Source organism: Mauremys mutica, chromosome 6 (genome assembly GCF_020497125.1).
Source record: "Mauremys mutica isolate MM-2020 ecotype Southern chromosome 6, ASM2049712v1, whole genome shotgun sequence".
Classification (NCBI taxonomy): Eukaryota; Metazoa; Chordata; order Testudines; family Geoemydidae; genus Mauremys; species Mauremys mutica.
Window position 1 is genome coordinate 15,983,956 of NC_059077.1, and position 71,732 is coordinate 16,055,687.

The window sequence follows — 71,732 nt, forward strand, 5'->3', positions numbered from 1 at the left end:
CTCCACTGCCCATAGACTGGAAGCCTGCACCCCCTTTAAAACACCTTGAATGTGTTTGAAATGCCTTTTCCTGACTGCCCATTTTGGTGAGTACACCTAGCAGCTCACCCTTGTGTGCATTTGACTGCCCAAATGACCATGCTGGCTCCACACGCAGAACGCTACTAGACTCACGCCTGCCTGGATCTCCTTGGCCCATGGGGAATAGAGGCTGTGCAAGCTCAGCTATGGACCAGCTCTAGAAACATTGACGTCTATAAGTAGGTTGCATGGGGAATACTGGCAAAGAGGTATGACAGGGATCAGCAGCAGTGCCTTGTGAAAGCAAAGGAACTATGCCAGGTGTATCACAAAGTGAGGGAGGCAACAAAAAATCTGGTGCTGCCCCAAAGCTTTTCCAATGAACAGCATGGCTTGCTTGGCAGTGACCCCACCAGCACCCCACAGCTGACTGTGGATACCCTGGAGGCTCCTGAGATGGAGGCAACTTCTATGAACAATGAGGGGAGTAGGGGACACATGGGGGGGGATTCAAACCATGTTGTAAGCCAGGAACTATGTGAAACTCTGCAGGAGTCTAGCCAGTCCCACTGGGCGAGCACAGATAAGCCTGCTGATGAAGGGAATTCAGACAAGTGCGTACATGCATTTTTCCTCACAATGTTTTTTTTTGCTTTTCCTTTCCCTCAAACCTCATCTCCCTCCCTGCCTGCCTTAATATCCCATATAAAAATGGTGCCTGGCCCATCTACAAGTTAAGACAAAAGTGGTCATTGCTTTACTGGTATAATGTTAGAAAATAAAAGATTAGGGAATCAATTTTAACAAGGATTGTATGACGGTCTGGTTACATAATCCACATCAGATCAGTGTCCTGTGCTCACCAGAGGTAGACCAAACAAAGGTAGAGTCAGCATCTGCAAAATACTTTTCATTCCTTTGGCTTGTTGGGCTAGACGTGGGAGCCATGCAGAGTACTCTGTTTGTCAGAATAAAGGTGACTTCTTTATTTTCTTAAGAGTTCTCAATGAAACTTACATGAAGATACTCTGCAATCCTCTCATGAAAGTTTCTAGGGATGACAACCTTTTTTTTTTTTGCGACCGCAACAGGACACATTCTCATATCACTCTGCAGTGAGTTTGGCTGGCCCCATTGCAGTAAACAGGATATAAACATACAGATCCAGGCAGTTTCGGTCTCTGTGCCTTTATCACCCTCAGGAGTGAGGTATCAGCCAAAATCAACACTGCCTGTGAAAATAGTGCTAATATATTCACTGCCAATTCCCTGTACCCATGCCCAAGGACGGCGGTATAACATTTCATAAATTCCAAGGTGAGAAGTGGCCATTATGATTATCTAGTCCGTCCTGAATAACACAGGCCATAGATCTTCCCCAAAATAATTGCTAGAACAGATCTTTTAGAAGAAACCTCAGGGTTTGATTTTAAAATTGTCAGTGATGGAGAATCAACCAAAACCCTTGGTAAATTGTTCCAATGGTTAATTACTCTCACTGTTAAAAATATATGTCTTACTTCTGATCTCCATTTGTCTAGCTTCAACTTCCAGCTATTGCAGGGGTAGGCAACCTATGGCACAGGTGCCGAAGGCGGCATGTGAGCTGATTTTCAGTGGCACTCACACTGCCTAGGTCCTGGCCACCAGTCCGGGGGGCTCTGCATTTTAATTTAATTTTAAATGAAGCTTCTTAAACATTTTAAAAACCTTATTTACTTTACATACAACAAAAGTTTAGTTATATATTGTAGACTTATAGAAAGAGATCTTCTAAGAACGTTGAAATGTATTACTGGCATGCGAAACCTTAAATTAGAGTGAATGAATGAAGACTCGGCACGCCGCTTCTGAAAGGTCGCCGACCCCTGAGCTATTGGATTATGTTCTACCTTTCTCTGCTAGATTGAAGAGTCAATGATTAAATATTTGTTCCTCTGTAATCAAGTCACCCCCTTAAGCTTCTCTTTGTTAAGCTAAATAGATGGAGCTCCTTGAGTCTGTCACTATAAGGCATGTTTTCTAATCCTTAATCATTCTCGTGGCTCTTCTCTGAACCCTCTCCAATTTATCAACATCCTTTTTGACTTGTGGACACCAAAACTGGACACAGTATTCTAGCAGCATCTTCATCAGTGCCAAATAAAAGGTAAAATAACCTCTCTACTCCTAGTTGAGATTCCTCTGTTTATGCATCCAAGGATTGCATTAGGCCTTTTGGTCACAGTGTCAGCCTAGGAGAAACCCAACTCCTTTTCAGAGTCACTGCTTCCAAGAATAGCATCCCCCCTCATCTACATATGGCCTACATTCTGTGTTCTTAGATTTATACATTTACATTTAACCATATTAAAATGCATGTTTGCTTGCACCCAGTTTACCAAGCAATCCAGATGATACTGTATCAGTGACTTTTTTTCATTATTTACCACTCCGCCAACCTTTGTATCATCTGCAAACTTTATCAATTATGATTTTATGTTTTCTTTCAGGTCATTAATAAAAATAGGGCAGGGTCAAGAACCCTTTCCCCCTTCGCCTCACAGATATTATGCAGTACACAACGTGCAACTATAACCACTGGGATGTTTTTCTTGCTGAGATCCAATCTAGTGACTAAACAATGTCAGCATCCCTTCAATCTACCAAAAGCACATTCGGCAGTCATTCTGCACCTTGGCGCTGTCGAGGTGGCCAGTGTATGGCTTCATGAGCCAGGGGACCAAGAGGTAGGGCTGGGAATCACGATTGCCATTTGAATATTGCCATTGGGAATCCACCAGTCAGGAATTATGTTCCTGCTTCCAGCTTTTTGAAACATGCTCTGTTCTTAAAGATGTGAGCATCATGCACCTTCCCTGGCCAGCCCACATTGATATCAGTGAAACATCCCCAGTGATACACTAGCATTTGCTAGAAAAGTAGCTCTTTCTGTTGATATACAGTGTGGGAAGGTAGGCTGGTGACGAAATAGGGATATGCCCCGCACTGTGGATTTTCCAGCTCCAAAATGATTGCCCATCCTAGAGTTTAAAGCCAGAAGGGACCCACCAGATCATCTAGTGTGACCTCCTGTATATCACAGGCCACCAACATCTGCAGATTGAACCCACTGACTTGTAACAAGACAGTGTTGCAAGTTTCCAGAATGTGATCGCCACTCATTTCTCCACTGTCAGTGCGGCTCTCATTTTGGTGTCCCTGCTGCAGAGGGCTGGGATGAGCTCGGCACACAGAGCCAGGGCTGTGGCCTATTGCATTCGAAAGTTCTGAAGCCACTGCCCATCATCCCAAACCTGCATTATGATGCAATCCCACCAATTAGTGCTTGTTTCTCAGACTCAGAAGCATCACCACCAGATGTATTGCTGCTCTGTGAATGCCAACACCAACATGGCTTCCCCCCCCCCACTACATCCATCAGGATCCAGTTATGGTACTCAAATATCTCCACATCTTCCTCATCACAGTTCCGCTTGTAGCAATACTCCCTCAAGCTCTGTGAATTGTATGTCCTGTATCAGCAACACACATGAGCATCGTGCTGAACTTTGCAGAGTCCATGTTTCTGTCAGAGAGATGGCAGAGACCGAAAAGGGCCCTGTGCGAGTTTTAAAAAATATTGTAAAAATTATGGGATGTGGAAAGTATTATGGGCTGGATAAAGTGGCATGGTGGTAACTTGACCCCTAATACCCAGAAATCCCTGGACAAATCACTGCTATCCCACTGTAGTGAGGCAGAGTGGCCTCCCGCCAAGCCGGGGGAGGGGAGGGGGCTGCTCTCTGCACCTGGGTGGGTGCAGCCAGGCCAAGCCCAGCCCTCACGTTGGAAGTTAAGAGGTAGGACAGGAAGTATAAGAGGTGGGGGCCTCTGGCTCAGTTGGAGAGGAGCCAGGGAAGGAGACAGATGCCTCTTGCTTGCTGCAGGCCTCTGGCCGAACCGGGCTGTGGCCTGCCCCCAGAGAAGATTGAGCCTGGAGAGGAGCATCTGGGATGGCTGAGTAGCCTGAGGAGACAGAGGAACCCTGGATGCCGAAGCACCTCTCTGGATTGTGGTAGGAAGCAGCCCAGGGAAGCCAGACTTTAGTCTGCTTGAGTTGGCGTGTTTCACTGGGATCTCTGCTGACCCATTGGTGAAGCCCTCTGTCACTGTCAGGGCCCCGGGCTAGCACCAGGTGCAGTATGTGCGCCTGGGTTCCCCTGCACCCTGCTGCCAACCCCACCTCTGGGCTGGCAGCCTCCCCATCTTAGGCTGAAGGGTCTGTTTGCAGCTCTGCCCTGCTTGAGGGCCAGGGCCCCATACATTGTAGCCCTTGATTTGCTAATTCCCCCCACAACTGGGCTGACCTCCCAATGAGGCAGAGTGACCTCCCTCCGAGCCAAAGGGGGAGGGAGGACCGCTAACCCACTACACCCGCAAAGCACGGTGAAACGTCCCAGAAGGCCCTGTGCTGGAGGATGGCAAGGAGTACACTGATACCTACCTACCTATGGCGCATCACACTGTATATTGATGCAAGCACTCCTAGTAAGTATGGGCAGTGCCAATGCAAGCAGCCAAGTGTGCGTGCACCCAAGTAATATTAAAAACTTTGGTGGTTGTACACCACCATAACTTGTGTCAACCAAACTTTAAAGTGTGGATATGGCTCAAGTGTTGCAGGATCAAGCACCCAGAAAGTGAGAATGTCTTTGTTAAAAGAAATAAAAGCTTCTAGTTTAAGAAGCTTTGTGTGGGAGGGAAGATTAACACTATTGTCTGCAAACCTTAGCATATTTTTTTTTAATTATCTGTATAGAAACACAGTTCTGGATGCTATTCCTTGCATTATGCATTTTTATATTCTTTTATTATGCTCATCACCATAGCAACTGGGCACCTTGCATTTTTAAATCAAGTTACGAAGTAAGGATTAAACCCGGCCTTGGTTAGCACAGAGAGGTGATAGGGAAGTGCTCTTCTGTGTTCTCTGCCAAAAGACTCCTCCTGTCCAACACAGGAGTCCATGCGACAGAGAGGGCTGATGATGTGCTCTCTAGAGCTCACTTTGCTGCTTCTCTGAGCTGGGGTAGTGTACAGCAAACAAATTAATAACTGATACTCAGTTCCAGCATGTCTCTGTCTCCCACAGAAATCGTAGAGGCACAACAGGAGTAATGGACTAAAATCCAGAACATTCTGGGGAAAAAGATCTGAGAAAAGACTAAACAAAATCATTGCAAGGACCCTCATTCACCCCATCCACTGTCAGGACCCTCATTCACCCCATCCACTGTCAGGACCCTCATTCACCCCTCCACTGTCCCAGAGAAAAATAAACAGCTCCTTATGAGTTTCAGACTGAGGCTGCTGACAGATCTAATAAAATCAATAGGATCACCTTCCCATTATCCATTATTTCCCTTGAGCAATCAATCACAGGTATTTCTGTGCCTGAAACCTAAGTGGCAAGGTGTTGGCAAGTGTGCAAACTTACCAGCAGTGGGTAGAAATATCAAGTCTAAACTACAGAACTCTTCAAAACCCTTTCTTCAGGACTTGCTTTGTTTCCAAAACACAAACTCAAAACCACAACAAATGAACCCAAGAGCACTAGATTACAACCACACAGGACTTTCCAGCTAGGAAGGAAAGGGCTACACACCCTTTCCGGAGGGCAGTCCCAGCATGCACCAGCTGGGAGGGAGAGAACACACACATCCTTCCTCTAGGAGAGTCCTTCCAAACTATTATGGTAAGAACTACTCTAGGGTTTCCCTAAATCTGTGTCTCTGGTGGGCTGTCCCCTCTAAATAGCAGGAGGCCTTAAGAATTCCCATGGACCACATGCTTGCTCCTAATCATAAAAGCTACAGCTATAGCTCCTGGGTATAAAGGTCCCAACAAGGCCTGTATTAGGGATATTGGGACATGCGTATGTGCTGCAAGGTCCCGTGCCTGATACACAGGGACTGTAAAAATATAGATGATACAGGCATTTCTCTGTTACTATATATTATAGCTCTGCCCCAGAAAATGAGAGGTTCAAACAGGGATAAGCTGTTGATGGGAAATGATGGCTCTTTGCACACGGGTTTCACCCATACCTTCCACGCCTCAGGCTTTTGACTGAGTGTCAGGCTTTTGGGAGACACTTCAGACTCAGGAGTGCTTCCAGAATCTCAGGGCTTTTGTCTGTGCAATTGCAAAAAGACAGTGAAAAGATAATAAGAACATGAGAATGGCTGTACTGGGCCAGACCAAAGGTCCATCCAGCCGAGTATCCTGTCTTCTGACCGTGACCAATGCCAGGTGCCCCAGAGGGAGTGAACCTAACAGGTAATGATCAAGTGATCTCTCTCCTGCTGTCCATCTCCACCCTCTGACAAACAGAGGCTGGGGACACCATTCCTTACTCATCCTGGACTTAACCTCCATGCATAGGCGGCAGGTTTGTATAATTTTTGGTGGGGCCCAAAATGGTGGTGCCCCCCCGCTCCCGCCCTGTAAGCCGATATAAAATGAAGCTACAACGCGTCAGCGCCACAAGATTACAAGGGTCAATTAAAAGTGGAAAGTCAGAAGCAGCACTTGCCTACTTCAATATACGGTATTATATTTTGTTGCATCTGTTGTGATGAAGTGGGAATGTTCTTAATATTTTCTCTGAATACTGTGTGGGTGCCTCAGTTTCCCCTGCAAGATGCCAACTGAAGGTGTTGGGGACAAAGAGATCAGGTGGCCTCCTTGTCCAGAAGAGACACAGAGGCCAGAGGAGGGAGTGTCAGTTTGGAGCTGGCTGGGGAAATTGGGAGAGACCCAGAACTTGGTTCTGGGCTCCCCACCCCCCAAGATGGACCTGACAGAGGGGTTCTGTTTTCTGTACCAACAAGCTCTGTTTAAACTGTGTTCCCGTCATCTAATAAACCTTCTGTTTTACTGTCTGGCTGAGAGTCACATCTGACTGCAGAGTTGGGGTGCAGCGACCTCTGGTTGCCCCAGGACCAGCCTGGGCAGACTCACTTTGGAAAGTGCATGACGTGGAAGGGCATGCTGAATGCTCCGAGGTCAGACCCAGGAAGGTGTAAGCTTCTTGCCCTGGAGACAGTATGCTCCGAGAGAGGAGGCTCCCCCAGAGTCCTGACTGGCTTTGTATGGAGATGTTCCAAAGCATCACAGCATCCCCTTCCACACCGTGCACTTCCCAGAAGTCCGCACAGGCACTGACACTCCCTCCTCTGGCCTTTGTCTCTTTTCCAGGCATTAGGAGGCCACCTGATCTCTCTGTTCTCCAACACCTTCAGTTGGCACCTTGCAGGGGAAACTGATTTGGGAGAAATGAAGTAAAAGCTGCCCAAACCGAGCTTGAGCACTCCTGAATTTTGAGGTGTTCAAATCTGGAAGGCAGGTGCTGGGGGTGGGAGAGGGCTGTGGGCTCCATGGGGGAGCATGGCAGCAACTGTCTGGAGCTGCATGGAGCCAGATACGCTGGTCTGAGTGGCACAGTAAGCGGTTTGGGGGTTGGAGAAGAGGTAGGGAGTTCCGGGGGGCAGTCAAGGGACAAGGAGCAGGGGGAGTTGGATGGGGCAGAGGTTCGAAGGGGCAGTCAGGGGACAGGCAGCAATTGGATAGGCATGGGAGTCTAAGAGGTTTATCAGGGGACAGGTAGGGGGTGCGGTCCTGCGGGGGGGAAGTTGGGTGGGGTCTCAGGAGGGGGCAGTTGGGGACAAGGAGAAGGGAGGCTTAGATAGGGGCTGAGGTCCCAAGGGGCAGTTAGGGGCAGGGGTCTCGGGAGGGGGTAATTGGGGAACAAGGACCAGTGGGGCTTAGATAGGGGGTGGAGGTTCTGGGGGGCAGTTGGGGCAGGGGTCTGGGGAGGGGGCAATCAGCGGACAGAGGCTGGGATTCAAAGGGCTCTGGGCTGCTGGCAGCCGCGGGGATCCCAGAGCCCTTTGAATCCCAGCGGCGGGAATCAGAGGGCTCTGGGCTGCCCGCTGCGGCGGGGAGCCCAGAACCCTTTAAATCTCAGCCGCTGCTGGGATTTAAAGGGCTCTGGGCTGCCTGCACCCGCGGGGAGCACAGAGCTTTTAAAATCCCAGCCGCGGCCGGGAATCAGAGGGCTCTGGGCTCCCCGCCGCAGCAGGCAGCCCAGAGCCCTCTGATTCCCGGCCGCGGCTGGGATTTAAAAGGCTCTGGGCTGCCCGCCGCGGCGGGGCGCCCCGGGCCCGCGGATTCCCCGCCGCGGCGGGGATTTAAAAGGCTCTGGGCTGCCCGCCGCGGCGGGGAGCCCAGAGCCCTCTGATTCCCGGCCGCGGCTCGGATTTAAAAGGCTCTGGGCTCCCCGCGGTTGCAGGCAGCCCAGAGCCCTTTAAATCCCAGCCGCGGCCGGGAATCAGAGGGCTCTGGGCTGTCTGCTGCGGCGGGCAGCCCAGAGCCTTTTAAATCCCAGCCGCCGCCGGGAATCAGAGGGCTCTGGGCTGCCTGCAACCGCGGGGAGCCCAGAGCCTTTTAAATCTCAGCCGCTGCTGGGATTTAAAGGGCTCTGGGCTGCCTGCAACCGCGGGGAGCCCAGAGCCTTTTAAATCCCAGCCGCAGCCGGGAATCAGAGGGCTCTGGGCTTCCCGCTGCAGCAGGCAGCCCAGAGCCCTCTGATTCCCAGCCGCGGCTGGGATTTAAAGGGCTCTGGGCAGCCCTGGCGGCGGCGGCAGCGGCGGGGGGGCGCTCCAAGCAGGGGAGAAAAAACATTGGTGGGGCAGAGCCCCTGCTTGGGATTTATTCATGGGGCTAAAGCCCCAGAGCCCCATATAAGTCGGCGCCTATGCCTCCATGAGAGGTGTATCCTGTTTGGGCAGACTTCATTGAAGCAGTAAGGTCCCTTACTATGGCCTGTCATTACCTACATATCTTTAAGTTAAGTTTCCTTGACTTAAAAACAGTAATTTGCTGTAGATTTTATTGAGTCAAATGGCAAAAGCAAGCTGGGATGGGGGATGAGTGGAGAGAGGGAGGGGAGAAAGAGGTTGAAGGATTGCAGCCAAGAGAAGAATTTCAGGATTTTCAATTTCCAGGTGAAGGCGGGTGTATGTAGTTTCACTGCTGCCTTGGACTGAAATCATGCCCTGCTGTGCAGATTGACATTAATGATCCCCAACAACTGCTTGACCCACCCCATGTTCTGTTCAGCTCTGCCGGCCTAAGCATCGGAGGATGTCTGGACCAGTTTGCAAGGTGCTGGCCCAGCACCCCTGTTAATCTGTCAATCTCCAACTCAGGCAAATGGTGGTCTCTGTCCTCTCTCCCCTATGGGTGTGAAATAGGAGCAGACACCCTGATTTTCCCTCAGCTCCACAGACTGACCCCCCAGATACAGAACCAGAGCAGTAGCCCCCCCACAGACATGATGCCCCCACAGAGGAACAGGAGTCAGACAGGTGCCCCAGTAACTGCTCAGACTAGTTCAGAAACCTGGGCCCCTGAGAACGGCAAAAGCCAAAGGAGAGTGGAAAGGAAATTCACTTTTTTCCCCTTACGGCGGGGACAGAAACCACAGCATTAAAATTCACCCCTACAAAAAAGCACCCGCCCGCCTCCATGGAAACGTTATCCAGCGCTTTGCGACCTTAGAGACGGTGGTTGCCTCTAGGCGCATGCGCAAAAGTACAATTTCTCCGTCGTGATGGTGGAAGCAGGAGGGGGACTGGTGGTTGCCCGGATGTTGCGCATGCGCGGAGGCAGCTGGACGTGTCGGCGGCGGTGGCGGAGCGGCAGCAGCTGCAACTGCAACAACAACACGGCGGAGGCGGCGGTAACGGGGCGGCTGGATCCTTCCCTCCCCCGCGCCGGAGGCTCGTGAGCGCCTCCTCCCCCACCCCGCCGGGACAGGCCGCGCAGCCCCAGGGCCTGGCCCCTGGCTGAGGAGGAGGCGCACCAGGGGCCGCCGCACCGGGGCGGGGGGAGCAAGGGGGGCTCGGGCCCGCCGCGGCCCAGCCGAGCCTAGAGCGCCCAGGTAACGCCCGCCCCGGTTGTACCCAATCACACGCCGCCCCGCCCCCACTCCGAGATAGCGCGGGCCCCCCCTCGGGCTACCCCACCCCCCGCCTGGAGCTTCCGCTCTGCGCGCGCGCGCGGGGGCTTTCTGCGCCCTGGGGCCGCTTGTCCGTGGGTGGGTGGGTGCCCCCGAGCGGGGGGGAGGGGAGCGCTCCAGGTCCCCCTCTTTGGCGCGAGGGGAGCGGCCCCTGGGGCTCCACCCGGCCGTAACGGGCCGCCCTTGTACGAAGTTCCCAGGGCTGCGGCCAGGGGACCCTTGCACCCCCACGGAGGTCCTGGTGCTGATCCCGCTGCAGGACGGGGGCGTTGGGAGAGCATCCTTCCTCCCTGCTTGCGCCCTTTCCCTCCTCCCTCCCCTCCCGTTTACAAGTTCTTCCCATTGTCTTGCCCCACTTATTTGGCTCCCCCCTATCGTAGGAGGTTGCCCACCATGTGCTGCACTCTGCTCCATTCCCCAGCTCCCTTACTCTTTTTTTTTTCTCCCTGTGGTATAGAAGGTTTCTCGAGTCTCCTGTTGATCAGTCTATCCCCTGTTAAGCTCTTCCACCATCCTCATTATTGAAGTGCCTTTCCTGCCACTCTAGTCTTTGATACTGTGGCCCACAGCTCTAGTTACACTTCTAAAACTAAAACGTGCTGTGTGTTTTTTGCTGTTTGTTGGGGGTTTTATCATATTTGGTTTCTGCTCTCAGATTGAACACATCTTGGTTTTTTTATTGTAAATCATGTTTTTAGTTTATTTTAAGGTGTCCAGAGGCCCTTATGCTTTGAAGATATTAGCGCATATTAGGATCCTTGTGTGTATTTTAACATAAAATCCCAATCCTCAATCAATTCTTTTTGTGTGTGGGTCCCTGTAAACTAGGTAAAAGTTGTTTTCAAACTCTGTGACTATTCTGTTTATAATTGTGCCTGTAAATTAACTTATTTCATATGTATTCTAAGTTTATTATTTAACTATGTGCAGCATTTCTAGATAAAAATTGTATGTAACTGCCAGACAAAATAGTTATACTAAATTACAAAATTAATGTAATTAAAAGGGAGGCAACTTATCCTCCTTACCCTCCTTCTGGCCATCATCTTGTTTTGGCTAGGTGATGGTTGGAACAAGGCTTTCTTCCACTTTACAGGCATTAACCTATTTTGATTTTTGATTTCCTTGTCTTACAGGCATGTATATGCATTTAATATTATTTTTTATTATTAAAAACGGTATTCATGCACAGAGCAAAGCTCTAAAGAAATCAGTACAAATGTCCCTGAAACTGATCAGCATCTAGAATTAGTTTTATAAATAGATGGGTTTAATTCAACTTACTTTATACAAGAAATAACACAATAGATGTGCAGATGTTGAGAAATATTTGTATACTGTGGTGCAGAGCAAAGGACCTCAGTGCAAAAAATTTCAAAAGTACTACACGTATTCTGAAAAATTCTTTTGGGGCTGGAATTTTCCATGCTTGGTCTCACCACAGAGGTGAAGCTTTAAAAAAAAAAAAAAGGGCTTGAGCAAAGACAAAATGCTATCCCTGTGCAGTTTTCAGTACAGAATCAGAGGGGTAGCCGTGTTAGTCTGGTTCTGTAGAAGCAGCAAAGAATCCTGTGGCACCTTATAGACTAACAGTTTAGTCTATAAGGTGCCACAGGATTCTTTGCTGCTTCTTCAGTACAGAAGGCACATTAGCTAAATACCTATTGCTATGGAATCAAGGCATTAAATAAAAATATAAAATTACACTACATTTGTTCATAAGAGACTACTCTTCAATCTATTATTTGGTTCAGACACCATTATTTCTTTTATTTATGAGATTTTGGCCAGGTTATTGTTCAGTTCTTATTGAAGGAAGCCTTTTTTCAAAAAGGTGAGTTTGTATTCTGCTCTGAAAACAGTCTGCTTTGGGCTTCCTTTGTTCTGTGTTAAGGAGTTCTGCATCTTCAGGCCCGTTGCTGAGAATGTCCTTTCCTCAGCTCCTGAAATTCTCACTGTGGCTTCTGTCAGTGAGACAGAGATAGTGAGATAGAGGTGTGATGGTGTAGAGGGTAACATGCTTAGTTACAGTCCTGAAGCTCATGGGTTAGATCAGTCAAGACTCACACACTGAAAGGCAACTTCCAGTTCACCCAGTTGCAATATGGTTTCCGGAGCCTTTGTGTTAGGGCTATCAAAGGCAGTTGGGTGTGATGCTGGCCCCCATCGCTCCCTTGTTTACCATTGGTTGTGAAATTAACAAGCCTTAACCAGTCACCGCAATGAGCTATGGGCTTGGGGAAACTTTTATTTGACTCTCAGTGGTAGTATCCCTTGTGAACACAGATGTCTGAGATTCAGCCTCTCCATCTGTGTGTTTCTAAGGGCTTGTCTACACTTACAGTGTAGCTGTGCCACCATAGCTCTTAGTGAAGATGCTATTTACACCAACAGGAGAGGTTCTCCTCTCAGTGTAAGTACTCTACCTCCCCAAGAGGCAATAGCTATGTCAATGGGGGAAGCCTTCCCTTGACATTGCGCTGTCTAAACTGGGGGGTTAGATTCATATAACTACATTTCTCCCGGGTGTGGAACTTCTATGCCCCTGAGCAATGTAGTTATACTGACATAGGCTTTATCTGCACTTGGAACTTAAGACAGTCAGGTCCTAGCTCATCGAGGGTCTCAAAGACTAGGTATAGGTTTTTGAAACGGATCCAATTTGAATGGCAGCCAAGAGGAATATGCAGCACCCCACTGTTGTGTGATCATTAGGGCCCTACCAAATTCCTGGTCCATTTTGGTCAATTTCATGGTCATAGGAATTTAAAAATAATAAATTTAATGATTTAAGATATTTAGATCTGAAATTTGAGTGTTGTAACTGTAGGGGACCTGACCCAACTTGGAAGGCATCAGCACAGAAGTAAGGGTGATGTGGTGTGGTATGGTATTGTCACCCTTCTGTGATGCTGCTGGCGAGGCGCAGCCATCAGAGCTGGGCACCTGGCCGGCCACCACCTTTCTCCAGCGATCCAGCTCTGAAGGCTACAGAGAAGGTGATCTCCCTACAATAGTGAAGGTGACCTCACCCCCCAACCCTTTTTTGCATGGGGAGCCCCATTTTGAGAAACACTGGTCTCCCCATGAAATCTGTATAATATAGGGTAAAAGTACACAAAAGACCAGATTTCACAGCCCGTGACGCCTGTTTCATGGCTGTGAATTTGGTAGGGCCCTAGTGATTATCTTCCTTCCCTGACAGAGTCAGGCTGTTGTATGTACTACAAATTGGAGTTTATTTGGCCTTTATGAGTCCTTAAGAATAATGGCTGGCGGTATGGGAAGGGAAATTGAAATACAAAAACTTAAGTTTAATTTAACTTTAAAATGTGATTCTATTCTGAAAAAGACTGTGTAAACATGGTACCTATTCATCATCTTTTCCATATACAGTAACTCCTCACTTAATGTTATAGTTGTGTTCCTGAAAAATGCAACTTTTAGCGAAACGATGTTAAGTGAATCCAATTTCCCCGTAAGAATTCATGTACATGGGGGGGGGTGGGTTAGGTTCCAGGGAAATTTTTTTTGCCAGACAAAAAGCATTATATACATTTTAAACAAGCAATTTAATACAGGTATTAAACAGCCCCCCATCAGCTCCCCTACGCCTCTCGCCCGCCGGCGGAACCCATGGATCAGTGCCTTTCCCCTGCCTCCCCCTCCTGCCCGTGGCAATCAGGAGGCTGGGGGGAGGAGCAAGGATGCTGTGTGCAGCCTCCCCCCTCCCTCTCCTGCCTTCTGAATGCCACAAAACCAGCTGATTGCTGCGGGGGGGGGGGCTGCCAGCTGTGGACAAAGCAGGTGGCCAAAGGACGTTATAGGGGAGCATTGCACAACTTTAAACGAGCATGTTCTGTAATTGAGCAGGGATGTAACATCAAAACAACGTTAAGCAAGAAGACGTTAAGTGGGGAGTTACTGTATGTATTTGATTCATAGCTGTTGTCTTAGGTGACAGAGTGAGGGTAGGGTTTTTTTGTCTATTTCTGCTAATCCTGCAGAGGCAGCACAGCCAAGCTAGATCCTTGTGTATCCTCAGTAGAAAGGTTTACTGTGTTCCAGTTACAGGGCCAATCTGTTACACTTGTAAAATGTCTTTGAAAGCAATAGGTGCACACAGGTGGAGGCTGAGAAAAACAAACAGATAAACTCTTTAAAGGCAATTAAGACTTCAGATTTGGTTGTTCCACAAGAAGAAGAGGCTATCTACATTTTTGAATTGTTGTCTTCTCTTAATTAAGATGAAATATTATTGCTACTGAAATTTGTCTCAAAGCATTTCTCTGAATTCCTCTTATTCTGTTTTGTACAATTGCGCCAAAGATTTTTTTCTTTTCTTTTGTGTTGTCCTTGCTTTAGTATAAATGGATATGCCATTTCTGCCACTACCATCAGTGAAAGAGCAAGCATTAATGTTGTTTAACTTAATTCAAATTGAAGAAAAATTCTAATATCTAAAGAATAGTATGGATAACTTCCATCTACTGCGTGATATATAAATCCATACCAGTGTAGTGCTATAGTATACTGCTTGCTGTTGCTATTGTGTGCTGATTGTGCCGGTATCTACAAATCTGTTTTTTTTGTTGTTGTTCCTCATTCAGGCAAGTAGAGAGAATTTGACGTGGCTGGGAAAGCATCCACACTTGGCATTAGGGCATCTGCATCAAGACATAAAGGGTGCTTTGTTGCATATTTGTTTGTGGGCGTCACTTTATTAAGTTTATTGTGGAAACTCATATTCTAACACTGCAGTAGTAGAAGACCATGAAACTAATGTAATAACCAGTTAAAATGGACAGTTTAATAACCAGCTGCTACAAATAAATATGTTCGTTGGAAGCTGAAAATATTATTTTTTCCCTCCAGTTTTGCTTCTAAAGGACAAGAAATATTTACCCATTCAAATTTGCCTTCCCTAGGATACATTTTTGGGCACCAATTCTGGAATTGTTTTTCATCACTGAAAGTTTCATCATAGTGCACTCTAGATATTAGATTGTAAGTTTATGTATGTGTTTGATGGTGTACGTCACAGTGGAGTCCAACCCCGTTGTGGCCTCTGGGTGCTCCTGCAATATAAATGTTAAATTAAAAAATCTATAGTTTATGTAAACCCTCGAACAATAAGAGATTGTCTCCACTTTCACAGGCCTTGGGTGGCAGGCCAGTCCTCGCCCACAGACAACCTGCCAACCTGAAGCATATTCTCACCAGTAACTGCACACCGTACCATAGTAACTCTAGCTCAGGAACCAATCCATGCAACAAACCTCGATGCCAACTCTGCCCACATATCTACACCAGCAACACCATCACAGGACCTAACCAGATCAGCCACACCATCACCGGCTCATTCACCTGCACATCCACCAATGTAATATATGCCAGCAATGCCCTTCTGCTATGTACATCGGCCAAACTGGACAGTCTCTAAGGAAAAGGATAAATGGACACAAATCAGATATTAGGAATGGCAATATACAAAAACCTGTAGGAGAACACTTCAACCTCCCTGGCCACTCAATAGCAGATCTCAAGGTGGCCATCCTCCAGCAAAAAAACTTAGGACCAGACTTCTAAGAGAAACTGCTGAGCTTCAGTTCATTTGCAAATTTGACACCATCAGTTTAGGATTAAACAAAGACTGTGAATGGCTTGCCAACTACAGAACCAGTTTCTCCTCCCTTGGTTTTCACACCTCAGCTGCTAGAACAGGGCCTCATCCTCCCTGATTGATCTAACCTCGTTATCTCTAGCTTGCTTCTTGCTTGCTTATATTTACCTGCCCCTGGAAATTTCCACTCTTGCATCCCACGAAGTGGGTATTCACCCACGAAAGCTCATGCTGCAAAACGTCTGTTAGTCTATAAGGTGCCACAGGATTCTTTGCTGCTTTTACAGAACCAGACTAACATGGCTACCCCTCTGATACTCTCCTTAAAATGTTAGTCTTCAGTCACAGTGGTGAAATCTGTCATGAAGTATATTGTGTCCACTAATGTGCTTGTCTTGGACTGTATTACAGAAACCTATCAAGTGGCTGATGGTCTAATGATTGTTTTTATCATTGCCTTCAGTGCTGTAGCCCGAGTAGAAACACAGTGTACTGTACATGGTGAATATCTCCATAGACCTCCAAGTTGCCTGAAAGGCATCAGCAAGAGCCCGAAGTTGTCATCTTTTTATAGTAAAATTTGGAAATGTTTGAATTCATTTTGAAATCTTCTAAACCTGAGGATAACCTATTTTAAAATCCAGAATAGGAAGCGCTGGATGATTCAGTGCACAATAACATGAGGCATATCCAGTTGAAACTTGGCCTTAACACCATCTGCAAAGATAGTATCAAAGTAATAGACCATCTTCTCCTCTAAAATCAAATTGTGTTTTGTATCAGTAACTGGTTATCAAATTGTGTATTTTAGCTTGTTTGATAAGTTAAAAGGTTGCTAGTCTTCCTGACAAAATAATTATCTTCAAACTTCCTAACTCTTGTGGCCAACAGCTTCCAATCTTTATTCTCCCGCTTAAATCAAATCAAACTATCTTTCAGGTGCAGCTGCTGCTAAAATGTTCCAGTTTGCAAAGCTCTAAAACTTGATACACAGCCTGCTGTAAGTTGCCTGGAAAAATAAACCTCTGCTGGACTTTTTGTCAAAGGACAAATTGCCTCTGATAGATAGTTCAATCTGTAGCTCAAAATCTCAAACCCAGTCACAACAGATCTCTCTATTCAGAGCACTGACAGATGGCACGTTCAAACCAGGACTCCGCCTCAGCCATGCTTAGCAGTACATTTCTTCAAGGCATTACTTTTGTGGCTGACATCAACTGGGGTAGTTTAGTTCAGTCACTCTGCTCAGCCCCACCTCCTCTTATTACGTATAGACAGATCAGTACTTTTTTTGCTCTAGTCACACTCAGCCCCTTCAACAACCCTTTTTGCTGGCACCTGAGTGCTGCTGTGCCTGTCACTCAGCGTACCTCCCTTTCCTTGTCTGGCAGGCAGAAAACCTGATGCTTACAGTATTTCTACTTATCCCAGGCTGCTGCACAATAGGATTTTTCTCAGTCTGTGAAATTGTCGGGGTTGTAATTTGGTCTAAAGGTCCTTTATACTTGATGGTTATATACAAGAAAAGAACACATTAACATTGAGACCCCCAGTCAGGTATGAAAGTGCTTGATTAGGATATGATTGAAACACATCAGAATGGAACCCGAGAATTGCCTTTTTACAAAGTAATTTTTCAGAGGCAAACCTCAATTTAAGGTTCCTAATTTTAAAGGCTCAGACATCAGGAAATCAAAAGTTAAGGTTTTAATAGTTTGGCTACATTGCAAGCATTGTGTTTGCGATCCTTTTCATTTTGATTGGTTGGTTAGAGGGATTTTTTGTTTTTTTTTGTTTTGTTTTTTTTGGCCAGGGAGGGGCTCAAATCTATGTCATAAAATATAACACTTGTGCATTATGGTTGAATTGAGAACACTAACTCATTCATTTACTGCGCTAAATAAAACTGTATCAGCTGTGCCATAAGAGCTTTGTATGATACTCAATGAATAGATAATTTCTTTAGCACCTAGCTTGGGGTGGGGGGGAAACTGCAGCTGTTGGAGTCCAATGTCGGATTGTACATTACCTTTGAATCTATATTAATATTGAGAAGATTAAATAATCATTTTTTCTGGTATAACACTTTTTTTCATCTATAACAGAGCAGGAGGGAAAACTAATTTGTGGTGTTATACATTTAGTTCAAGAGATTAGACTGCCATTTATGCCAAACTCTTTCAGTTGGTTTGTAATGTGGAGAGTAGTCATTTATCTGAGACCTCAGTGGATGGAAATCTTGCTTCCAGATACAAGACAGGCACTTTGGGACAGATTTTTAAAGGTATTTAGATGTGTAAATGTGCACCTGGGCACTTAGGTGCCTAGTGGGATTTTCAAAGGTGCCTATCTAAAGCTTTAAAAATGCCATTAAATTGTTTGTTTAGAAGTGTATACTTTGACTACTTTAGGATTAAATAAATACACTTCTACCTCGATATAACGCAACCCGATATAACGCGGTAAAGCAGTACTCCGGGGGGGTGGGGAGGAGGTTGGGCTGCGCACTCCGGCGGATCAAAGCAAGTTCGATATAACGCGGTTTCACCTATAACTCGATAAGATTTTTTGGCTCCCGAGGCCAGCGTTAGATCGTGGTAGAGGTGTACCTGAGAACAACAACAATAACAACAACAAAAAAATATGGCTCAGTCTAGTCTCACTGCAGCTTTCTCACTTTGGCTTTATCAGAAATCTGTTTAAATGTTAGCGATGTTATGAGACAGGTATTGAATTTGGCAGCATTTACAGGGGATGAATTACCTCATCTGAGACCGCTAAACATGCATCTTCCTGGCTGTTGGCCATTACATGGAAAATATAAGAATTTAATTTGGGTTCTAACTGTTTCAAACTTTAGCTCATATACTGTTACTATTCATTGAAATCAATGGGATTTCTGTGTGTGGATCTGGATCAGCATATGGCTGTCTTCCTGCCTTCACTCTGCTCCTTGTGATCTTGTTTTTGTTTTATTTTTGGCTGTTTTAAAAGTGTCTGCTAGAGATACTTTGGCAATCTTGAGAGATGAGCACTGTCTTTATATTTTAAATTTAAGTTGTATACTGGTAAAATAACTGATAATAGTCATATTACATTTTTAGGGTTAAACCTTCGACATTTCTATCACCTTAATGTTGTATACTTGCCATTTAAAAATCTAGTACTTACCTAGTATTTCTTCCTTGGAAGGGTTCTAATATTAAATGCATGAGCTAATGTGAAGCATTATCTTCCATTTGAACTAACTGGTGGGGGAAAAACAAGTAACTCCTCTTCCCTTTTCACCATTTAAGCCCCTCAACTGGACAAAAACAAAAGTTAGAGCCCTGAGTTTGTCGCACAGTATTGAACATGTATGAAATCTTTTTTCTTTTGGTTCATATGAAAGTGCATTGTGCACTACCACAATTACATTGAATTTAAGCTTCTTGCACATGCTTTCATAAGTCCACCTCCCCCTTCTTATCCACTCTTGACTCTGTTCATGTCTATATTTGCTAACAGCCCAAACAGTGCCAGTCTTGATGTTATGTTTGTCTGCTTCTCCTACAAGCATCTTTTGGACTTTTCACTCCACCTCATCTGCTGAGATAGACTGTCCTTCCTGACCTGATCAGAAGGGGAGGTAGCCATGCTGAACTCTGATCTCTCCTGAAGACACTTTGGCTGTGATGCCTACAGAAACTAATAGTCTGATTATGAGAAGATTGTAGTAACTTTGAAGTAATATATATTTCCGTTAAAATTTTTCTTACCCAGGAATTATCAGTTACATCTTGTTTGCTTTACTTCAATATTATTTTCCTTTTACCCAAACCTTTCTCTGTTTGTCTTTAAAACATGTAAACTCTTTGGACAGGCACCATGTCTTCATTTGTTTAGAAAATAGCATCCACAGTATGCTAGGTATCAGTTATAATAAATAGTAATGAAGTGGGGGAACCTTGTGGCTGTTTGTCTACACCTTAGGGCAATTATCCAGTGGTATTTTAAATAGTCATATTTAATATTTTGGAATTGTTTCTTGATTATATTGACCTCTACACTGTTGTGATTGACTTAACCACTAGTGTAAATCAGTTGGGTGACGTATGAACATTGGACAAGATGGCAGACTCGGGGCCAAAGACATTTGTTGGACTGCTGATAACATATATCTACTTCTATTGGCATCCTTCTTTAATAGTATAATCTAGTTTTCCTTCACTGAGAGTACCTTCTTCCTTCTGTCCCTTTGGGCCAAACAGTAGCTTGTCCTGCCTCAACTGTTATGTAGTGTGGCTGGTTTCTAATTCCTGACTAGCATAGTGTTCAGCTTTTTAAAACCAAGTCTGACAAAATGTTTGTGGATTGTATTTTTGTAAAAAGTGTTAAAGGTCATCTGTCAAGGGAAAAAGTGCCTATTTTTGCTTCTTTTTTGATATATGAAGAAGAACCTGAAAGATTTTTAGAAATTACAGGTTTATACTTCTCAAGCATTGGCAAATTAGTAGGTTTGTGACAATGAAAGAGTGGTTGGGGTTGGGAGGTAGGGATTTTTTGTCATCATTTAAAACACTGTTTATTTGGCTTTTTCATATGTGTGGGGTTGTTTTTGTTTGTTAATTTCAACACTCCTGTACTTCAGCTGAGGGCGTAAGCTCCCACTTCGGTTCTCTACTTCTCCAAGGAGTACTTCAGTAAAAGCATGGAAATCGTATCCTAATGTTGCTAACATCAAAGCAGAAAAAGTTTGTTTAAAAACTAAACCAAACCTTTCACGCCCTCTTCAGAATAAAAAAAAACAGAGGCACAAATACGTTTTTTTTGGTGTGTTTTGTTTGTTTGTTTTCCCTCTTTGGCCACAGGTTATGCCAAGGGGCTTCCTTTGTTGAAATTTCTTATCAGTTCTAAGCCTCATTTATGCTGGAGAATTTGATATATTAAATAACTATATCTTAAATGCTCAGCATGCTGCAGACAGATTTGCTGCCGACAGATTTGCTGCCAGTATTCGAAAGGCCTCATATCATTTCTGTTGTTCCTGCTTTGAGCGAGTCTAAACACTTGTTCTTTACCCAGGCTAGCCTGTAGTATTACCTTCCTACTGTAGATAAGGCATACTGTCAAACTAGCTGGAATACTAATTTTCCCATCGCTGTTCTCTCCTTTGGATGTTCTCTGGGTTACTTTTTGTATTTCGCTGTCCTGGGGTCAAACTGACCAGAAGCAACCCATCTGCATAAATTGGACTGCTTTTCTGTGCCTCACAACTTGTCTGGCAATGAGGTTTTCAGTAGTTCACACAGAAAATCCTACCTCTGAACACTTGTCTTGGCCGGGAGCTTAGGGGTCATGCAGGATGGTCCTGCGGGCCGTAGTTTGTCCACATCTGTGTTATAGAAATGGCTGCTATTATCTGGGATATAGCATAGCAGTTGTTCTGGGAATTGGTTCCCAAGGGACATTTTGCTTGCACTGCTGTATTCCACAGCTTTGTGTGGACATGAGGATAATGGAAGTGAAATAGCACTGCAATGCAGACACTCAGTAATGTCAATTACATACAAATAATTACTAGCATTTTAAGTGTAGACAATATAATTTCCATTGTAGATGGACCTAAATGCTTGCAAATTCAGTATATCTTTATTGTTCTGGTAACCTTTTTTGACAGAAGTATCCACAGGTGTGAAAATGAGACGTGGCACCCGCCTACCATTGTTAATTTTAAACTGCTGCATCCTGCTTTGAATTTCTTTGCCTAGCTTAAAAGGATACATCACCCTTCACTACCTCAGTGTAGGCCTGAGTAGGAATTAGTGTTTCGTTCATTCAGGTGGAGAGAAGTGACAGAGGAATTTTTGGTTCAGTTTGACCTTTAAGGAAGGTTTTTGAAGAATTGGCTAGTAATAAATTGTTCAGTGGGACAGTAGCATCTTGGTTAGCTGTTTTTTCAATCTGCATTTTAAGTATTTGGGTATTTTAATTTGTTCCTGTTTCCCAATTCTAATTGGCTCCCAAAAATATTTTTTCCTTACTTGATACAGTATGTTTGTAGATCACTGTATAAAACACTAGTTGTTACACATCTTTTTACAAAAGCAGACCTGTTAAAGCTGAGTTTTGAATTCCATAACTTCTCGTAGGGTTGCTAACTTTACATAGCTTCTATTTAGGGCTGATCTACACTGAATACTTAACATCGGCATAGCTATGTTTCTCAGGGGTGAAAAATCAACTCACCTGAGAGCTGTAGCTGTGCTGATCTTAGCCCTGGTGTAGACAGTGCTAGATTGACAGAAGAATTCTTGCATCAGTTTAGCTACCACCTCTAGGGGAGATGGATTTAACTACAGTGATGGGAGAATCCCTCTTGTCACTGTAGGGAGTATCTACAGTCAAGTGCTATAGTGGGGTGGCTGCAGCTGTGCCACCATAGTGTTTTAAGTGTAGACATATTCTTAGAATTTTGTAGTTATGTGCAATACTGTGTTAAAAGCATCTTTTTTTTCTCCTCCTTGGCCCATATTGTCCAAATGAAGGATTTAACTTCATTTTTCTGAAGAGGGAATTTTTTTAGAGGATGGGATTGAAAATTGTGAGGGTTGGGCTTGTTTCTGAATTTTATTTGGCCTCCAGATTAATTTGTGGTGATAGTTAGCTGGATTGGTATATTGAAAGATCTTGAAATACAGAATCCCACTCTAAAATTGGTCCATGTATATATGTCCATTTTTGGGTCATCTGTTGTCCACACTTTCCTCCTGTTCTCTATCCCTTGCTCACCCTTCCCTTCTCAGGTTTTTTGGTTATATCTCTGCCCCAGTTCTGTTTTCAGTTTATTTTGGTCCCTGTAAGCCTCATGAGGTAGAACTGACAACTCCACTGAACCGATGGTCTCCTGCTGTGTTTTTTTTTTTTTCCTCCTGTTGCTGCCACTACATCTGTCTCTGTGAATTCAGAGATGGGGAAAAGAGTGGAGGTTCTTTGTAGAGCACATTCAACTCTGCTTCCCCCGGCAATAATTTCACTCGTGAGAGATCCTTCACCCAATGCAAATGTTATACAAAATACATAAGGCTTAACAAGAATAATAAAACATGGTGCTGCATATAAGTGTGATCTAGAAATTTCACGTTCAAATGCATGCTGGGATTTATACTTGGGAGCTGTTACTTTCTAAATATATAATTAATCAAATTCCCCATTTTTGATGTATACAACTAAAAGAAAGTGAATAGGGTATTTTAATATACCCTGCATATGTAAAGTAATCATCCTGTAAGGGGAGGGATAGCTCAGTGGTTTGATCATTGGCTTGCTAAACCCAGGGTTGTGAGTTCAATCCTTGAGGGAGCCATTTAGGGATCTGGGGCAAAAATCTGTCTGGGGCCTGGTCCTGCTTCGAGCAGGGGGTTGGACTAGATGACCTCCTGAGGTCCCTTCCAACCCTGATATTTTATGATTCTATAAGTGCCTAGGTGTTATAATTTGCAGGTCATTTTTTTTGTGTTGGCAGGGGAGAAATGGGGGTGTTTATCTTTAAATCTTTGAAGCTGGCATTACTTTTTTAAATATCAGGTAGCTATTTTCCATGGATCCTCAATCAAAATGAAGTATCTGCTTGTTTAACCATTTTTGGGACATGGATGTCTCTGTAGCAGTTTCTATAGAGTACCAGAATATATCTGTTTGATTTGGATAAACACACTTGCTAGTTGTGCAGTTGCATCACTGAATACTAAAGTGGCAAACCAGTGACATTTTAGCGATCTTAATTAGACTTCCTGGGAATCACACCATTTGGAAGACTGGGAAAATTCAACTCCAAAATAATATTGTTTGGTTGAATACTCAGTCAGACCATAGCTTGGTATCCTAAATTGTGTAAGCTTTTTCTTTGAAACCAGAAGGGCCTGGCCAGGGCACTGGGTCAGGGGCCACGCCAGTGGCTCAGCCCCGCTCCAGGGCTCTGGTTGGGGGCCAGACCACATGGCTCGGCCCTGATCCTGCTGGGGTGCAGGATTGGGGGGGCCGCACCAAGCCACTCGGCCCCGCTCTGGCGCTCCAGCCAGGGCACAGGGTCAGGGGCTGCACCATGCGGCTCCTGGAAGCCACGGCATGGCCCCGCTTCAGTTCCCACATGCCCCAATGGGAGCTACAGGGGTGGTGCCTGCGGATGGGGCAGCGTGTAGAGCCGCCTGACCGTGCCTCTGCGTAGGAGCCGGAGAAGGGGCATGCCACTGCTTCTGGGAGCAGCTTGTAGTAAGTGCTGCTCAGAGCCTGCACCCCCTGAGCCTCTCCCCAAGTCCCTTCCCCAACCCTGATTCCCCTCCTGCTCTCCAAACCCCTTAATCCCAGCCCGGAGCACCCTCCTGCACCCCAAACCTCTCATCTGCAGCCCCACCCCACACCCTCAGCTGGAACCTACACCCATTCCTGCACACCTCCGCCAGCCCTGATCCCCCTCCTGCCCTTCAAACCCCTCAGTCCCAACCCAGAGCATCCTCCTACATCTCAAACTGCTCATCCCTAGCCCCACCCCAGAGCTGGCACCCCAGCCACAATTTTGTGAGAATTCATGGCCCTCCATATAATTTCTATTTCCCGATGTGGCCCTCAGGCCAAAAAGTTGGCCCACCCCTGATCTAGACCATCCCTGACAGGTGTTTGTCTAATCTGCTCTTAAAAATCCCCAATGCTGGAGATTCCCAACTCCTCTAGGCAATTTATTCCAGTGCTTAACTACCCTGACAGTTAGGAAGTTTTTCCTAATGTTCACCGTAAACCATCCTTGCTGCAATTTACGCCCATTGCTTCTTGTCCTATCCTCAGAGGTTATGAAGAACAGTTTTTCTCCCTCCTCCTTGTAACAACCTTTTATGTTAAAACCTGTTATCATGCCCCCTCTCAGTCTTCTCCAGACTAAACAAACCCAGTTTTTTCAATCTTTCCTTATAGGTCATGTTTTCTAGAGCTTTTCTCGTTTGTTGCTCTTCTCTGGACTGTCTACAATTTGTCCACATATTTCCTGAAATGTGGCACCCAAAACTGGACACAATACTCCAGTTGAGGCCTAGTCAGTGCGGAGTAGAGTGGAAGAATTACTTCTCGTGTCTTGCTTACAATACTCTTGCTAATGCATCCCAGAATGATGTTTGCTTATTTTGCAACGGTGCTACACTGTTGACTCATATTTAGCTTGTGATCCACTTGACCCCCAGATTCCTATCCGCAGTACATCTTCCTAGGCAGTCATTTCCCATTTTGTATGTGTGCAACAGATTGCTCTTTCCTAAATGGAGTACTTTGCATTTGTCCTTACTGAATTTCATCCTATTTACTTCAAACCATTTCTCTAGTTTGTCCAGATCATTTTGAATTTTAATCCGATCCTCCAAAGCACTTGCAACTCCTCCCAGCTTGGTATCATCCACAAACTTTAAAAGTGTACTCTCTCAGCCATTATCTAAATTATTGATGAAGATATTGAACAGAAATGGACCCAGAACAGGTCCCTGCGGGACCCCACTTGTTATACCGTTCCAGCATGACTGTGAACCACTGATGACTACTCTCTGGGAACGATTTTCCAACCAGTTATGCACCCACCTTATGGGAGCTCCATCTAGGTTGTGTTTCCCCTCGTTTGCTTATGAGAAGGTCATGTGATACAGTATCAATCAAAAGCCTTATTAAAGTCAAGATATGCCACATCTACCACTTCCCCCCCATCCACAAGTCTTGTTACCCTGTCAAAGAAAGCTGTCCGGTTGGTTTGACACAATTTGTTCTTGATAAATCCATGCTGACTGTTATTTATCACCTGATTATCTTCTAGGTGTCTGAAAATTGATTGCTTAATTATTTGCTCCATTATCTTTCTGGGTACAGAAGTTAAGCTGACTGGTCTGTAACATAGAATAGAATATCAGGAGTGGAGGGGACCTCAGAAGATCATCTAGTCCGACCGCCTGCTCAAAGCAGAACTCTTATAAGTTATAGAAAATATAGTAGCACTCACAGGAAGAAAACCTTATCTGTAAATTGTGTACATACTTGATACATCAACTTTCTAATAGTAGTATCTCAATTTTTTTAACGATTTCTTTAACTTGGGGCAATTTATTCTTTTCCACTAAAAAGTTACCAGTAGCCTAGCAGCTACTAACAATTTGTAATATTTGCTTACAGATCACAATCCAGTACACTTTAATAATGGACATGTCTACCACATACACATAAAATAACCTGTTTCTGAACAATTTTGCCAACATTTATACCCACTCAATCTGTCTTTTGTTTAATCTTACTGATATGAGGTACTACAAATCCGTCTCTGGCCCTCTTTTTTTTTTTTTTTTTTCTCAAATCAGAGCCCACTCACCCATGGTTATTTGTCTACTCAGCTCCTTTTCTCATAAAATAATATATAAATATATAATATATGATCATTTTGTTGTCAAAACTGATTATAAATGAGATTTTTTTTCTAATAAAACTTTTTGTATAGAAATTTCTTTAGAAAGTTGAAACATAATGCCAAGGTAGTGGTTCCATTAAAGTTAGTTTTGATATACTGTTAAATTATCTAGTGCTTTGATAACATGTTTGTCACCTCCAAGCTGTGATGTATTAATGCTTTATGAAAACTCTTCTACAATAGGTGTATTTTTCTTCTCTAGGTTTGCCCAAGACCCCATGTGCCTGACATTTTCTTTGATCATCTCTTGTTCGCTAGCCTGAAAATACAGCTTTAAAAAGGATTCCAGATATATTTGATCTGCCAGAAAAAGCTGTTCCAAATGGACAATATGTCTATTACTAACACACCAACAAGTAATGATGCTTGTCTGAGCATTGTTCACAGCTTGATGTGCCATCGGCAAGGTGGAGAGAGTGAAACTTTTGCAAAACGAGCAATTGAAAGCTTAGTTAAAAAGCTAAAGGAGAAAAAAGATGAATTGGATTCTTTGATTACAGCTATAACTACAAATGGAGCTCATCCTAGTAAATGTGTTACGATACAGAGAACATTGGATGGAAGGCTTCAGGTTAGTCCAAATACAGACCCGGATATTTTTTCTATGTATGCTAGTTGAGTGGTAGCAAAAGTGGGTGTAATAAGATTGGTGTGCACCAAAGAGGAAGATTTGCTATATGGCATAATTTTCCCCACTTTGGAGGTGATAGAAACCCATGTGCACACATAGTTTGTGGGGTTTGCCCCTATAACATTTACCATGTTTTTTACAAATACCTCTGTTTTTTCAAATATACATGCCACAAGTTACATAGACAATTTCACATCCTGTTAATATAGAGAGAAAATTCTACAGTTTCTCCCATATTTTTTATCTGCAGACTTCTGGCAGACTTCTGTGATTTGCAATTTCATATAAATTGTGAATTCCCACCACTTTTGTTGTGTTGGCCATTTTATTTCCAATATCACCTGTCACATTCTTATATTTTCTCCTGGGAATAATCACATTAGTTTAAATATCCTCTGAGATGTCTTTTTGGATTCTTTCTATTGGATCCAGAGTTTTGAAGGATAAGTATTTTTCTAAACATGGCAAGAGAAATTTTTAGTGAATGGTACCTGCTCAGTTCTAGCCAACCTTATTCTGTTAGTGGGAAATGAGCGAAAGTCATGTTGAAGAATAAAAATTATTTTTTTTTCAACTTTCCCAGTCGACTTTTGTCTTTGACTTTCAGGTGGCTGGTCGTAAAGGGTTCCCTCACGTGATCTATGCTCGTCTTTGGAGATGGCCAGATCTTCACAAAAATGAACTCAAGCATGTTAAATATTGTCAGTATGCTTTTGACCTAAAATGTGACAGTGTCTGTGTGAATCCTTACCATTATGAGCGAGTAGTGTCACCTGGCATTGGTAAGTAGTCTGTCGATTAAAGTGGAACAGAGGAAGTAAAGTGTAAATATTTTTCCTTATGTCCTAGAAAATGTAGACCTAAATAAAAATGTGAGTGCATAATGACATAGTTAAAGACCAAGTATATTTGGAATTACTTTTACCTTTTTATTTAGTGGAAATAGTTACTGAAGTTTGCCTCAAGTTTATTCCGAAGTTATAGGGATGAAATTTGCAGTTGCTGTTTCAGCCTTTCGGAACTGAATATTAAGTGGTATTTAGTTCATGTAAACTGTAGGGGAGTGATTTTAGATTGCTGAGATATCTCAGCATATGCATAGTGTGTGTAGTCACTAACCTCAAGTTTCTGTTGGTTTGTGTATATGTTTACAACGCATCAAATGAATTCATAAGCTTGTAAATGCATTTCATGGTTTTTAAAGATATTTTTACTCTTTAAAAGATTCCTTTTTCTTTTTAAAAGATCTTTCAGGACTGACATTGCAGAGTTCTGGTAAGTAGTTAATTGTTTATAATTGATAAAGATTTCTATGTAAAAAGAACTAGATTGCATTTTAAATAGCATATTCACAAATATTCTCACATGCTGAGGGGGGAGGGAAAGCAAGGATAGAAATGCACTTATTTCTCTAGTTAAGAGACCTTTCAAAATAGAGGTATGTGAAGCAATCTGGTGTGTGCATCAAAAAAGTTATAGCCTAAGCTTTCAACTCACCTTTCATTGTTGCTCTAGTTTCACTCATTTGTAACTTTCCAAAGACTCTGATTTGGGATCAGAGCAAACATGGAAAGTTACAAACCAAAACGTTTTTTTTGTTTTTGTTTGAACAGAATAAGTCTGGCAGTATAATATATTTACCAGCTGAGTTAGATGATAGGAGAAAAATAGACTTTTCCTGTGTAAAATAATATTAAAAACTAAGACTGCACAACTAATTCAAACATCTGAACTCTAACTTCAGACTTATGGCAAGTGTGCTGGAGAATAATCAAACTGGAATATTGAAAACTGGGAAACAATTAAACATTTACTTCCAGGTATACTCAGAGAAGGAACATGACAGGGTTTCAGTTACTTCTGTAACTGTATTGTGTATGCAACCGATGCATGGAAGCTAGGGTTTTTCTTTCCTCTTAAAGGACAGATGTGGTGGGATTTTTTTGTTGGTTCAAGTACCTGGAAGTCTTGGGTATCAAAAATCAAATCAAATTGCTAAACTTTACAAATTTGAACTTTCAATAGACTAGAGTCCAGGCCAGTTTGCTTTCTACTGCAGGAGTAGGAGCAATTGAAAATGATTTATTTGCACAGTATCAAGTTTGTACCAAATTTTATAGTACAGTTACTAAATACATGGTATGTATTGGTTACGTAAGTATATTTTTGTGCTGCTATCTCACTACAGATATGCAACTGATAGAGAACAAAAGGAAAATATTTTAATATCCTTTGACATTTCCTAAACCAAAAACAAACATGGAATTAATGCAATGTAAAAATTTTAGTTTAAAACATTCAATATACAGAATGCAAAATTTAGTGTTCGTATTATTGTAACTCACTCACACTAGCCACAGAGAATATTTTGGGCTAGTAGTTGTTAAATATAAAGTTACATCTGTAGTGCTTTGCATGTACATGCACACTTCCAATGTGAGTTGCATAAAAGTAGCTTGAGAGCAAGGCTTTTTCTTATGTGCAGTGTTGGTGAATTAAGTTTATTATAAGATATTGCATGTTTAAAGTTATAACTTCAGTATTGCATTAATGTACGTTAAAGTGCTTGATAGTGCATTTCCACTTTCTCACCCCCTCCAGCCATACTCTAATGAACAGAAACCAGCATGGTGTTAGTTCCCAAATTATGCATATTCTATATTGCTATTTCAGAGGCAGCAAATGGAGCTCACCATTCTTTGGTGTGCTATACAGTTACTCTTTACACTTCTCAGCTACTGGATGAATTGTTTATTTGTAAACTAGAGAACATGCCCCACAATGTTGTAACAAGGTCTGTGTAGGTCCAAGAATGCAGTTTTAATAGTGTTAGCAGCAAAGAATCCTGTGGCACCTTATAGACTAAGACGTTTTGCAGCATGAGCTTTCGTGGGTGAATGCCCACTTCGTCGGATGAAGTGGGCATTCACCCACGAAAGCTCATGCTGCAAAACGTCTGTTAGTCTATAAGGTGCCACAGGATTCTTTGCTGCTTTTACAGAACCAGACTAACACGGCTACCTCTCTGATATTTAATAGTGTTGTAATTGTTTGGAAGTGGAGCTGCTCCGTGTATTTACTTATAAATTAGTAAAATGCACATGCACGCTTAATGATTTAAACCTTTATTTCTTCATAGCTCCATCAAGTATGTTGGTGAAAGATGAATATGTTCATGACTTTGAGGGACAGTCATTATCTACAGCTGAAGGCCATTCGGTCCAGACCATCCAGCATCCACCAAGTAACAGAGCTTCTACTGAGACTTACAGCACCCCAGCTATGTTAGCTCCTACTGAGTCTAGCACTACCAGCACCACTAACTTTCCCAACATTCCTGTGGCTTCCACAAGTAAGAAACTTAGATTATCTGGAATATAAAATCCGAATACTTGAATGGCACAACCATTTGATCTTCTCTGAAGTGGACATTGCATAGGAAACTTGCTTTTACTTTATCAAAGTAAATAACATAAAAAGTGAGGTACTAGTGTATTCCAAACCCAGGTGGCCTGTTGATCTCAGATGTTAAAATGAGATTTTACTTGGAGTCTAGAATTTGAATCAGTTTTTTTCTATTAACCCTCCCTCCCCAAACTATTACGCTTACTGAGTTTTCTAAACTACAAAAAACTGATACATACTTATTGAGGAAACCCTTACAAACACTGTTCATTGTTGTGTTGTTTAAGTCATTGACCCTCGTATTGAACAACTGGCATGGGAATGGAAAATTTCAGTATCCCATTAAATCAGCAGGAGGGATAATAAAATTGGATATATGAAGGAGTATTATCAACCCGTGTACAGAACAGTAGTTCTTAAACTTTCTGAAGCTGAGAGGACACCACCTCTTCTAACTTTTTTGAAAAAAATAATTGGACCACTTGAAAAATAATCGTGTAAAAATTGCAGACTCTCTTAAAATCCTCATGAACATGTTGGGATGCCATATCTAATTTTTCTTAAACATTTTTTGTGAATTTAGCTGTGAGGAAGTGCTCAATTCAATCAGTTATCACATAGCCCTAGAAAATGAAATCCTCTGAACTCAGATCAGGGAGTAGCCGTATGCTACCTCAGCAACATCCCTCAGCCCTTGCCTAGAGAAACCATTTGTATTTTGGGTTTTGTATTGCTCCCATCACCATAGTATCATATTGCTCTAAGGGTGTGAAGATAATTTAGTCTCCATTTTCTTTCAGTCTTTGATGCCTCTAGTAAGTCCATGGAAATCTTATTGAAAATAAGTTTCTGGGGCTGAATGAAGCATGTTGCTTTTTCTGTATCTTTCAAGTGAAGCCTTTAGCTTCTCTCTTTTGGATATTTTCGATATAGGGAAAACAAAACATGAGTAAAACAAAGATATGTTTTCGTGTCAGCAAATAAAAATGTGCAGAGCAATCCCAGTCATAAGTATGCTGTCAGAATAGAAGCAAAATTAGCTGATGCTAAAAGTATCTATCTTGCAGCTTTCTAAGTTTCTTTCCTGCAATAAATATATCCTTAAATTATAGCAGCTTTATTATAATAGCCTTGATAACTGGGATGTGTTTTCCTCAGTAGGATTGGGCAGTTTCCCTCTTATAAAAAAAAATTGTGGAATATTTATGAATGGGAAGTATGTTCTTTTACCAGGTCAGCCAACCAGTATATTGACAGGTAGCCATAGTGATGGACTCTTACAGATTGCTTCAGGGCCTCAGCCAGGAACGCAGCAGAATGGGTTTACAGCTCAGCCAGCTACTTACCATCACAGTGAGTATACACATCGATGCATTCTTTTTAGTTTTTTAAAATCCATTAATAAATATTCAGGAGAAATAAAAAAAAAATAGAAATGACATAGGTAAGCTCCCTTAAATGCAAAGTAGCCCAGTCTTTTTTTCTTTTTCTTCTTTTAGATAGTACAACAACTTGGACTGGAAGTCGAACGGCAGCCTACACACCTACTATACCTCACCACCAGAATGGACATCTTCAGCATCACCCACCTATGCCCCATCCTGGACATTACTGTAAGCATTTGTGGATTTTCAAATAGCTCTACTTTTTATGCTGTGATTGTAGGATAATGGCAGACTCTCTCGTGACCTTTCCCCCCACAAGTGTAAATTCTATTAATGATAAAACTATAATTACTGTGTAATCTGACAATTAAATACAAAAGCTCCATGAGAGTTGGTGCACTGTACTTCGTGCAGCATCAAAACAGACGAGCAGATTAAAATTTTAGTTGTGTTATAATGGCACCATCCAGTTTTGTAGTTAAAATCTGTCAGTATTTCCCTTTTCAGTCTCTGTTTATAGAGCTGTAAATACTTCCTTTGTCCAAATGTAGATTTTTTGAAATACTATTTGGCCTTTTTTGGTTCAAGTTCCTGTTTCAGATCCTTTAGAAACATATTTAGAGTAAAGTCTCATTTTCTTAATAACTTACAGTACTTAGGCATTGCTTTTAAAGTGTAATTTATGTGCATTAAAATTTAAAAATACTGTAAAAGTTAAAAATCATTGCTGACTGGCCCCACTACAACCCAATTCATGGAGACGTTTGGCACATACATTTGCACTTACTACAAAACAAACCTGACAATGGATATTTTTTAAAGATTCCTAGTTAGCTCTTGGCCTCAAGGCAAAATAGATGGATTTTTGTTTTTCCATGTTGTAATCTAGTACGTTTGAATGAGATCAGTAGATCTTAAAGGTATAGCAGATTAGATAGTTTATCTAAGAGCAAGGAGTGTGGTGAGAAAAGAACAAAATAAAATTCTTCTCTATTATGGAATTCAGTAATCTCTAAGCACTGGGATCATTCTGGATTTCCTATTATTGTACTTATAAATTATTCTATTTGCAGTGGTTATGCTCTGCACTTTATTCCTGAGGGGGAGATAAAATCAATTATTGCAATAAATTACTTTGGCAGTTTTCCTGTATCAACAAAACATATTTTAGACTCTGTTATTAAGTTTTATATTACTCCCTTCTACCTGGTTCCCACTCATACATCATCTTGTTTATATGAAGTACTGGAATTCAAAAATATTTCTGGTGCTCAAGTTACTCATAAATGTTTTCAATATTTACTTGGCTTTCTAATTTAATACTTGGACGTTCCTAAAAATGTGTGGTGGTACTCCTGGGTCTCTCCTTGGCCTCCTGCTCCTCTCACTTTGGGCAACCTCCTCCATTGACATCTACCAACTTTGTCATCTTCTCCCAGAAGCCATTGTGCCTTTGTCCATGATGCATATCCTGAACTCATCTGTAAGACAGCACATTTAATCCCTTCTAAAGATATACTTCTGCTGTGCTGCCTATGGGGAGCATAGCTAATTTATAATAAAAATTAAGTTAACTACGCTTTGGCAAGACTAAGGTCTCTGCTGACCTCTGTTTTTAGAATGAACTTGTCAGGGCTAGGACCGTATCTTCTTCTCTGTTTGGAAAGTGCCTAGCACATTGTGGACTCTACCAAAACTTAATACTCAGAAATCTGTATCTTCGTGTAAAATGAACTTCATGCTTTTTTTTTATTTTATAAAGGGCCAGTTCACAATGAACTTGCATTCCAGCCTCCTATATCAAATCATCCTGGTAAGTGCCTGCTTCTGAAGAGTTGTTCAAAGTATAATGGAAAATTCAATTTATTCCATATTGGCCTGATACAAAGCCGTGTGTCACCTACTTCAAAAGCTGTGCTAAGCATGAGTTACGAAGAAATAATACATTTTGAGATAGAAAAATTAAGAGAAAAAACTGATTCTTTTATAAGCTTAAGCAATTGGTGGAATCTCTAAGCAAGTACAGTTTTGGTGTGAAACGTAGAAAACTAGCCAACTTGCAGATGCAAGGTTGTATGCTAACGTTACAATAATACAGTTTGTCCCATCACACAGGTAACATCATTTGTATGATTTAAACAGTAACTTATTTTTTTCATTCATTGGCCTCTACCACTGAAAGGAAAACTGGCAATGATTGAAAGCTGAATTTAACTGGTGATAAGACAGCAATGTTAATTATAAAAATATGAATTTTTATATAATCCACATTCTTCATAATTAAGTATTGTTTCATAAACATAAGTCTGAAATACTTGTTCCTTGAGGGTTTTTGTAAAAACTGGAAACCTTTGTGTCTGTCCTATTATGGTAAAAACATTATTTCTCCTAGTATTTGCAGTGATTCTGTCTTGATTTCCTAAAAATCAACCTGTACTATCTGTATATAAAAAGTATAATTAATATGCAATTTCTTTGACATTGATGTGCAGTTAGAATAATTAAGTGCAATTGCAAGCTTAATTTACCATGACCTCATTCCTGCCCAGGTGTTCTGTTCCATCTATAATGTGCAAAATCTTTGCTAGTAAATGCTACATCAAAATTTGAAAGCAGAGGCAGTTTTGTGCTCATTTAAGCTCACTACTGACTTCTTACAGATACATAAAAAATACATGGACACACTGTTGAAAATTTAAATTCCAAATACAAATGGCAAAAATTCTAAACCCTTGTCTCTCAGGGTTTTGCAGGATTTTTACTGTCACGTTTCAGTCTGTTCTTTGTCTTCTTTAGCTCCGGAGTACTGGTGTTCAATTGCTTACTTTGAAATGGATGTGCAAGTTGGGGAGACATTTAAAGTCCCTTCAAGTTGTCCAGTTGTTACTGTTGATGGATATGTAGATCCTTCTGGAGGAGACCGCTTTTGCCTGGGCCAGCTTTCTAATGTACACAGAACAGAAGCCATTGAAAGAGCAAGGTATTCTGCATGTCTTCTGGAACACCAGACATTGGTTGTATTTTATATTTATTGTTCAAGCTTTTGGTGTATATACCTTTCTTTTGGAGGTATAGGTGCCATTATGTACATTCTGACTAATAAGCTACTACAGCATGTGCCTTCCTGGGCCTTTGGGTTCACACTTGAGGTATGTTCATGCATCTTAGTAGTGCATCAGTGGCCTAGGAATGTGCCCCTTGATGTGGCATATAGCATTTGTTGTTTAAAATTGTCAACTTTCAATTTATGTCCTTGGGCTTGGGGAGAGAAGATTTTAAACTATTGAGGGTAAGGGTAAAGATTAGACTAAGTGAAGCACACAGGTTCTTTAGAGCATCATAGGCAAATTGAAAAAAAAAGATGCTTGTTTTTCATTCTCACCTCACACTTAAGTTTTGGTGAAGGAGCAGGAAAAGGACTTCAGGAACTCGTTTGATAGTGATAAACTCCTTTCCCCACAAAACAAACAGGAATGCAACAGGACTAAAATAATTCCAAGTGTAATAGTTAATTATCTTAAAATATGGTGCATGATTGTGACATCACCAAGAGATCATGTTGCTGTTTTGGAGCATTGCTTTAAAAGATGTGTAGAATACTATTCTCTAATGCAGGACTGTACACTTGGATGACTTTAGAAGAGCTCTGTGTGGTCTCTTTCACCAACAGAAGGTGGGCCAGGAAAAGATACTACCTCACTCATTTTGTTTCTCTCATGTTTTAATACAGCATGGCTACAGCAATGCTCAATTTGGGACACTTGTCAGTGTGGATTCTTATTCTGCTGAAATAGTAGGCCCAAGTGTTGTTTGCTCAGATACAGTTTTGGAATGCAGGATCTATGTCTCTAGTTACTTTAAATGTTCCTTGACCTACATTGCCTATCCATGCTGCTACTCCCGTAAAGTTAATGTTACATGTACAATGCAGTGTGCTCATTTATGCAGTATGGATGTGATATACCTTCACGCTTTTGTTGCATAGCTTGCAGTTGACTGCTGCTGCTAAGACTTCAACAATCCCAATTCTTTGAAAAATAGTAAATTATTCACCTTCTAGGTAAATTATTTTACAGCCTAGAATTTAGATTATGCTGTAGTGGATTGCTGAGAACTCTTAAGATTTGTGTATGGTTCATTTAACAAGGTTCTAATGTGTAGCTTGTGAACATAAGTACATTGGACCTTTTTCCCTTTTTAAGGTTGCACATAGGTAAAGGGGTGCAGTTGGAATGTAAAGGTGAAGGCGACGTGTGGGTTAGGTGCCTCAGTGACCATGCAGTCTTCGTCCAGAGTTACTACTTGGATAGGGAAGCAGGGCGTGCACCAGGAGATGCAGTTCACAAGATTTACCCAAGTGCATATATAAAGGTTGGTTTGAATATCCTGGATGATAACTGTAGGAAATAACAAATGAATTTGTTCCTTGTAAATGGCAAATTGTTTTATGAAGTGTTGAAAGAAATGTAAACCAAATAACCTAATTTTTTTTTCCCACTAAAACAAAAACTGTTTTAGCCTCTATTAGGCTAACTGGTGCCCAGTAAAGTTTTTTCTTTTATTTTATTGTTGATGAATGGCTTTTTAAATTGGCAGTGTTTGTTTATATGTTATGGTAGCAACCAGCCATTTCATAATTCTGTCATAAGCAATCTTAGCAGTGGTTTTGCATTTTAACAGTTTTTGTTTAAACGACTTAGTACAAAAAGTTGGTTACTTAAACTTATAATATGGTCCAATTGTTTTTCTCATTTTGGAAAAAATTTTTTTGAAATGTAATAGTAAAATCTTGAAAAAATAGCTAATTTTTTTAATAAAAGCATCGGCATGGAAATATTGAACCAGTGAATCCACCAAAAGTCAAACTTTTTATACAAAATCATATATTTTTCTGACAGATTTCAGATTTAACCCACATTAAAATGATAATTTGCTTTACATACATCTCAGGGTAAAATGAGGTTTAAAACCAAACTACTGTGCTGGGCAATGTACCCAGGGCACTGGATTTCTTTCACTCACTGTAAAAACCCTCAGTCTCTGAGAGTAGAATTCTTGTGTATTTCAGTACCCTGTCTGATCATAAAAAAGCATTGTGCCCACAAACTGAAACCTAGCTGTTCTAATTTGAGGCCTACCAGCTGTCAGTATTCTGCGTAAGTAAATTGCCATATTTCAACAAGGGTGTGACAAAAGCAGACAGGGACTCTCAAAGTTTAGGACACATCTCTAATTTTTCATTTATATTCTCGCTTTTTTAAATTAACTACTAAGCTATGACCGTCTCCTGGATTTTGTCAGTTTGTGACAGTCTTAGCCTCTTTAGCGCACATAGATTGAATCAGGGCCTCAGTGTGGTGGGCTTTTTGTATAGCTACTGGTGCTCAAATCTTAGAGTCTGTAAAAACAATGGATAGAATTTTTGACCCCAATAGAAATAAAAAATCAGTTGGTAAAAGTTTGCCTGTGTCTAGGGAGACTAACTCTGTGGTGTTAGGATTTTTAATTTCTCTTATACATAACAGCAGTGATAGCATTGGCTCTTATGAACTCTTTCCCTCAGTGGTTAAGATAAATCTATGTAATGCAGGACTTTATATTTTTTTAAAGGTGTTTGATTTACGCCAATGTCATCGTCAGATGCAGCAGCAGGCTGCCACTGCACAAGCTGCAGCTGCTGCCCAGGCTGCAGCAGTAGCTGGAAACATCCCTGGACCAGGATCAGTAGGTGGAATAGCCCCAGCTATCAGTAAGTACATTAAGTAATTTCTTTGCACTTTTTAAGGAAAAACACCCTACAGTGAATGGGGACCATATAACTATGCTTATTCACGCTTCAGACTTACTCTTATTTACTTGATAAATAAGAGTATCTATTTCTGTAGCTTCTCTGCACACGAAGCTCCCATTGTGAAGTCTGTGGGAATTCCAGGTGTGAACGTGGCTGCAGAATTTGTCTCTCTAAAAGGAGTGAGACAAAGTATGCTGCTTCCAAGGCACAAAGGTCAAACAGTATAACTACTTTCCTCGAAACGAAGTTGTATCTCCACCTCCTAAAACAGAGCTTGAAAAATTTCCCAGAGAGCACTAAATGTACTAGTCAGCTGCAAAAAAAATGAGGAAGGGGTGTGAGACTGGGGCCCATCACTGAGGTCTAGGGGAAACAGCCATGTAAAAAGCTTGTTCTGGAGGAAGGTGTTGGGATCTGTCACTGAGCTTGCCCTGAATTTTGCTAAGAGGAAAGATTTTCATTTTAAAATAGGTGCCCAAGTTTAGGCTCCTAAGGCCATATTTAGGCACCTAAATAAGTAGTCAGGCTCTTGAAAATGCTGGACGCTTACTTAAGCACATCAGTCTTCTCTAGCTTCTGTCTTGCTGTTGGCAAGTAGATATTTCAAGCCATTTCACAGAACATTGAAAATGTTATGGCCAAAATAATTTAACTTGTTAATATTAACAGAAAGCAACAGTCCTATTTAATCAATTGCCATATTCATATTTTCTTCTGTTTCATTAAACATGAACAAAACAATATAAAAAGAAACAGAATAATTTGGGTAAGGGTGGTTGTTGTTGTGGTTTTTTTTTTGTTTTTTTTAAATGGAGTACATTTTTGTCTGCTTTAAAACAGAAAAAATCTTCCTTGAGAAGGCAACCTGTAGTCTGTACCAACTTTCCACTGTTGGGAAATGTTTATTGTGACGCTAAATTCACTGACATAGAGGTTTAAAATGGAAATACAAACAGGTCTCATTAATAGCACATTTCAAATGACAATTATGGCTTTAGGCCCCTCTCTACAATTTGGATTTGTCTCTTTTGGGCCATTTTGAATCAAGATGGCACAGCTATATATTGAATTGTCAGTACTTTCTCATAAGGCTGACCAGTCTACTGGTCACTTAATTCCAGACATAAGTATTTCTAGCTGTACTTAACTTTCTAAAATAGGCTTTTAAGACTGGCTTGCATCACATAACTGTTTTCAGGTTAATTGGTTGTATCTGATCGCTTATACAGGTTTACAAGGATACATAGTCACATAAATCAAAAAGTAGAGTTGGAAAACCTATGTATCTGTAGCACAAATCTATAAATGTTGATTGGTATGGTTTGTGGAGTGGGAGAACTGTACATGGAGGAACAGCTGAGCAAACGGGTTACTATGTAGAATTGGCTAGGTGTTGCGTAAAACTGACATGGTAAAACAGCATGTCTGAGGCAACTAAATACACATGAACACTTACTCAAAACCTCTTATTTAGGTTTGTCAGCTGCTGCTGGAATCGGCGTAGATGATCTTCGCCGCTTATGCATACTTAGGATGAGTTTTGTGAAAGGTTGGGGACCTGATTACCCAAGACAGAGCATCAAAGAAACACCCTGTTGGATTGAAATTCATTTACACCGGGCCCTCCAGCTTCTAGATGAAGTACTTCATACCATGCCTATTGCAGACCCACAACCTCTGGACTGAGATCCTTCTGCGCACTGCTGTGGGCCGTTGTATTGTCGGGATGGTGGATTGTAAAATACAATTCTGTTTATAACCTGAAGATATATTTTACTTTTGTTCTGCTTAATCTTTTAAAACCAGGTTTTAAAAATGTGTTTGCCTTCTTGCTCTTAGCAGAAAGAAACTGAACATGCAGAAATTGGATTTCAAGTTACTTTTTCAGAACTTTACTGTCACAACAGGTGGCTCAGAGCTTAAAGTAAAGCCCATATGGATACTTTCAAAGGGATTCAACACAGTACTGGTAACTTTTATCCGCTCTATTATGGCAACTTGCTGATAAGCCTCATGAGACCCTTTTGTATGCAGAATATATATATATTATATATATTTATATCTGAAAATTCTTTCTAATCACCGTAAACATTTACCTTAAAACTTTATAGTTACTGAAATCTTGCATTTAATTCTTTTAGGGAACAAATCGTTAGCAACAGATATTTCTTTATCTTGATTAATATCTTGCTGTGATTTTTCCAGATTGAAAGGTACAAACTGCCAAAAATGAGGAATATGTTATTGATAATAATTAAAAGTAGCTTGGAAAAAGAAAACGTTTCTTTTCCTTTACTATATTTTAAAAAGATGTGTTAGATTTTTATTTATATATGCACACTTTTTAAAACACTAACAGGAGTGGATACTTTCAGTGCAGGCACTCAGTTTTAAATATAACATGAAATATCCAATCTGTAAAATTGCCAATTAAATGACATAATGAATATCCTAATGGCAGGAACATATTTTCATAACTACTGCTGACTTCTGGAAATACAAAGGAAAAAAAGTCAGACTTGGCATTTGTCTAAAATGGGTAGCTTGATTGTTTATCACTTTTCAAATTAAGTATAACTTGCATATACCATTAAATCACATATATTATGACATCAGTATTTAGGATCCAGTTTTTGTATCTGTTCACCATTTCCACTCAGGGCAAGATGACAAACTTGTTTTTATACCTCTTGGTTATTTTAAGCCTGATGCCATCAGTGACCTCATCAATTGGCAATGACTTTGTATAGAGAATTTAAAGTAGAAAAACTTGCAAATGTATTGACTGTATGACAGTTACAATATGTATGCTTTCTCTCTAGTTAATAGTATAAATAAAATTCTGAAAACCCCAATTTATACAATTGTATTTTATTTGCTTATATTAAATATTTTTTCTTCTCTTTGAGTCCACTAATGTAGAGTAATTGGTCACTTTTCCTTGAAAGATCATCAGCAGCCAATAGCATTAAGATTTATGTAACTTCCACCCTAAATTTTAATGTTTTTCATCAGGGCTCTTCTAGCTCTTCTTTCTTTTCTGTACTTGTTGAGCTGTAGCAAGAGTTATTGTTTCTTAGCGACTGGGTATGGCATTTGTGTGGGGAACTGGAACTTGAAGAAATGGCCCGGAACTACCAAGTGCAAATCCAGTGCTGCATTCAAACACTGTTAATTCAGTCTGCCTGCATTGTTATGTTGAGCCAATCTAATAGAACAGTTTCAGCAGGTAACACAATAAGAAACAGTCTTGAAACAGATTATTCAAGGGTTTTTTTTTGTTTTTTTTGCCACATTCCTTGCATCACATCAAGAATCTGCAGAGGACTATGATAGCATTTAGATAGAGCCCTTTTCATCCATAGAGCTCAAAGTACTTTAGAAAAGTAGTCAGTGGTTGTCATTCCCATATTACAGATGAGCACACAAGTCAAATGACTTGCCCAAATTAGTGACAGCTGGGGTGGTGTTCTTAGGTGGTTGGATGCTTCTAACCATTTGGTCAAAGATCCTGACTCATCCAAAAAACAAACAAACAAAAATGGTCTCTGGGAGAAGGTTTTTTCTGTTGATGGAACTAGTGAAGCCTGACCACAGGCTCTTCTTACCCATCTGGCTGTTGAATTATCTGCTGTGCTCTTAATCCCGGATTCTTGGTTCCTAACCACTTGGAAAATGTACAAACTTTTGACAAGTTAATTGTCGTGGGGCAGTTTGCATGAACTGGATTCTGTGTGGCTTCCCTATGAAGAATGTTATGCATCTCCTAAAGGCACTCATCATTTCAGTTTATAATTGTTGATCTTTGCACAGCTACATAGAAGAAATCCTCCAGAATTTTGCATATACTTGAGTCCCCAAGCTTTCTGCCAGCTTGATGGTGTACTGTAAGATTCCCTCTACCTGATTTAAAATAAACCAAATCAAATACTTTATTGTGGCCTGAAAGGAATCAACAGATGAGGCTGTATATTCAGAGGCATCACAAACAGGAGCAATGATCTCTCCCTTCAATTATTGTAAACAGCATCTGGAATACTGTATTCAGATTCAGGCAAATGAGAGTATTCAGATTAGAGCAACAAATTCAGATGACAGGGATTAACCAAAAGTAAAAATTCCAGGTGTGTGAGTGAAACTGAGTGGATGCCCCATCCTGGAGACACTTAAAACAAATAAGAACAATCTTGAGCTGGCATGGGGATGGACTAGAGCAGCAGTTCCCAAGCTCTTTTGGCTGCAACTCCCTTTCAGAGATTCATGTCCCATGTGTACTCTCCTCTTTCTAAGAGACAGTATTTCCGTTGATGCCTGGAGTCTAGAAGCCCATCCAGGCTGGGGCACCCTGCAGCTCCTAGGCCAGTGGGCATCGTCTTCCCAGGATGTGTGCCGGGGTTGCAGTCTCAGCAGGACACACAGCTGGGCATCACCCCTCTCCTCATACCTCCATCCCTGCAATCCCCTGGAATCACTCTCAGGCTGCAGGCTCCTCTGGTCGTGGCATGATTCCAAGCATGCATGTGGAAGAGCCTGAGTGGGCAGGAGGAACTGCCTACCAAGGGCGTTCATGGACATCGGCCTCTGGAGAGGTGAGCAGGGTGAAATATGCCTCCACCTCCTGTGCAGGGAGAGGCCATGCCCCATTACTTCTCATCCCTTCCTCCTTCTTCCGGCCTCAGAGCAGGAGCTGCAGATAGTGAGAGGATAGTCAGGGCCTCGCATCCCCTGATAACTAGGGCCCTACCAAATTCACAGCCATGAAAAACACATCACAGACCATGAAAACTGGTCTGTTGTGTGCTTTTACCCTATACTGTACAGATTTCACGGGAGGAGACCAGCGTTTCTCAATTTGGGGGTCCTGACCCTAAAGGCATTTGCAAGGGGGGGGTCGCAGTATTGCCACCCTTCTGCACTGCCTTCAGACCTGGGCAACTGGAGAGCGGTGGCAGTTGGCTCTTATCCTGGATTCTTTTCAGAAAAGCACTGATACTAGAAGGCTTGGCACTCAGTTGCATTTAAAGTAGAATGGTTGGGATTATTTCCACCGTATTTAAGCTTCTCCACAAAGCTTAAAATTGAAGTTTAGTTTTACTTCGGCCTCGTCCCCACTGGCATTAAAATGGTGGCATTTAGATGCCAAAGTTAGAGGATTTGGAGATAAACTGCCAATGAAATGATTTTTAAATGGTTAAAAAAACTGTTTAACAATTTTCTTTGCCAGTGTAAATTGGGGGCACAATCCCCTTTGAACTCCTATTTAGGCTTTGTCTGCGCTGTGAACAAGGGGTGTGATTCCTCTGCTTGTGTACACATACGTTCGCTCCTGTTGAGGGAGCGGGTGAGTATAAATAGCAGTAGCCATTCGATAGCATAAGTAGTGGCAGTGCAGGCACAGCTGAGCCGTGTCGAGTACGTACCCACCGGTTTCAGGCATGTTTATTCAGCATGACCAAGCCATGCCTCTGCTGTCATGCTACACAGCTATTTAGAGTCACACTAGCTTGATGAGAGCTAGCACAAATGTGTGAGCATGAGCAGGAGAGTCACACCTCTTGCTCATAGTGTACACATACCCTTAGAAACCATTTACTAGGCTTAGGCTTAGGCTTCAAATGATTCTTCTAGACTTGATTGGAAAAAGTTTCTGAGAATGATCTATCCATTTAGCTCCTTGCATGGCCCTCATCACGGCACTACCTAGTGGCTTTATCATCTGAACACCCCTCTAAGGTTGGGGAAGTACTATTTCCCTTTTTACAGATAGGGATTTGAGTACTGAGAGATGAAATGTCTGAGGTCACAAGGAAGTCTGTAGCAGAGGCAGATATTGAACCTATGTCTGAGTTGTGCTCTTACCTTAACTGCAAGACTGTACTTCCTTAACAATTTATAAGATGCCTATGCTCTGTCCACACTGGCTAGGCAAATATTATTTAAATTATATTACCAGGACATTCAACATTTTGAATTCATCTAGTACTTTCTGGCTCCAGTACGTTTATCCCTCGTGTTTGAGTTTGGTTGCTCTACTAAGCCAAGACACAACTGGATTGGTTACTATAAAGCATACAGAGCCCAAAATGCCCCATGGAAGTTTCCTTTTGAGCACGAAAGCCTAGTGAACAGTAATACATGTAGCCATTGCCTTTTTGATAAATGGTCAACAAAATTCCCAGTAGTTCCTTTGTAGCTTATTGTATGTTTTTCGCTAGACAGTTTGTGGATAATATACTGTAGTTAATTTTCCTGAAAATTCTGTAACAGAGTATGTTTTTGACTATAAAAAAAAAAAGGTAAAGATTCAAATCTTTGGCTTCTTCATTATTTTGTTCAGTGGACAGCTTCTATGCATTTTTATTTAATTGGCTGTCAATACTGCAAATTGAAGCAGTGAGGGAACACCATTTTAGCTAAGGTAGCCATTTTAGGCTGCATCACATTACAGAATCCTGGCTTGGAGTGCATGTAGTTTAATAATATATTTCTGCAAACTATTATTTCATACTATTTGCATTCTAGTATGGTTCAGTGTGGTAGGCACTGTCTGTACATGAGGACAACTTGGGCCTGTATAAGCACAGAAGTTGAACCAGTTTAACCTATATTAGTTTAAACTGCTAGGTCTCGTGTGTGTGTAGGCACATTTATATTGGTTTAAAACTTGTTTTATTGGTTTAGATTATGCCTATAAAGTGTCTGACACAAACTGAATATACGTAAATTGACTGTAAACCAGCATGTTTACCAGTGTAAACCAGAGTGTACACACAAGTTGCACCAGTTTAAATTGGGATAAAATCACACCTTTAATTATATCAGTATAATTCTGCTGATATAGTTTTTTGTTAACATTGTACCTTGAGTCTGCATGCAAGGTCAAGGATAATTCCATAATCTTAATCTAAAACCATGGCAGTTTCTGAATTATTTTGTGTGCGAGGAGAACTTTAAACTGTGTGCTCTTTTTATTCTCTTTGCAAAATGCTTTCCTGGCTTGCCATTCCTCCCTCATCTTTGGCTAGGTGTCCTCCATGAGGACTTCCACCCCTAGAAAATTACGGGGCATAATGTATATGTAGCATTTAATAGGAGTATTTACTGGGATAGAAAAGTTGTGCTGGGGACATCTCAGTTGTGGCATAATTTTTAAATGCCTAATTCTGGGGTAGATGTCCTTCCTTTTGCTTGCAAAAGACAGTCACGGAAAAGGGTAATTGTTATGGGGAAGAGATTAGATGCATTTTCAAAACCTGAATAAAAGTTTGGAAAGCTTAGAATTTTAAATGTTTGGAATTGAACTGAACAGATGGTTGAAGACTTAAAGCTATGGAACAGTTTAATAGGAAGGGCAAAGAACTTTCCCTGTAAAGTTATATTCTAATAGTCAATGCTTTTAGCTTTAGTTCTCTCACTGTTGTTCTTTATATAACTCAAGAAAACACAACTACTTGCTTCCACACGCAGATTATAAATGGAAGGAATATTTTTTTGTCAAGATCTATAGATGTGTACAAGTTCCAGAATAGCAGCAGTGGGACTACCATACAACAGAATGGCAGACAGCAGTGTTATGTTTTAGATGTTGGAACCTTTTAAAAACACATAAGTGTAAGTGTGTACAGCTTAGTGTTCGAAATAAATATTGTCCTGTTAAGTTACCAGTAATAAGTCAACAGCATTTATATGGAATAAAGAATAGTAGCATAGACTTGTCGCTCTTGAAGAAAGACCTGCATTAACTGAGGAAGCCAAATAAACTTTTATAAGTAAAAGGTCATATTAATGCAAATACTTTGTTCTCTAAAGAGATGGAAGGAGGCTTCATGCGTAACGCAGTATGTTAGCGGATGACAGGCCAGAACACTAATGCAAGTTTGTAATCCATTTTACAACAATTAAGATGTCCTTTGGCTGTTTTGCTTGGAACTTACTTCCCCTAGTTCCAGCCAGTAAACTGTTTATCATTCCGATCTGAGGTACTTTTTCTATGGCTGATTGTCAGTATTGAAACACATCCAGATTAAAATTCATTGTCATGAGTGATGTTTTCTTGAGTGACATAACTGATCGTCATCTGTTTATTCCCCAGACCACAGTGACTGCTGCTTAAATGAGTGAAGTTATCATTCTTATTAAGCAGATGAAATCCAGAAAACTATAATTCCATTCTCAGTTTTTATTGGGCTGGTAACACTTGAACTGTGATGCTTAATAAATGAACTAATATGCTAATGATGTTAGCACTCAACTGTTTTGACAATAAGAGGATAACAGATGGACAGTGTATTCAAGGCTGTAACTGATTTGAGGGTGCCACTGACATTTAAACAGTTCATGAACGGCAGCAGTGTCCCATGAGTATGTTCAACTTTGCCTTTACTCATCTGCCCCAAGTCCTTTGCAACAATTCATCCTTTTCTTTCACCTAACTAAAAGTCTATTGGACTCCGCTATAAATATCCTTTATCTTTCCCCTTTGTGTACATACCATTAATATATAATCTGACTATCTGAACTGTGGTTTGTATGTGTATTTTTACATAGGGTGTGTATATATGTGTATATACACATACACACATAATAAAGAAGCTTATATACAACGTATAAATAATATAAAACCTAATAAAAAATATCTGTCCTTTTTCTGTCTGCAATGCATCTAGTTATCATTCCAGAACAAGTCATCCCTAACGTCTGCAATTGCCACAAGGTATTTTTCCTCCAGCATTTTTAATTCTAATTCATCCTGTTTATTACACACGGAAAGAGATCCTTTTTCCATACATCCCATCTGTTGCCCCTTTTATCATTTCTCTTGTACTGTGAACTACCTAAAGGGTCACCAATAGCTATTCTCTTTCTATCCCCATGGATCAGTGTTTAGTCCTTACTATAGGGCTTTGCAAGAAGTCACCCGTCCCCTTATTTCCTAGTCTGAAGAAGGCAAATTGAATAATATCATCCAGGTTGATAAGACTTCTCATAACTGGTAATGGATTATTCTTTTGCCACTGAAGGGGGACGCTGAGCTCTTCCTATATCATTGCTTCAATCTCTGATTTACATACCCAAGCTGTATCAGTTACTTTTAATTCTGACTGGGTAGTAGGAAATTGGATTCTCTTAAAGCAGTTTGCATCACTTAATTTTAAAGGGATGGTGCATAATTCCAACTATCCATTTTGGAACTGTCTTTAACCAGCTGTTCACGTAGCCCTAGATCCAAAGCCGATTGAAATGAATGGGAGTGTTTCCATGGTCTTCAGTGGGTTTTGTATTAGGTTTTTTAATTTCTAGCTATCTAAACTTAGCATACTCATGGCTCCTTCTGAGAAACGAAATTGCCAGCTGCCTTTTATTTTCAATAAAATCACTTTATATGATAGATACATACTGATGTTAATAGAAACCCAGTCTTTTTAGCCACGGTAAGAAATTAAATCCTATTTCTATAATAGCAGCAGGAAAAAAATGATTAAAAATGGTGAAGTGGAAAATTGATATTTGGATTGACATTTGAAACTGGTGCTTTGTCCTTCTGTTGCACATTTGTTACTATTTTAACCATGTGTTGCTGAATGCAACAGCAGTTGGAGGATCTTAATCGAGTACGTTATATACATTTTCCCTCAATCCCTGTTTCCTTGTAAATACATGTGTATTTGGAAAGAATTCCCTACTAATTAGTGTACCAAAACATCAAGCAGAGAGCCCTAAAGCATTATGATTTGGAAGAATGGGACCTGGGCTAGGATCTGAGTTCTAATTCTGGCTTTATCACCAGATCATGCTGTGGTTTTGTGCAAGTCTCCCCCTGCCTCAGTTTCTTCATCTCCAAATTGGGAAATGTCCCTATCTAGCTATCTTCCAAGGGTCTTGTAGGGATTAATTAGTTGTGTAGTGGCTTTGTATATGTAAATCATGAAACGAATGTGAAGTGTTGTTATTCTCCTACTAATATTACTATACTGTTACTGCTTTTGGTGTCTTTCTTGTGCCAGTTGGCTGCATTATTACATCTGATTGAATGGGCAAGGCATGCAGAATTAGATTTATTACCGATGTCACACTTCCACTTAGTGATCTTGACTTCAGGGTGTCCTAATCGTTGCTTCACAGTATCATTAACTAAAGACTAGGAGCTGTGCTCTTTCCTTTGCACTAGAATGATGTGCTATTACATGAATCCACTCTCTGTAAGCACTAGTCGTTTAAGAAGAATTTGAGGGTTCCCATTCAGAAATGTTCTACTTAAAGACTTTTTAAAAAGTATTGTCCTGATATGCATTTCCAATAACTTCACAAGTCTATGGTCCACTTGAAAAGCGACGATTGGCTACTACGCGTAATAATCTGAAGTTTCACAAGTATCTAGAATGGACTGATAGAGAGGAGGAAAAATATTGATCAAAGTAACTTTCCCACCTATCAGAACAAACCCCTCATGCTTGACAGTGCTTTCCCAGACTGGAAAAAAAAAAAAATTCCACTCATCAGTCTGACTTCCAGCCTCACCAACACAGAATAGTCTTGATTAATGAAGCATGTGACATCATTCTGGGGTAAAGGGCAACATACTCCATTGAGAACCGATATTGATGAAGGTCCCAAGAATGATTGTCAAACCTCTCAAATATCTGTTTCTGAATCTGTATGTGTGACGAAGTGGGGCTGTGTGGGTGCCTCAGTTTCTGGCCGACACTCTGTCTCCGTGGCAACTAATGGCCCAGGCCCTTCCCCCCTGCAAGGGGATGCTAAAGGTGTGGGAGAACAAAGAGATCAGGTGACCTCCTGGCCCGGGAAAGAGACAAAGGCCAGAAAGGAGGGGCTGGTGGGGGTTTCAGTTGGGGGCTGGCTGGGGACGGGAAGTGAGGGCAGATGGGGTTGTCTGCCTCGCTGGGCACCAGGATGGACCCGGCTGAGGGGTCCCATTCTCTGTACCTACAAGCTCTGTTTTAGACCGTGTTCATGTCATCTAATAAACCTCTGTTTTACTGGCTGGCTAAGAGTCATGTCTGACTGCGAAGCGAAGTGGGGGTGTGTGCAGGACCATCTGGCTTCTCCAGGACCCCGCCTGGGTGGACTCGCTGTGGGACGCCCACGGAGGAGCATATGCTGAATGCTCCAAGGAGAGACCAAGGAAGTGAAGCCATGTGAGCTTCTTGCCCTGAAAACAGTCTGCTCCAAGGGAGAGGAGGCTCCCCAAAGTCCAGACTGGCTTTGTGGGGAGCAGTTCCAGAGCATCGCCCGGGGACTCTGTGACAGTATGTGACTGACTATCTTCTCTCCAGTTCAGGACTGGTTTCTAAATAGCTCTAGCTCCATTTGATTGCAAATGGAGGGGTCTCAAATAAATAGTATGTGCTGTACTTTCCTTCAATAAGATGGCTCAGCACCATCTAGTCAAGATGGAATAGGAAGTGTTTAGGAGCAAGTCTTGCTATATTCTACAGCAAACTATTGCAGATCTGATTTAGCTAATACCTCTTCTATATTTCACAATTTAAAGGGTTGGGTTTTTTTGTATGATACTACAAACAGATTTGAGATGAAATCATTTGATTTGTCTGTTGCCATTTTTAAAATTACAGGAATTCTGAAATGTCTGAGCAGTGATTTAAAAACAAAATATTAGGAAATAATGCAACTAAATGTTGAACATTTGTTGCCAGTCTCAGATCAATGAGCTGAAAGATGGCCCACTGATTAGAGCATTAAGCTGGGGTATGGGAGACCCAGTTCAATTCCTGCTGTACCATGGACGTCCTCTGTGATCTTGGGCAAGTCAGGTAAGCTTTCTCTACATCCATTCCCTGTGAATAAAATGAGAATAAAGACACTGGTTAACCTTGCAGGGGTGCACGTCAAAGACAGGTGTTCAGATACTGTAATGATCTGTAACAAGCCTTGTCTACATTGAAAAATTAGATTGACCTAGCTACATCGCTCAGGACTGTGAAAAGTGTTGTGCCCTGAGCAGAGCACCACGGTTAGGTCTACCTAACCCCCAGTGTAGATGCGGCTAGATCAACAGAATAATTCTTCCATCACCCTAGCCTACTGCCTCTTGCAGAGGTAGATTAACTACAGCAATCAGGGGAAAAAACCCTCTATCCGTGTAGGAAATGTACACGCTACAGCACCCAGTGCCTTAGCTTCGCTGCTGTAGCGGCTGTAATGCAGACATGGCTGAAGTCAGTGGTTCTCAAACTGTGCTCTGTGGACCACCAGTGGTCTGCAAGCTCCGTTCGGTCTGCAAGTTCCTGGGCGGCCGCACATGAGAATGAAGGGCCACCCACCTAATTAGTGGAGCTGTGCAGGACCTTGGAGAAGACGCACATGTAAGGTGAGCTGGTGGCCTTGGGGGGGGAATAGGGGGTAGGTGGGAGGGAGCAGTGGGGTGAGAAGAGGGGGTGAGGGGAATTTGGGACATGCAGGGCTGTGGCAGCCAGAGAAAGAGGCGACTTTCCCCTGCTGCTGCGGGGGAGAGGGAGTGACCCCCCAGCTTGGGGGCTGCCGTGGTAGGGGAGAAGAGGGCACTTCCATCGCATTAGAAAGGTAAGACTACTGATATTAAAATGTGAGTTGTGTGCTTTTATTTGTAGAACAAAATATATTTTATATGGCGCTTTTATCCAATAGTTAGTGAATGGTATAAATAACATTTGAAAAGATCATTAAGTGGTCCGCCGAGACCCTCAGCAATTTAAAATAAAAAGTTTGAGAACCACTGGCCTAATTATCTTAGACAGTAGAAAATACTTTTTTAAAATAAGCATATGTTCAAATAGTGTGTGTTTTAATTACTATTTTTAAAAATAACATAATTTGCCAGGATTGAGTCTGTAGTGAGAGTATTCACCAATTAATTGATTTCATGAAAAATTACTGAGTTTCTCCTCCCCTTTGATTTTCTTTGTTTTTTTTCATTCATAGAGTTTAAGGCTGGAAGGGACCATTCGATCATCTAGTCTGACATCTGTATCATAAGCCATTAAATTTCACCCACTGACTACAGCTTGTCTTTGGCTAAAGCCTATCTTCCAGAAAGGCATCCAGTCTTGATCCTTTGATAGTTTGTTCTTTCACGGTTAACATTTTTTTGCCTGATTTCCAAATTAATTTGCCCAGCTTTAGCTTCCAGTCATTGGTGGTGATTATGCCTTTCTCCACTCGATTAAAGAATTCTTTAGTGCCAGGTATTTTCTTCCTGTCCACTGTAATCAAGTCACCTCTAACTCTTCTTTTCGCTGTGCTAAACAGATTGAGCTTTTTAAGTCTCTCACCGTTAAGGAATTTTTTTTCCAGCCATCAAATCATTTTTGTGGCTCTTTTTTTCTGCATCATCTCCAATTTCTCAACATCTTTTTAAAATGTGGACCGCAGGACTAGAGGAGGAGGTGGTGGTGGTGGTAGTATTATTATTATTATTATTTTATTTTTATTTTATTATTTATCATTTGTTTTACTGTAATCCCTAGTTATGGACCAGAACCCCATTGTGTTAGTATTCTAGCATTGGTCTCACCAGTGCCATCTAGAGGTAAAATCGCTTCCCTGCTCCTAATCACTTCTTCCCTTGTTTATACATCTGATTAGCTCTTTTTGCCACAACATCGTACTAGATCAGTGGTTCTTAAACTGTTGTACTGGTGACCCCTTTCACACAGCAAGCCTCTGAGTGTGACCCCGCTTATAAATTAAAAACAGTTTTATATTTAACACTATTATAAATGCTGGAGGCGAAGCGGGATTTGGGGGTGGAGGAAGACAGCTCGTGATCCCCACATAACCTCGCAACCCCCTGAGGGGTTAAGACCCCCAGTTTGAGACTCCTGTAATATAGCTCATGTAGAGTTGCTTGTTCACAACGATTGCTTTTGTGTTTGGTGTAGGTGAGGTGGATGTGGGATTGGTGAAGAAGCAGGACTCGCCCCTTTGAAAAGGTCTATTAAGGAAACCCCTGTTGGGGAGATAATCAATTAAAGACATCCAGGTTGGTGATTTCTGGCCTGTCTGAATAAAGCTGATATAGTTGATTATTCTGTTGTGATCTAACTCCAAGACTGGCATGGATGATGCTGCAGGCTCAGTTTTGGCCTGGCTGGTTCTGAGTGATCCACCAAACCCATGCAGATTAATAGGAGTGCAGTGGCTGTGTGGGTTTTTGTGGAACATAAGAATGGCCATACTGGGTCAGACCAAAGGTCCATCCAGCCCAATATCCTGTCTACCAACAGTGATTAATTCCAGGTGCCCCAGAGAGAGTGAACCTAAGAGGTAATGATCTATCTCTACCCTCTGACAAACAGAGGCTACAGATACCATTCCTTACCCATCCTAGCTAATAGCCATTAATGAACTTAATCTCCATGAATTTATCTAATTCTCTTTTAAACCCTGTAATAGTCCTAGTCTTCACAACCTCCTCAGGCAAGGAGTTCCACAAGTTGACTGTGCGCTGTGTGAAGAAGAACTTCCTTTTATTTGTTTTAAACCTGCTGCCCATTAATTTCATTTGGTGGCCCCTATTTCTATATTATGAGAACAAGTAAATAACTTTTCCTTATTCACTTTCTCCACACTACTCATTATTTTATATACCTCTAACATACCCCTCCTTAGTCTCCTCTTTTCCAAGCTGAAAAAGTCCTAGCCTCTTTAATCTCTCCTCATATGGGACCTGTTCCAAACCCCTAATCATTTTAGTTGCCCTTCTCTGAACCTTTTCTAATGTCAGTATATCCTTTTTGAGATGAGGAGACCACATCTTACGCAGTATTCAAGATGTGAGCGTACCATGGATTTATATAAGGGCAATAAGATATTCTCCATCTTATTCTCTATCCCTTTTTGAATCATTCCTAACATCGTGTTTTCTTTTTTGACTGCCACTGCACACTGCGTGGACGTCTTCAGAGAACTATCCACAATGACTCCTAGATCTCTTTCCTGATTAGTTCTAGGTAAATTAGCCCCCATCATATTGTATGTATAGTTGGGGTTATTTTTTTTCCAATGTGCATTACTTTACATTTATCCACATTAAATTTCATTTGCCATTTTGTTGTCCAATCATTTAGTTTTGTGAGATCTTTTTGAAGTTCTTCACAGTTTGCTTTGGTCTTAACTATCTTGAGCAGTTTAGTATCACCTGCAAACTTTGCCACCTCACTGTTTACCCCTTTCTCCAGATCATTTATGAATAAATTGAATAGGATTGGTCCTAGGACTGACCCTTGGGCAACACCACTAGTTACCCCTCTCCATTCTGAGAATTTACCATTTATTCCTACCCTTTGTTCCCGGTCTTTTAACCAGTTCTCAATCCATGAAAGGATCTTCCTTCTTATCCCATGACAACTTAATTTATGTAAGAACCTTTGGTGAGGGACCTTGGCAAAAGCTTTCTGGAAATCTAAGTACACTATGTCCACTGGATCCCCCTTGTCCACGTTTGACCCCTTCAAAGAACTCTAATAGATTAGTAAGACACGATTTCCCTTTACAGAAACCCATGTTGACTTTTGCCCAACAATTTATATTCTTCTATGTGTCTGACAATTTTATTCTTTACTATTGTTTCGACTAATTTGCCCGGTACCGATGTTAGACTTACTGGTCTGTAATTGCCAGGGTCACCTCTAGAGTCCTTTTTAAATATTGGCATTACATTAGCTATCTTCCAGTCATCGGGTACAGAAGCTGATTTAAAGGACAGGTTACCATAGTTAATAGTTCCACAATTCCACATTTGTGTTCTTTCAGAACTCTTGGGTGAATGCCATCTGATCCCGGTGACTTGTTATTGTTAAGTTTATCAATTAATTCCAAAACCTCCTCTAGTGACACTTCAATCTGTTACAATTCCTCAGATTTGTCACCTACAAAAGACGGCTCAGGTTTGGGAATCTCCCTAACAGCCTCAGCCGTGAAGACTGAAGCAAAGAATTCATTTAGTTTCTCCTCAATGACTTTATTGTCTTTAAACGCTCCTTTTGTATCTCGATTGTCCAGGGGCCCCACTGGTTGTTTAGTAGGCTTCCTGCTTCTGAGGTACTTAAACATTTTGTTATTACCTTTGGAGTTTTTGGCTAGCTGTTCTTCAAACTCCTTTTTGGCTTTTCTTATTACATTTTTACACTTAATTTGGCAGTCTTTACCTCACTAGGGTTTGACTTCCACTTTTTAAAAGATGCCTTTTTATCTCTCACTGCTTCTTTTACGTGGTTGTTAAGTTAAGCCACGGTGGCTCTTCTTTAGTTCTTTTACCGTGTTTTTTAATTTGGGGTATACATTTAAGTTGGGCCTCTATTATGTTGTCTTTGAAAAGCGTCCATGCAGCTTGCAGGGATTTCTCTCTAGTCACCGTACCTTTTAATTTCTATTTAACTTACCTCATTTTTGCATAGTTCCCCTTTCTGAAATTAAATGCCACAGTGTTTGGCTGTTGAGATGTTCTTCCCACCACAGGAATGTTAAATGTTGTTATATTATGGTAACTATTTTCAAGCGATCCTGTTATAGTTACCTCTTGGGCCAGATCCTGTGCTCCATTCAGGACTAAATCAAGAGTTGCCTCTTCCCTTGTGGGTTCCTGTAGAAGCTGCTGCAAGAAGCAGTCATTTAAAGTATCGAATTGCCCTCAGTTGCTTTGATTCTTTTCTGTTCATAAGATGAAGATGCATTTATTTTCAGAATCATCCCATCACTTGTCTCTGGATTCTGCTAGTCTGTTAGTCTATAAGGTGCCACAGGATTCTTTGCTGCTTCTACAGAACCAGACTAACACGGCTACCCCTCTGATACTTGACACCACAAGAAATGGTTCATTTGAACTCTTCAGGATAATGTGCAGTATGGAGTCTCTTCAGTGCTTGTCCTGTTGGTGGTTCCTTCATTTGGAACATCAACTCTGTGATGAGTTCATATAACATGGTGGATTTTGAGAGCTTACAGGCTGGCATCCCCAGCTCTTATTACAAGAGCTGTCTGCTGCCAGCAGTCTGTGATCCATTCTTTGAATCTGTCTGGTGCCTGAGGAGGACATCTATGGTTTTGGGTTCTCCAAGGCCCATCAGTAGTGGCTCTTAACACCTTGGTTGCATTTAAGGCAAATTGGGTAGCTGTGGTGCTGTTGCTGGCAGGTATTATCAACACCTTGCTTATTGGCAGGAGGGTACAACTATCCTTTAATATACAATTGTTCATCCCCTTTCTCAAGAAACCATCTTTGGAATGGGCATGCTTGCTAATTACTGCCCGGTCTCAAGTCACCCCTCCTTTAGGGAAGATGAGCGTGTGCTGGCTATTCAGATCCAGGGACATCTGGAAACTCCTGAGTATGTTCCAAGGGTTTCTTTCCTTTGGACTTGAGGAAGGGAATGAAGGACCTTCAGGAGATAATTCAGGGTCAACTATCCATTCTGGACATGCTGGGCTATCTCAGCAGCTTTCAGGATTAGTTACACCAGGAATTGCCTGCAATTGTTGATGCATTTGGAATCACCCACCAACATATTTCAGCCATACTTAGAAATTAGACGTGCGACGGTGAGCGTGAATAATTGTGCTGTTGCTAGTGGATGTGAAATACAGCGTCCCTCAATGTTCTGTCCTGTTTCCTGTGCTGCTCAAAATAGAGAGGAAGACTCTTTGTGAGGAAGAATAATTTCTAAGCATGAGGGTATTATCTATGTTGAAGGGATACAGAGTACAGCTATGTATCTCGTGCTCTGTGGATGCCAGCTCTGCCCTGGTGGGATGCTTGAATAACATGGGTGTATCTACACTTCAGTCAGAGGTGTGATTGCAACTCAGGTAGCTGTATCCCATGTTCTTCATTGTCAGGTGTGCAGTCTGAAAACTCTACCTTGTTAGAGGGGTTCTCAGTCATAGGTAAGGCAATGTTTTAGTCACGGGTGTTTTTAGTAAAAGTCATGGACAGATCACAGGGAGTAAACAAATTCAGTTCTGCTTATATACCCCGACTAAATCTTGGGGATGCTGCAGGTGCTCGGGGGTAGCGGTGGCCCCGTAGGTGCTGGGGGGGGGGGGAAGGCAGTGGCCCCGTGGGTGCTGGGGTGGGGGTTGGTGGGGCTGGCAGGCTCCCTACCTGGCTCCGTGCCTCCCTGGAAGCAGTGACATCCCCCTCGCTCAGCTCCTAAGCGGAGGCTGCTGCTCAGGGCCGGGGTGGGGGTGGAGGGAAGGTGCGGTGGCCGGAGACTGCCCCAGCAGTGACTGGTGCGCCTGGCCCAGCAGCTGCCCGAGCTGCTCAGGTTCTCCCAGGCCAGGCGCACCGACCACTGCAGAAGTCACAGAGTTAACGGAAAGTCACAGAATCTGTGACAAACTCGCAGCCTTAATCATAGGGCCTGATTCTGGACTCATTTACATTGGTTCAAATTCGCTAACTCCACTAGCATTCCTCCTGATTTACAATGGTGTAAAATACATCAGATTTTGGCCCTTTGACTCTAGCCCATGTGTAGATCTCTGCCATATGGATTTGCTTGAATATTTTGTCTGCTTTTATTTTACATTGTGTTTTTAAATATTAAAACTATACATATTCAGGTATACATCTTCACCACTAGCTGTTGCCTTATCAATAAAATTATTATACAGAATTGTGGTTGATCAGTTGTTTGAGGGGGGGAAAAACAGAGATTACAGACTGCAGGGAAGGATGTGACCTGCAATTCAATGAGAAAAATCTCTTTACGTGCACAGAAATGCCTTCAGTGGAGGAAGGAAGAACAGAAGAGTAACTTGGTTTTGAAGCGATGTTAGTGCTACACTGACTAATTTGAGGTTGTGCTGAGATTGGTTTGCGTAACCTGTGCTGATTAAACCAGCCATTTATTTTGATCTTTTCCTGAGATGCCTGCATTTTTTTCCCTGTTCACATCTCTGTACATAAAGGAGAAATTAAAGAGGCATCTGTACCACAGCATATGTAAAAAAGAAACAAAATACCTTTGATTATTTTAGTTTTATCAAGAACGAGCATAACATTCCTCAAGTTTGGATTACACCTCATGCATTGATTATGCCACCTACTGAATCAACGGCACCTAGGTGTTTCCTGGAGCTCTCTCATTCCAGCACTAACTCCACTTAGCTCGCTAGATCTGTGGGGAGCGCAGCATCAGGTAAGATGGCTGTAAAATGGCACCACAAAAACTTGACCCATCTTCTGAAGGCCGTCCCGGCCCATCTTGTGTTAATTAAAGGCAGTCTGAATTCTTTGCAAGGGTAGAGAGCCCTTCCCCTGAGGACCCCAAAGGACTTAACAAATGTTAATTAGAATCTGCAACACCCCTTCATAGCAGCTAAGTCTCCCAGGCACAAAGAGGTTAAATGATGTGAGCGAGGTCACGGAGGGAGCCAGTTGCCGAGCTGGGAGCAGAACTCAGGACTCTAGGCTCCTGCTCTAGCTCCTTGGGGCCGGGCCTCCCCCCCCCCTCCCCGCCGGGCTGTAGCCATGTCAGCTTTGCCTTCAATAAAGGGTCAGACACAAAAAAAACAAACAAAAAAAAAAACCGATCTTCTAGAAAAGTGTCTGTAAGAAAACATGCTGCTGGTTGTTTGCCTTTCTGGCACACGGGCTGTAGGTAGCGGTGTGTGCATTCTGTCACCCAGCAGGGCCGCATCACCCCCTGCTTCCCCAGCCAGAGGCTCTGGCTACTAGGTGGTTCAAGTGAGGCGAGAGGGTTTTTGTCCCCTGCTTTGTCCAAGTCCTACTTCTGCCTCTTTTAGACCAGCCCCTCACCAGCTCTGTCAACAGCACTTGCTCTTCCCATCCCTGCTGCAGTCAAGGGCCTAACAAAGCCTAATGTTGCCTGTGCCCATCCTTTAAGGGATGTTCTGTCCCAGTACAGTCTGGCCTCCTTCCCTCAGACTCTCAAAAGGCGGGAATATCACCCCCTCCCCGCTTGCTCTCCATCAGCACCTGTTGACCAAGGGTTCAAGCCCTCTAGGGAGGAGCACAGCATGAATCAGTGAATGTGATCTGTGGATGCTGGTATATTCTGAATGTTTAGGAACTTATTCCCCTGAAGCCTTTTACTTAAACTCTCTGCAATTCTTTACTGAGCTGAGCCTGAAATGTTCATGTCCATTAGATTTTTAAAGCTCTCGCAGGCATGCTGGTAAGTCTTAGCATTTGGCAGCTGCTTTTACATCAAGACAATGATAGTGCAGCTGCTGCGAAAAAGCAAGTTAAACACTCTGAGTTAAATTCCTCCCTGGTGAGACTCCATTGGCTGCAGGGGATGAATATGGTCTTTTAGTCCCTAACAGTCTGACTCTAGCTTTCCCAGCAGTGCATTAAAATCACCAAACGGGCATAAAATGTCAAACAGAGGGATTTGTTTAAATTTTATTAAACTTTTGAGACTTAAGTTTGGCAAATTAATAATTTATATACTAAGCCAAACCATGTTAACGAATGTTGTTTAGTTTGCAAAGTCAAGCCCTCAAATGTTAGGAAACATTTGAATTAAGGCCCTTGTCATATGCAGTATTAGACAGTCCTTAATTACATGACCATACACCTCTCTCCCTCCCAACCCCCCCACCCCAAACCCTAGCCTGCCTCAGGGCACAGGACAGAAAGTGCTCAGGGAATGAGGCAATTGTTTAATATTTCTTTTTATCTTCCTCTTTTGATGTGTGGCCCCAGGCTTTTCTTGGTTGCCTACCACTCACATTCTGAATATGGAATTGTTCATTTTGTGGTGGGCTTTCCTATAGTGCTCATCACCAATATTGAATGCCCCCAGAATACTGTTGAGCATGACTTCCCTGTGAGTAACAAAGTATGTCTGTCTAGCTCCACTTTATAAATAGGGAAACAGTTTGTGGCCAAAATTTGCAAGTGTCCATTAATTTTGGGAGTTTCAATGCTGAAGTGACCAAGCCGAGGGCCTGATTTTTTTCACCGTATGAAGGCACGTGCAATGCTACACTAGATATGAATCACCAGACCCCAAGGCAGCAGTAGTAGTTTCTCCATTTTACATATAGGGAAACTGAGACTTGCCCAAGGAGTCTGACGGGACTGGGATTAGAAGTCAGGACATCCCAATTCCTCACCCTGTTCTTATTCTTCCTAACCATCCTTCCTGATTGCCATTGACTTTGGTTCTAGACAGGAGTGCGCTGCATTTCTGCAACTCAGCCCCCAGGGTCTCAAAATGAGGCTCACAGTGGCCACCTATGAAAAGTCTGGTTGAAGTGACTGGCCCAGCATCCCACAGGAACTTTGGGGAGGAAGAAGGGATAGAACTGAGTTCTGCTGAGTAGCAGTCACCTGCCTTAGCCATGAGACCACCTTTTCTCTTCCTACTATCCCCTTCTTCATTTACAACACGGCTTCCAGCTTCTTCAACAAATGAGCCTGGGGGTCCTGTAGACAACAGCCTCCTTCACCACACCACCCTAATTCATTTCCAAAGCAGATCTAGCCTGGGCATTGAATGAGGCAGGGATCCTGCGGATATACATTGTATGGGATGATGTAATAGGATTGTATCATAATGCATATGCACAAGCAAGCCCAACTGAGGTTGCCCGGAGAATCTTAATGCTGGCATTTCCTAACTTCTGAGGACTTGACTTTGCAACTTTAGTAACCACCTTTTAACACAGTTGCTTTATATATACTATTATTGCTGTAGTACCCAAACGGCCCAAGCAGGCCAGGCCCGGGTCCCATGGAGTTAGGTACAAACCACAGAGAAAGAGACAGTCTCTGCCCCAAGGATAGCCCAATGTTGTTACATTAACATTCATTCCCTTGGTCTGCCTGGTTATTTTTGTTTGCTTGCTTGTTTTTAAATGAGGGGGGGGGAAGGTACCCAAGGCCCTCCCCCCAAATCTTTCTGCTGCTTTCATTGAGAGCTTCTCCAGTGTGGATCTCTGGAATCCCAGAGTTACAGACTGTGGTGGCGGGAGCTTTCACTTTGAATGACTCATGACCTGTGCTGTTTGCAAAGACTCTTAATGCAAAACTAAACAATGTCATTATACACGTAGTGTCATTACATTGGGTGAGGCTTCAGCATGTTCTGGTAAGACTAGTGCTGGCTGCCTAGAGTGCCGCTGGAAAGATTTAGGGCCAAATTATGGCTGCCTTCCCCATGCTGGTGTGCCGTTAGTCAGTGGGATGACTCTTGTCTGTAACTTAGCAGAGTGGAGGGGAGAGGGTGTCTCTTGTGATTTTTCCCACACACACCCCGAAGACACAAGAGGGTGGAGCCAGAGAAGCCTCCTTGCTTGCTGATTTTAGAAACAAGTTGCATACGCGTGACAATAAAATGTCAAACCAGCTCACTGTGGTTTTGTGTGGGGTTTTTGACACTCAGCGATGCCACAAACCAGCACTTGCAGCCTTGGAGTTCTTTTTCAAAAGATCCTTTTGTGCCATTTGATCCATTTTGCTGTAGCTCTACCAAGGCTGAGCACAAGTCCTCCCTATGTAGCTCCCCTTGGTCTGCAGCAGCTTCTGTGTTTGATGGCACCATAATAAAAAAGGCAGGCACTCTAATCACCTACTGGTTGAATACTGTGCTATCAAGCAGTACAACCCTTGGGAGAATGCAGTCATTGCTTCAAATGAAATGGCTCATTTCACTGCAGAGTTCTAGTCAGGATGGATGCAGCTCTGGGACAATATTACTGCTCAGCTTCTGCAAATATGGTAATGAAACAAAAATATCGGCCTTAAACAATGATCTCCAATCCAGGATGGCTGTTACATTTTTAGATTAAAAGAGAGTTTTATTTCACAGCTTCAATGTGCTTTACAGACATTAACAATTGAATCCCCCCATGAGTGCTACATAGATGAAGAGCATTATCCTTCACTGATCACAGTCTAGAAGTACCTGCATGGGGAACAAAACTTTGATAATGGGCTCATCAATCTAACACACACAGGTAGAACGTGATCCAATGGCTGGAAGCCAGACAAATTCAGACAAAAATAAGGTGCACATTTTCAACAGCGAGTAATGAAGCGTTGGAACAATTTACCAAGGGTTGTGGTGAAATCTCCATCACTGGGAATTTATAAAAGATATGGGCCAGTTCCAACAGGAATTAATTCAAGGAGGGCATGTGTCCTGTGTTATGCAAAAGGTTATACTAGATGAACACAAGGGTCCCTTCCAGCCGATCTCTGAATCTAGTTTACAGCTGGAGGAAACTGACAAACCTTGTCTTCAATAGGGTTTTGTTCTGACAACTTTCTCACAGGTAGTGGCAACAGTGAGCTCACCATCTGAACAGAATGCTGTGCCAGCTAGTGTTAATACCACTGTGTTGTGTAGATCTCCTCTGAGCAGGTGGGTGGAGATGATCTTGTGGTTAAAGTGTTGGTGAGTGCTTGTACTGCTGTCTCAGCAACCTCACCTCTCCTCACCTCATCATTGCTACCCCTAGAGCTACAATAGTATGAAAGGTCTTCACAAAAAGCCTAGCAGAGAGACAGTCAGGAAGGTTTAAGTGACGTTGTCAAGCCATGGATAAGTACCAGTTGAAGGAGTGGAAGCCAGATATCCTGGCTGTCAGCCACAGAGCTATGATCTCCGAAACCAGGTAGGCTGACATTTCTCCTGTGTCTGAGCCGGAGCTAATGCCACCTTCCCTGCCCATCCTATCCCCTCTGTCTAATAAGACTTTTTTAAAAAAGTGTCTCAGCTTGTTGCAACCGCATGGAAACCAGAGCTGGAACAGACTGAGCACCCCATTAGTCCTATTGCAGATTGTTTCTTACAGTGTACGTTCTGCTGAGTTGCACATTCCAAGTATTACGTAGGCCTACCAAAGGGGCTTTCACCATTTCTCTTGAGCCATTTCCATAGGCAGGTCTCACTGGGAGGAAATCTTTCCTGATGCTCAGATTATTCTGACAATGGAACCCAAACCAAGGTTTTCTTACCATATCTATGAAGTAGCTAACAGTAGAGCCCAGAGAACTAGGAACGGCCTTGAGTTAGTTAAATAGGATGTTAATTTTGATGCAAAAACCTTTTAAAACAAAATATAATTCTATTCTGAAAAGTTTCTATATAAAAATGGCACCGTCCAACTCAACAAGCTGCTCCTTGTTTGCTATAGGCTGATACACCTGTGGCCGAGGAAACAAGCCACTAGATGTCCCCATTGCGCCACTTTCTGCTGTGATGAAAACAGCTGCTTCATGTTTAGCAAATGGGAAAAACCCATCTATTTGGCAATTATCTAGCCTGACCTTTCAGCCAGCCCCTGCTGCTGCAGGCACAGGGGGCATTTTTCACTTCCAGTTCAAGCTGACAGGTGCCCGCATCTTCCACAAAGTGAGAGGAGGCGCTGGGACAAAAGTGGTGCAAACGGGATACACTAGGCAGCGTAGAAACATTCAAGCTAAGGCAGTGTCTTTGCAGTAGCAGACCGAGGTGCCAGGATTCTGTGTGGGTCAGACATTAGCATGGGACGGAGGGTGTTGGTTTACGAGAGCTTCCTCATAGGAAAAAAAATAGAAAGTCCATTTCTGAAGCAGCAGTTGAAGAGCAGTAGGATAGGCCCCTACAAAGTTACACCTAGGAGAGTGGCAGGTTACAGGACATCAGCATGCTGCCCTTGTGTATACATAGCATCATAGAATATCAGGATTGGAAAGGACCTCAGGAGGTCTTCTAGTCCAACCCCCTGCTCAAAGCAGGACCAACCCCAACTAAATCATCCCAGCTAGGGCTTTGGCAAGCCTGACCTTAAAAACCTCTAAGGAAGGAGATTCCACCACCTTCCTAGGTAACCCATTCCAGTGCTTCACCACCCTCCTAGTGAAACAGTTTTTCCTAATATCCAACTTAAACCTCCCCCACTGAAACTTCAGACCATTACTCCTTGCTCTGTCATCTGGTACCACTGAGAACAGTCTAGATCCATCCTCTTTGGAATCCCCCCTTCAGGTAGTTGAAAGCAGCTATCAAATCCCCCCTCATTCTTCTCTTCTGCAGACTCAACAATCCCAGTTCCCTCAGCCTCTACTCATAAGTCATGTGCTCCAGCCCCCTAATCATTTTTGGTGTCCTCTGCTGGACTCTTTCCAATTTTTCCACATTCTTCTTGTAGTGTGGGGCCCAAAACTGGACACAGTACTCCAGATGAGGCCTCATCAATGTCAAATAGAGGGGAATGATCACGTCCCTCAATCTGCTGGCAATGCCCCTACTTGTACAGCCCAAAATGCTATTAGGCTTCTTGGCAACAAGGGCACACTGTCAACTTAGATCCAGCTTCTCGTCCACTGTAACCCTTAGGTCCTTTTCTGCAGAACTGCTGCCTAGCCATTCGGACCCTAGTCTGTAGCAGTGCATGGGATTCTTCCGTCCTAAGCACAGGACTCTGCACTTCTCCTTGTTGAACCTCATCAGATTTCGTTTGGCCCAGTCCTCTAATTTGTCCAGGTCCCTGTGTATCCTGTGCCTACCCTCCAGCGTATCTACCACTCCTCCCAGAGGGCTGGGCACCTCCTCCCCATGATTTGGCCTTCCTGATTTCACTCCTGCATGTCTGAACAATATTTTTAGTGTCATCTGCAAACTTGCTGAGGCTGCAGTCCATGCCATCCTCCAGATCATAAATGAAGATATTGAACAAAACCGGCCCCAGGACCGACCCTTGGGGCACTCCACTTGATACTGGCTGCCAACTAGCCATCGAGCCATTGATCACTACCCGTTGAGCCCAACGATCTAGCCAGCTTTCTGTCCACCTTAGAGTCCATTCATCCAGCCCATACTTCTTTAACTTGCTGGCAAGAATACTGTGGGAGACCATATCAAAAGCTTTGCTAAAAAGAAGAAATAACACATCCACTGCTTTCCCCTCATCCACAGAGCTAGTTACCTCATCAGAGAAGGCAATTAGGTTAGTTAGGCATGACTTGCCCTTGGTGAATCCATGCTGACTGTTCCTGATCACTTTCCTCTCCTCTAAGTGCTTCAGAATTGATTCCTTGAGGACTTGCTCCATGATTTATTCAGGGACTGAGGTGAGGCTGACTGGCCTGTAGTTCACCAGATCATCCTTCCCTTTTTAAAAGATGGGCAGTACATTAGCCTTTTTCCAGTCATCCAGGACCTCCCTGGAGCGCCATGAGTTTTCAAAGGTAGTGGCCAATGGCTCTGCAATCACATCCGCCAACTCCTTTAGCACCCTCGGATGCAGCGTATCTAGCCCTATGGACTTGTGCTCATCCAGTTTTTCTAAATAGTCCCAAACCACTTCTTTCTCCACAGAAGGCTGGTCACCTGCTCCCCATGCTTAGCTGCCCGGTGCAGCAATCTGGGAGCTGACCTTGTTTGTGAAGACAGAGACCAAAAAAAAAAGCCTTGAGTACATTAGCTTTTTCCACATCCTCTGTCACTAGGTTGCCTCCCTCATTCAGTAAGGGGCCCACACTTTCTTTGACTTTCTTCTTGCTGACATACCTGAAGAAACCCTTCTTGTTACTCTTAACATCCCTCGCTAGCTGCAACTCCCAGGTGTGATTTGGCCTTCCTGATTTCACTTCTGCATGCCTGAGCAATATTTTTATACTGTTCCTTGGTCATTTGTCCAAGCTTCCACTTCTTGTAAGCTTCTTTTTTGTGTTTAAAATCAGCAAGAATTTCACTGTTAAGCCAAGTTGGTTGTCTGCCATATTTACTATTCTTTCTACACCTCAGGATGGTTTGTTCCTGCAACCTCAATAAGGCTTCTTTAAACTACAGCCAGCTCTCCTGGACTCCTTTCCCTCTCATGTTATTCTCTCGGGGGATCCTGCCCATCAGTTCCCCGAGGGAGTCAAAGTCTGCTTTTCTGAAGTCCAGGATCTGTATTCTGCTGCTCTCCTTTCTTCCTTGTGTCAGGATCCTGAATTCGACCATCTCATGGTCACTGCCTCCCAGGTTCCCATCCACTTTTACTTCCCCTACTAATTCTTCCCGGTTTGTGAGCAGCAGGTCAAGAAGAGCTCTGCCCCTAGTTGGTTCCTCCAGCACTTGCACCAAGAAATTGTCCCCTACACTTTCCAAAAACTTCCTGGATTGTCTGTGCACCGCTGTATTACTCTCCTAGCAGATATCAGGGTGATTAAAGTCTCCCATGAGAACCAGGGCCTGTGATCTAGTAACTTCTGTTAGTTGCTGGAAGAAAGCCTCGTCCACCTCATCCTCCTGGTCTGGTGGTCTATAGCAGACTCCCACCATGACATCACTCTTGTTGCTCACACTTCTAAACTTAATCCAGAGACTCTCAGATTTTTCTGCAGTTTCATACCGGAGCTCTGAGCAGTCATACTGCTCTCTTACATACAATGTAACACCCCCACCTTTTCTGCCCTGCCTGTCCTTCCTGAACAGTTTATATCCATCCATGACAGTACTCCAGTCATGTAAGTTATCCCACCAAGTCTCTGTTATTCCAATCACATCATAGTTCCTTGACTGTGCCAGGACTTCCAGTTCTCCCTGCTTGTTTCCCAGGCTTCTTGCATTTGTGTATAGGCACTTAAGATAATTCGCTGATCGTCCCACTTTCTCAGTATGAGGCAGGAATCCTCCCCTCTTGGGTTCTCCTGCTCGTGCTTCCTCCCAGTATCCCACTTCCCCACTTACCTCAGGGCTTTGGTCTCCTTCCCCTGGTGAACCTAGTTTAAAGCACTAGTAAGGGATCACCACAGGGGTATGGCCCGTGTGGAAAGCATGACGCGATGGGTAAGGCAATAGCTTTTATTGGCCTGTTTGTTGGTGAATGCGACAAGCTTGCCCAGCTCCCACAAAGCTTGTCTTCAGGCAGCAGTTGTTCTAGTGCTGTTTTGTTGGATGCTGGACATACGTGTGGTCAGCGATGGGCCCCATCATGAGGAACTTACACGCAAAAAGCAAAACCAGACAAAGGTGGGATGTTGAGGCACTGGAGGGTGTCAGTGACTCAGCTGAGTTCAGACAGGGCGTCTGTGGCAGAGTCACAGCAATGGGGTGAGCGGGCGCCTCATTAGATTCCTATTTGTAACCTTGGGGCTGGCTTGCTAAAGCTTTGCCTGGCAGCTATTCTAGTGCCTGTTGTGTCACACTTTAGCATTAGGCAATGCCATAATCCCGTGGTGCCAGCAGTGTTTACTATAATGCCACTGCTGAGCCTGTCACAGCCCTGCCAGAATGGGATGGGGAGTGGGTGGACTTCAGTTGTTCTGGCATGAATCTCTAACCATCCCTCACATCCCCCGCTTCCCAGTCCTCCGGAAGCCTTTATGTTCAAATTGGGTCCAGAGGGGCTCCCCTCCCCACTCACCTTGCGCTTCAGAAAGAGCTGGGGAAAGTTGGCAGGAGGGAGCAAAGCCAAAGGGCTGACCACCAAGAAATGAAAATGGGTTTTTTACAAAAAAAAACCTCCGCTTGCGCATGCAGAAATACAGTAACTCCTTAAAGTCGTCCCGGTTAACATTGTTTCGTTATTAGGCTGCTGATCGATTAGGGAACATACTTGTTTAAAGTCGCCCAATGTTCCGTTATACGGTTATTTGGCTCACGCTGCTCCGCCGGCCCGGGGCTCCTGCCGGGGAGCGGGGGCTTGCCTCACTCTGTCCACCCGGCATTGCAGCCAGGGAGCAGGGCTGGGGCACCGGGCACTTGCCCCTTGCCAGCTGGGAGCGGGCAGGCCCCTGACCCCACTCCCTGGCAGGAGCGCCGGGTGGGCGGAGTCAGGCAAGCCCCCATGCCCCAACCCCGCTATGCCCTTGCCTCAACCAAGCTTCACAATCATCATCGGTGGGTACAATATTCAATTGTTTAAAATTAGTTAACACTTATACAGTGTAGGCATAGAATGTCTTTTGTCTGGTGAAAAAAATTGCCCTGGGACCTAACCCGCCCCCCGCATATTTACATGAATTCCTATGAGGGAAATTGGATTCGCTTAACATCATTTCACTTAAAGAAACATTTTTCAGGAACAGAGCTACAACATTGCGTGAGGAGTTACTGTATTGGGCTAAGGTACCACCACCTGCCAGCCGCTGCCCGTCACCCCACGTCTCCGCTGCACACTGGCTTCGGTTGAAGTAGTACGAGCTTAGCTCGCTCCTTCAGCGCACTTCAGTGCTGACAGCAGGGCTGGCTTTTAACCCCGAGCAGGTTAGTTAGGGCAGAAGCAAAAGCCGTTCATTCTACCACATTCACGTCACGCGCCAGACCAGGGTCTTGGCGCTAGGTCCCTTTCTTTGACTTCAGCAGAAAAGGCCTTTGGACTTTATTTACCCAGCATGCCTGCGCCCGTATTACCACAGTCTCTGTCATCGCTACAGTCAGTGAAACTGCTCAGCTTTGGGCGAAAATTTAGTCTAAAGTTTTCCACCATACAGACCTAATGTTAGGTGCCTAAATCCATTGCTAGGCACCTAATTGTCAAAGGCTGGAGAAGGGAGTGTGGGGACTAGACCCAGGCCATGTATTTAGGTGCTTAACTGCAGAATTAGTTGCCTAACTTGAATCCATGTTTGACTATTTTTGGCCCAGGGATGCGACCGCAGAGGCAATTCTGGTTTTGAAAATTAAAAAGTGAATGTCATGTGCACATGCACTGGATGGTCTCAGAACAGCTGAGGGGTGTGTCAAAAGCAGCGCGGCTCAGCTTCTCAAAGGGATTTAGGTGCCTAACACCCATTGAAATCCACAGACTGTATACCACGCATGTGGCCCACATTCGGCCCTGATCTGTAAACTTGTCCCCTGCTCCAATGGAACGTCCAATAAAACGTCCCATAGGCGCCAACTTTCCCCGGCGCTGGTTGGTGCATGTGCCCCCTTCTCCCCCCCCCCACCCCGGCCCTGCCCCACCCAATTCCAACCTCCTCCCCAAAGTCCCCGCCCCCAACTCTGCCCCCATTGGACCCCTTCCCCAAATCCCCACCCCCACCTCTTCCCTGAGCGCGCCACATTCCCCCTTATTCCCCCTCCCTCCCAGCTGCACGAAACAGCTGTTTCGCAGCACAAGTGCTGCGTGCTAGGGGGGAAAAGGGGGCGAGCGACACGCTCAGGGGAGGAGGTGGAGGTGAGCTGCGGGGGGCGGCGGGGAGCTGCCGGTGGGTGCAGCGCACCCACCAATTTTTTCCCACGGGTGCAGAGCACCCATGGAGTTGGCACCTATGGCTCCAGCACCCAGACACGCCATCCGATGGCACCAGCAGCTCCCTGCTCCTCCCCCTGCATGCGGCACCACCGCTGTGCTGCACCCTTCTGGGGCAGTGTACAGCTTAGACAGTGCTCCGATGGCTGCAGGTGAGTTTCAGCAGTGGCTGGATGGGGGAAAGGGCGGCTGGGGGTGGGTCCCTGACATGGTCGGGGGGGAGGGAAGTGGGGGGGCAGGGGAGGCATCTTTGACACGGAGAAGGGGAGGCTGGGGTAGCAACGGAAATGGAGTATAGGCAGGAGAGCTATGACACAAAACACAGTCACTCTGAGCATTAGCTCAAATTCATTTTAAAAATTTTATTGTAGCTATTGGCTTCCTCTATAAAGTCTGCTTCCAGTGCATGGGCCCACATATTATACTGGGTGCCAGGGTAGCGCCATGCGTGTACAGATACGTATTTAATAAAACAGTCTATTCCATAGGCACTGACTCTGCGGGAGCTCTGGGGCTCAAGCCCCCAAGGAAAAAGAACGGGGGGTGCTCAGCACCCTCCATCCACACTGATTCCTGCCCCAAGGCTGGCGGCTGCTCAGCTGTTCAGCGGGTGGGAGGTGCTCAGTGGAGAGGGGGCAGAGAGGCGAGACTGGCAGGCCAGCCTCCCCGGGGGAAGGGACTGGAGCAGTGGGGCTGGAAGAGATGGAGGGGAAGGGGCAGAATGGGGGTGGTGCACCCGTCAGGAAAATACAAGTCAGCACCTGTGGTCTGTTCAATAAAAAAGTTGAGGTTCCTCATTTGACGGCCTGTTGTCCCTCACTTCAGCATCCAGAGGTTGAGGTCTGATGGGCCGTAAGCCCCTCTGTACCTTTACAAAATGGGGTTGTCTTGGTAACAGCTAATCTACTATAGCACAAGTAGTTGGAGTTTCTGCTGCTCCAGGAGGAGGCTGTGCCCTCTATGCTTGTTGCTGCTGTGAAGACTGAGTGGGCCAGGAAGTTACAGGCGACTATGAGTGTGTGTATAGTTCCTTCAAACAGTTTGATGTCAGAGAGAAGGGGGAAAAGACGACAAACTCCTTGGGCCTGATTTCCAATGGGGGCGTGTGTGTGTCCAGCTGCATCTAATCCCTTTATTCTGGGAAAACACTACAGACATTTGCAGTAGTTACGCTCAGGAATGTTTTTCCATTGCCCTATCAGTCCCTCAGTGTTAATGTCACACACTGCATAAGTACAAGAGCATATCCATGAGTGCTTCATTCAGTCACTGGTTAACGCAAGCCATCATTCAATGCCAGCGCAGTGTCAGCAACCAAATCATCTGGATTAAAAAGAAAGTGGCTTTCCCCGAGATGGTGACAGGGTTTAGGCCGATATTAGCTAGAGTTTCATGGCCTAGAGGAAGTTACCAGTTCATTAATAAGAAAGGTAACGATTTTGAATGAAATCAAAGAACAAAGGCCGGGCTCCTCAAAGGTGTTTAAACACCTAACTTCCATTGGGATCGATGAAAACAAGTGGAGTCCGGCACCTAAACATCTTTGAGGAGCTGGGCAAAAGATGTTTGCAGCAACATGCATTTTTTCTGACCTGGGCCATATCCAGTTAACATTTATGTGTGTACATTGTGTGTGGCTCCATAGTGCTCATGTGAATAACAAGAGCAGCTGCGTACGTTGCAATAAGAAGGCAGCACTCTTGTGTTTGTGTGTAGATGTAGTTTGGAAGGGAACAGTCTGAGCTGACAGGAGGGAAGGCTCTTCATATACTAAGTAGCGACGGACTCAAACTAATGCTCCAGCTAAGAACACAGTGAACTTTGGAACAGGTCCATGCCAGACCCAACCTTCACCACTGGAGCTTGTGTCTCATAATAGCACGGCTGCTACAAGTCAGCCCATCTCAGGCTATTGCTAAGATTTCTATGAGCGTCTTACTTAATCCTTCGACCGCCAGATGTGTGGGGCTAGATCTGGGGATGGGACAGAGACGCTTGTTTAATTATTATAGACCCATAGCGTCTCATGAATGCTGGGATGGAAGGGACCTCTAGGAGGTTAGCTAAGCCATCCCCTGACGCTGAGGCCAGATACCGGGACCATCCTTGATAGTTGGCTGTTTAACCTGGTCTTAAAAACCTCCAGTGACAGGGATTTCCCAGCATCCCTGTCCTGTTTTAGGTCTTAACTATCCTGATAGTTAGAAAGATTTTCTTAAAAAATCCAACCTAAAATTCCCTTGCTGCAAACTAAGTCAATTATGTCTTGTCCTGCCCTCAGTGGACATGGAGAACAATTGAGCACCATCCTCTTTGCAAGAGCCTTTTACATATTTGAAGATTGCGATCCGGTTCCCCCCGCAGCATGAGCAGCACATGACTCCTCCATTTGGGGAGGCCCCCTGTGCCTGGACTGTGGCCCCGCTTCGAGGCCTGTCCCCCGCTCAGCCTTCTCCCCACAAAAGCCCCAACCGTGACCCACTCCTGGCCCCACTCAACCCCCCCCCTTCCCCTGGACACCCGCCCACCTGCCACTCGTGCCTCTTCGCCTCCTCTCCTGGCTGCCCTGCACCTGCTGCATACGCCTCCCTCCCCCAGACACCCCCCCCATAACCTGCCTGTTGGCCAGCCAAGCCAGCCTGCTGCTCACATGCCTCTTCACCCCTTCCCCCGGCCGCCCGCCAGCCGCTCACTGCTCGCTGTGCCTCCTCACACCCCCACCCCACAAGGCTCCCCTGGGGGCAGGGTGGGGACAGGCAGAGGCAGAGCCTCGGGCTGTCGAGGACACACGGGACTGGGGCCTCGGGGCGAAGCGTGGGCGGGGCCTCAGCCAGAGGAACCAGCCTTTCGGCAGCGGCGTGCGCCAAAGGCAGCGGGTAGGCTGTTTGGGGAGGCTTAGCCTCCTCGGCCTCTTATACCGGCTGCCTATGCCCCTCCGTCTTCTTGTCTCAAGACTAAACATGCCCAAGGCTTTCAACTTTTCCTCGTGGGTCCTGTTTTCTAAACCTCTTCGCTTTGCTGCTCTCCTTTGGACTCTCCAGTTTGTTCACATCTTTCTCTGGCTGCCCAGCCACTGCTTAATGTGCACTGGGGCTGAGCCCCGGCCTCTCTTTCCATACAGACTAAGCACTGCAGGGACCGGGGAGGCAGCAGGGCCCTGAGGGGTGCGTGGGAGCCCCTGGGAGCCGGGGGTGAGGGAGGGTGGTGAGCCCACAGGGGCTGGGGGTGATGGGGGCCACTGTGCCCATGAGGGCTGGGGTACCAAAATACAAGTTTTCCCACGGTATCATTTTCCCTAAGGCTGGTCCTGGGTAGCTTTTAACATGGTCTGGCTCCAGCTTCTGGCCTGGCTGAGGGTGTGGGCTCAGGAGGTGCAGGGGTGGAGGAGGAGTAGGGAGCAGGGCCCCATGGCAAGGGGTGTGGAACTGGGGGTGTGGAACTGGGTGTGTGTGTGTGCAAAAGTTCTTGGTGCCCAGGGCCCCCAGGAATCTTAATCTGCCTCTGACTGTGGATGCAGTTATAGACTGGCTGTGACTTCTTAACAGCCAAAATGTGTTTATACCAATATATTTTCCTAGCTCTGCTACCGATCTGCTGAGTGACCTTGGGCAAGTCACTTCCTCTCCTTGTGCCTCGGTTTCCCCCTCTGTAAAATGGGGATGATGACACTCCCCTCCTTGGTAAAGTGCTTGGAGAGCTACTGATGAAAAGTGCTATAGAAGAACTAGGTATCATCATTATACCCGTATAAGGTACCTTTATTCTGATACAATTGCAGCCATGCTACAGGTGGTACTTGCATAACTCTATTGGTTAAAAATAATAATAAAATTAAAAAAAACCAGCCCCTCCTACCCAACAGTGCTAGTAGTATAAAAACTGTGTGTAGCTCAGGCCTTCGGAGCACACAGCCCACTGATTTTCCATGAGACTGGTGCTCCTAAGTCATTTTTAGACCCTTTGAAAAACCTCTCTCCCACTGTCTCTAGTTTTACCTGCGCATAGTACACAGTCCCAGCTTCATCTGGCCTACAGACAAATGTAACTTTCTCCTGAGCTAATTCCAATTAGCAAACCAGAACTGGAGACCGGACAGTGAAAAACCAACATTGGCACTCATACCCATGCTTTTGTTAGTGACCATATTCCCACCGCACTGCACAAACATCCACACCTGCAC

The 71,732-nt window shown here is 43.4% G+C and overlaps 1 protein-coding gene across 3 annotated transcripts; it reads left to right on the forward strand.

The window, feature by feature from the left end:
• The first annotated feature begins 9,686 nt into the window (after positions 1-9,686).
• On the forward strand, positions 9,687-40,262 carry SMAD4 (SMAD family member 4). 3 transcript variants are annotated; one of them, XM_045021424.1, is made up of 12 exons: positions 9,693-10,009; positions 26,381-26,749; positions 27,417-27,591; positions 28,055-28,084; positions 29,949-30,161; positions 31,448-31,567; positions 31,714-31,827; positions 33,362-33,412; positions 34,396-34,579; positions 35,802-35,970; positions 37,210-37,348; positions 38,865-40,262. In XM_045021424.1, exons 2-12 carry the CDS (start codon positions 26,501-26,503, stop codon positions 39,074-39,076), a joined length of 1,656 nt encoding a protein of 551 aa, XP_044877359.1. In that variant the 5' UTR covers positions 9,693-10,009; positions 26,381-26,500; the 3' UTR covers positions 39,077-40,262. The 3 variants fall into 3 exon arrangements, with proteins under 3 accessions (XP_044877361.1, XP_044877359.1, XP_044877360.1); XM_045021426.1 differs by lacking the exons at positions 37,210-37,348; positions 38,865-40,262 and adding an exon at positions 36,668-37,194 and having other exon boundaries at positions 9,687-10,009; XM_045021425.1 differs by lacking the exon at positions 9,693-10,009 and having other exon boundaries at positions 26,265-26,749.
• The last annotated feature ends 31,470 nt before the right edge of the window (positions 40,263-71,732 follow it).

Coding starts and splice junctions, on each gene's coding strand:
- SMAD4 (XM_045021424.1), top strand. CDS start 26,501: ATGGACAATATGTCTATTACTAACACACCAACAAGTAATGATGCTTGT. Junction 27,592..28,054: donor AGTAGTGTCACCTGGCATTG/GTAAGTAGTCTG, acceptor TCTTTTTAAAAG/ATCTTTCAGGACTGACATTG. Junction 31,568..31,713: donor GCCAGCTACTTACCATCACA/GTGAGTATACAC, acceptor TTCTTCTTTTAG/ATAGTACAACAACTTGGACT.